This window comes from Helianthus annuus, chromosome 16 (assembly GCF_002127325.2).
Source record: "Helianthus annuus cultivar XRQ/B chromosome 16, HanXRQr2.0-SUNRISE, whole genome shotgun sequence".
NCBI classification, from domain to species: Eukaryota; Viridiplantae; Streptophyta; class Magnoliopsida; order Asterales; family Asteraceae; genus Helianthus; species Helianthus annuus.
The window spans coordinates 170,913,249-170,974,196 of record NC_035448.2 but is presented as its reverse complement, the minus strand read 5'-3'; the positions used below and the strand labels follow the sequence as shown (position 1 = coordinate 170,974,196).

At 38.1% G+C, this 60,948-nt stretch overlaps 5 protein-coding genes, 2 long non-coding RNA genes, 4 other non-coding genes and 5 pseudogenes across 12 annotated transcripts; 12 read left to right on the top strand and 4 right to left on the bottom strand.

The window, feature by feature from the left end:
• The first annotated feature begins 11,776 nt into the window (after nucleotides 1-11,776).
• On the top strand, nucleotides 11,777-13,723 carry LOC110915429. Its single transcript, XR_002578973.2, has 2 exons — nucleotides 11,777-12,010; nucleotides 12,118-13,723. It is a non-coding gene; the product is annotated as an uncharacterized LOC110915429 (long non-coding RNA).
• LOC118488756 lies at nucleotides 12,318-12,463 on the top strand. Its single transcript, XR_004885291.1, has one exon. It is a non-coding gene; the product is annotated as a small nucleolar RNA snoR137 (small nucleolar RNA).
• LOC118488724 lies at nucleotides 12,687-12,789 on the top strand. Its single transcript, XR_004885268.1, has one exon. It is a non-coding gene; the product is annotated as a small nucleolar RNA Z103 (small nucleolar RNA).
• LOC118488730 lies at nucleotides 12,857-12,967 on the top strand (annotated as a pseudogene).
• LOC118488733 lies at nucleotides 12,997-13,090 on the top strand (annotated as a pseudogene).
• A 4-nt stretch (nucleotides 13,724-13,727) lies between the features above and the next one.
• On the bottom strand, nucleotides 13,728-15,839 carry LOC110915431 (DUF724 domain-containing protein 8-like; the record flags this gene model as incomplete). The annotated part of the gene is made up of 3 exons (XM_035984882.1): nucleotides 13,728-13,947; nucleotides 14,178-14,354; nucleotides 15,430-15,839. Coding segments are annotated over 3 exons (597 nt in total), but the record flags the coding sequence as incomplete, so codon positions are not given.
• LOC118488738 lies at nucleotides 14,951-15,044 on the top strand (annotated as a pseudogene).
• On the bottom strand, nucleotides 15,839-18,087 carry LOC110915426. The gene is made up of 6 exons (XM_022160126.2): nucleotides 17,888-18,087; nucleotides 17,629-17,766; nucleotides 17,463-17,547; nucleotides 17,205-17,271; nucleotides 16,784-17,042; nucleotides 15,839-16,348 (listed from the first exon to the last, which is right to left on the bottom strand). Exons 2-6 carry the CDS (start codon nucleotides 17,762-17,764, stop codon nucleotides 16,008-16,010), a joined length of 888 nt encoding a protein of 295 aa, XP_022015818.1. The 5' UTR covers nucleotides 17,765-17,766; nucleotides 17,888-18,087; the 3' UTR covers nucleotides 15,839-16,007.
• Nucleotides 18,088-20,031: 1,944 nt separating this feature from the next.
• Nucleotides 20,032-20,188, top strand: LOC118488757. Its single transcript, XR_004885292.1, has one exon. It is a non-coding gene; the product is annotated as a small nucleolar RNA snoR137 (small nucleolar RNA).
• A 79-nt stretch (nucleotides 20,189-20,267) lies between these two features.
• LOC118488726 lies at nucleotides 20,268-20,370 on the top strand. Its single transcript, XR_004885270.1, has one exon. It is a non-coding gene; the product is annotated as a small nucleolar RNA Z103 (small nucleolar RNA).
• Nucleotides 20,371-20,436: 66 nt separating this feature from the next.
• LOC118488729 lies at nucleotides 20,437-20,544 on the top strand (annotated as a pseudogene).
• A 29-nt stretch (nucleotides 20,545-20,573) lies between these two features.
• LOC118488736 lies at nucleotides 20,574-20,667 on the top strand (annotated as a pseudogene).
• Nucleotides 20,668-27,836: 7,169 nt separating this feature from the next.
• Nucleotides 27,837-30,613, bottom strand: LOC118488307 (replication protein A 70 kDa DNA-binding subunit C-like). The gene is made up of 3 exons (XM_035985662.1): nucleotides 30,543-30,613; nucleotides 28,286-28,492; nucleotides 27,837-28,199 (listed from the first exon to the last, which is right to left on the bottom strand). The coding sequence occupies exons 2-3, from the start codon at nucleotides 28,460-28,462 to the stop codon at nucleotides 27,837-27,839; spliced, it is 540 nt and encodes a 179-aa protein (XP_035841555.1). The 5' UTR covers nucleotides 28,463-28,492; nucleotides 30,543-30,613.
• A 2,534-nt stretch (nucleotides 30,614-33,147) lies between these two features.
• Nucleotides 33,148-34,210, bottom strand: LOC110915428. Its single transcript, XR_002578972.2, has 3 exons — nucleotides 34,149-34,210; nucleotides 33,674-33,789; nucleotides 33,148-33,264 (listed from the first exon to the last, which is right to left on the bottom strand). It is a non-coding gene; the product is annotated as an uncharacterized LOC110915428 (long non-coding RNA).
• A 4,490-nt stretch (nucleotides 34,211-38,700) lies between these two features.
• LOC110915427 (glutamine synthetase) lies at nucleotides 38,701-43,599 on the top strand. 2 transcript variants are annotated; one of them, XR_004882973.1, is made up of 11 exons: nucleotides 38,701-39,035; nucleotides 39,143-39,251; nucleotides 39,882-40,087; nucleotides 40,620-40,680; nucleotides 40,770-40,924; nucleotides 41,319-41,397; nucleotides 41,489-41,567; nucleotides 41,649-41,777; nucleotides 41,852-41,927; nucleotides 43,037-43,180; nucleotides 43,276-43,599. XR_004882973.1 is itself a non-coding variant. In XM_035984881.1 (10 exons), the coding sequence occupies exons 3-9, from the start codon at nucleotides 40,075-40,077 to the stop codon at nucleotides 41,897-41,899; spliced, it is 564 nt and encodes a 187-aa protein (XP_035840774.1). In that variant the 5' UTR covers nucleotides 38,701-39,035; nucleotides 39,143-39,251; nucleotides 39,882-40,074; the 3' UTR covers nucleotides 41,900-41,927; nucleotides 43,037-43,181. The 2 variants fall into 2 exon arrangements, 1 of the variants encoding a protein (XP_035840774.1); XM_035984881.1 differs by lacking the exon at nucleotides 43,276-43,599 and having other exon boundaries at nucleotides 43,037-43,181.
• An 855-nt stretch (nucleotides 43,600-44,454) lies between these two features.
• Nucleotides 44,455-46,586, top strand: LOC110915425 (heat shock 70 kDa protein 8). Its single transcript, XM_022160125.2, has 2 exons — nucleotides 44,455-44,567; nucleotides 44,663-46,586. The coding sequence occupies exons 1-2, from the start codon at nucleotides 44,470-44,472 to the stop codon at nucleotides 46,389-46,391; spliced, it is 1,827 nt and encodes a 608-aa protein (XP_022015817.1). The 5' UTR covers nucleotides 44,455-44,469; the 3' UTR covers nucleotides 46,392-46,586.
• Nucleotides 46,587-60,948: the final 14,362 nt, after the last annotated feature.

Sequence of the window (60,948 nt, the reverse complement as noted above, 5' to 3'; positions counted from 1 at the left end):
TTTTTTTTTAAATATATCCAAAATATCATCTAAAGATACTAAACACGCCATAAGTTGATTACATTCTTACTCATTGTTCCTAACACATATAATTTGCTCTATGTTCATAAAACAACACTAAACACTTAAATAAAATAAGGCCCCCCTTATTCCCACACCCCCTAGATCTTATTTTCACATCCCTAGTGTATACGGGCCGTATACAATATATACGGCTCGTATAGAATGTTTTTGAATAGGAAAATGCGCAGAGAATGTTTTTTTTATTTTATTATATACGGCCCGTATAACGAGCCGTATACAAGTGTATACGATTTATAAAAAGTATACGGCTCAATGGATTTATTTCTGAGGTTTTTGATGTTTACCAAATGTATACGGGCCGTATAGATTGATGTTCACATTTTTTCCCGTAAAAACACCATCATTTTAGGGTTTCTAAACTCTTCATCACCTTTAAACAACGTTGATAGTCACTCCATCATAAAAAAGCGATTTTAAATAACCTAATATACAATAATAGGACCTACACGTTGGAAATTCGGTTGTTTTCAGTTCAGTTATTACGGTGCTAACACGTTAAAATATGGATGCGCTCGGTACCGGTAACGGCGGCGAAAGTACCGATCCGGCAAATCATCAAAATTAGGTACCGGCACCGAAAATGGTCGATACAATACGGTATGGTATTTGAAGGTAAAAATCAATAAATACAGATATGGTGCTAGACCGGTGTCGAACCGAAAGTAACGATTTTGAAAACGCCTCAAATACCGGTGCCGTACCAGTACCGACCGGTACCAAACCGTACCATACTAGGTATATTCGGTACCGGTACCCACTTTTGGGGATTTCAGTAATAGTATTTTTGGTACCGATTGGTACCGAGCTTATCAAATCCTGTAGCAACGCAGCAATGCAAGTAATTGCACCGTTTAGATTACTTTTCATACACACAGTAAGTAAACTGTATTTCGTTTAAATGACAACTTATTTTGCTTTCTTTTTTATCTTTTTCTGTAATAATTGAATTGTAGCATGTAAAATTAACTTGGATTTTTAGAATATTGATGAGCAAATCGTATCAAATCCTGTAAACGAACCGGTATCGTATCGGTGCCAAATTTACTATACCAAATCATTTTCGGTACCAATTTGGTACCCACCTTTTGGCGTTTTCAGAATCGTTACTTTCGGTTCGACACCGATCTAGCACCATACCTGTATTTATTTATTTTTACCTTCAAATACCATACCGTATTGTACCGAGCATTTTCGTTGCCGGTACCTAATTTCGATGATTTTCTGGATCGGTACTTTCGCTGCCGTTACCGGTACCGAGCTCATCCATATTTTAACCTGTTAGCACCGTAATAGCTGAACTGAAAACAACCGAATTTCCAACGTGTAGGACGTGTGGGTCCTATTATTATATATTAAGTTATTTAAAATCGTTTTTTATGACGGAGTGGCTATCCTTACCACGTCATTTTATTTATGTTTTTATATTCGGTATCTGTTTGCCGTTGCTGACACGTCTTTCGTAGTCATTGGGTCACGCCGCAACGCGCAAAAGCATTAGTATAGTTGCATAACACATAAAAGATTTGATTAAATTTTAAACGTGCGAACACATCGAATGAAAAATAACCCGGCGTAACCTATGCAAATGTCGAGATAGCCTACGCCGACACCTGAACCATTCTGCACATCTAGTTTCTTCCAACCTGTTACCTCGTTTGTCTATGCCTTTGCTTATTGAAAACCATTTTAAACCTGTAAGGAAGTATAGAATTTTCCAAACCATGTAGTCATACTTTCCTTAAACAAAATATAAAATATATGTTCCAAATTTTATTCATTCTAAACATTAAACTTACCATAATGGTGGATAATACTTTGAATATGAAACCTGCAAATTTCAACTGTAGATGTAAGTTACAAAATATATCAAGGTAGCTCATAATGGGCAGATTGGGTGACAGCCATTTCAAAGTACTTTAAGGAATACAACCACATTTTATATATAATAAGATTCTATATGAAATCTCACGAAAGAGCTTACCTGAATTCTCGCAGGAACACTGGTTCAAATCTCGGACGTTGCGATTGTTCGAGATCGACTTCAAGTTTCCCATTTTGTCTCTAGATCGTCCGATGAGAGACACCGGTACCCTCGCTGGAACCCTAGAACCCACAGCGGTTACGGTCACCAGACCATCACCATAGGTTTAACCTGAGGGCCAAGAGGATTGCCGGCCGATCTGCAAGTCTTAAACCCAATCGGAACTGAAAACTTACCGTGGTAGAAATTGAACCCTAGCCGCCGCCGAAAACATCGCTACCACCGTAGTATCATTCTAGGGTTTCTAAACTCTTCATCACCTTTAAACAACGTTGATCGGAACACGCCGCTTAAATCGGAGCACAAGTAGAGTAACGTTACCGATCAGTCCGTTGATCAAGTAACTAGCAGAAGAACCCGACACAAACAAGTTCTCCACAGTTTGTTATTCAGATCTTTATTCGGTCATCTTTCAAAACTACAACACACGATAACTTTAAACTTTACAGTGTGTGATTTGACCAGGAAATGATTGGAGGTGATTGCTACCTTTAATAAGCTGTCATAGTTGTCAAATTCGATTTCAACAAATCTTTTCCTTTTCCTTCAATTTCTAGAACATTCTCTGTAACATGAAGACGTGTCGGGTTCTTCTACTAGTGGTATTTTAATGAAGTATTGAAGATTGAATGTGCAAACCCAACCGTTCTTTACTACGGAAACGGTGGCTATGCGAAATACAAACCGCAACCGTTTTTTACTACGGAAACGGTGGCTATGCGAAATACAAACCGCAATCTTTTGTGACTATGGGAAACACAAGTTTTCTTTTTGAGCTTGATGGATGTCCGTTATCTCAGTTGAGGCGGGCATTGTTTAAATCTCAATATAAGTAGATGTTACGTGTAACTTCATTAAACCAAGAACAAAGCCTATTTCGAAACACATGTGTTCGTATCAGCGTTGTTTATCACCCTGTGTGAGCATTGGAAACCCGACAAACAGTCTTGACAACTGTGACAACTTATCTATCTGTGTGTGTCACATCCATCCTGTTATAGCAATCGATATGATTAATTTTACAGATTTTTTTTTTCTAATTAGCGTTGTTAACTACCAAAAGAATGCATACACAAATAGTTCTAGTGGACGAAGCAAAGAGACCGTTGTATATATGAATCACGTTTTTTTCTAATTAGCATTGTTAACTACCTAGAAATTGATATGGTGAGTTGGTAATCAAAATCAAGATGTCAGACAACGTGCCTTTCGAGATCCAAGAGGAAATAATCAAACGGCTTCCAGTAAAATCACTGATTCGATTCCGATCAGTCCCCAAATCATGGAAAGCTGTTGTTGTTATTGTGCCTATCTCGGTTGTTCAGTACTTTCGTGATAATAAAACAAGAAATAATCAAACGGCTTCCAGTAAAATCACTGATTCGATTCCGATCAGTCTCCAAATCATGGAAAGTTGTTGTTGTTATTGTGCCTATCTCGGTTGTTCAGTACTTTCGTGATAATAAAACAAGCAGACATTGATTTTGCCAAGATTGAAGGAAAGAATCTGGCCATAAGCGTTGTGGATTCTCAGCGTTATTCGAATGTAAGTGGATCGGGTTCTGCTAGTTATTCGGAATGTTTCAAATCATCACAGAAGACGTGTCAGGTTCAACTCTCCTATATCAACATACTCTTCTCCAGACGCTTAGTTGTTACGAATGACAACTTGAGGGGTCTAGTTAACTTTCAGATTCAGATTCAGGAAGGAATCAATGCAAAACCCTCACCCTCAAAATCAACCAGAAACCAAAGGAAAAAGGGCAGATAATGGCTGATGGTTCTTCGTTGAGGAAACCATCCTATGTCTTTTACCAACCGAAGAGGCAGCAATGACAGATAATACTTCATTTGTCGAGAAACCATATTGTCAAGAAACTAACATCTTTTAATACTTCATTTGTAACCATAAGGATGATGCAAATTTGTACGTAAAGATCTCTACACAAACTCTTCTACATCTTTTAACCAATTGTCCATCACTTAAGACCTTGAAAGATTTGTTGAAATCAAAGAAAAGAGTAACTAGCAGAAGACGTGTAGGGTTCTTCCAACAAACTGTGTATGTGCTTGTGCTGTAGAAATCGGTGACGAATTTGTGTATCTAAAACAGGTTCCCTGCCTTAGATCGGTCATTCCTTGTGATACATGAACGTTGTATTCTTGTCTTTCAGAAGAGTTGGTATTGAACCAAGAATACTTCAAACATTCTAAACCCTACTTGGAAACAAACCAACAAAATCCTTATACTCTTCTAGCAGAACCCGACACGTCTTCTATGATGATTCGAAACATTCACGAACCACAATGGACTCAGACTAATACTACTCACCCTCCCCTGAGGAAAAGTTTTCCCGACGACTCAAGACAAAGCAGTTGGTTTGGGTTCATATCAGCGTTGTTTATCACCCTGTGTAAGCATTGGAAGCCCGACCACTAGCAGAATCATTGCATTACATCCACATTGAAAACAAGTGATTAAAACGCTTCTCCTTACAACTCTCATCAAATGCCTCACCCTTCCTTTTTATTACAGTCATACGACACGTTTTTTTGTTTTTCAATCTTTGTTACTTGTTAAAGTTTTATTTTTTTTTTTCTACTATTAGAAAGATTTGACCACCTAACGACTGTAAAATGTCTCGTGTGATTGACACCTTAAATCCATTAAATACTTTGGGTAAAATCTAATTTTCTTTTCATACGGGCCGTATACAGTTATACGGCCCGTATACATTGTTCGTATCCATTGTATACGACCAGCCAAATTCTTTACACATGGTGTATACGGGCCGTATACAGTTATACGGCCCGTATGGAATGAAAAAAACTGACAAAGTCTGAAGGCATAGACTTTGTTAGTTTTATTTTATTATATACGGGCCGTATAACTGTATACGGCCCGTATACACCATGTGTAAATAAGTTTTTGCCATGTATTAATATTAGGACCCTAAAATAAACAATCATGTTCAACCATAGCCCATAGCTTTCAATTATATTTTTAAACATTCAAGCCCTAATATTAAATGTTGATTACTTGTAACTAATAATTTAAACAAACAACGCTATAAATAAAACAACAAAATCATTTAACTACAAGTCTAGAACAACAAAAAATAAAAAAAATAAAAAGATTAAACCCTTACAAATCTATGTTTTTCTCCTAAACATCACATAAAACAAAATAAATAAATAAATAAATAAATAAACCATACTAGTTTTATATTGGAATTCTGACGTAATATGGGTTGGTCCAACTGGAATTTTGGTTTTTCCGGTAAAAAAAGCTATCAGGTCGTGAGCAGTGGCGTCAAGTCGCTGGGAATTTTTTTGGGGGCGGGATTTGGAAATGGAATGGGTGGATGGGTTTTCGTTATTTTATTTAGTTCAAATTTATTTAGGTTGGGTTTGGCTTGTGTTAATAAAAATTGATTGCAATTGGGCTTTGATTGGATTAAATAATTAAGTGAATAAGTGGTTAATAATTTTTTTTTTCTAAGTGGGGCGGTTGAAAATTTTCAAGGGGTGCGGGTGAAAAATTCCAACGGGTGCGGGCGGGATTTCCAGCTTAAAATAACACTAGAAAATATTTTTTCATGAGGTGCGCTCGCCCACCCTTGGCTTAGGGTGGGTACGCCCCTGGTCTACGAGACCTCTTCTTGGTGCAGACCTTGGTCTATGTCTTCTAACCTCTTCTCTTTCATCTTGCCAGATACCAAAAACAAAACAGAACTCTCCTTCCTTCCTTCCTTTGTGCTATGTTGCGGTTGTAGGGCTTCTCCGTCACCGTCGTCATCCGCCGTATTACACCATCATCATCAACCAAGGTAACTGATTATACTTGATCTATACCTCTTCCCCTCTGCTCTTTCAAAACACATCTCAAAAACCCTAGCATCCAGCCGACACGTCCATCGATCTCCACCTCCATCGACCTCCACCTCCGACGGCCTCCACCTCCGTCGAAGCCCTCACTTCAGGTACGCAATTCATAGTCAGTTTTTCTTCCAACTTGTTGTCATCATCAACACTATTATAAAGATCTGAATAAGTTTTTGTTATTATTCCAAGCTCCCAATTTTCTACAAGTCATCTCTCTCACCAACAAACCCTGCAAATTTATGTTTCTCAATCGATTCAGTCCAGAGAATAATTTTTATGTTTGAAAATTAACTGCTGATCTGATTAGTAAATATACTTGTTGAACAAGAGAATTAGTTTATAATATATAATGATTATTTTAGACCTTTGTTGTAACAAATGAGGCCTTAGGGTTTGTTATACTTAGGATTCTGTTTCAAGAAGCTTTTAAATATAACCTCCACCTCCGTCGATCTACCTTATGTTAGGGTTTTGATTTTATAATACTCATTCATTAACTAATGGAACACTACAAGGATAGAATTTACAAAGTCCTTTTGCCTTTTTCGCTAATTTGATATACATTTTGCTTGTCACAAGCAAAATAAGAATGTTTTAACAGATGTATAAGTACGTTTATATACAGATAGAAGAGTTCTCTGATAGTGTGATGATACATAGAAGAGTTCTATCAAGGTTTTTGATCTTTATGTATACCTCTGGATAGTTGGTTTTCAATAGTTTTGCTCTGATGAATAGAATATAACAAAAACTAGAATTGGAAATCAGTTTATTTATATTTCAGTTTATTTCAGCAGCTTGCAGAAGTTGAAAAACAAACAGTCTTCTTCTTGCAGATTGTAGATGTTTGGTCCACCTCTTCAGCTACAGATGTCTGCAGATGTGGTCCGCAGACTGCAGACGTTTTACCTCTGAAAAAACAAACAACACCTATGTCTAGTAAGGCAAGCATACCAAATGAGTCAGAAACAGAAAATATGCCTAGTGAGTCAGAAGGTATGTCCGGTGAGCTAGGCATAACTAGCGAGTCAGGCATTATGCCTAATGAGCTAGGCATGATGCCTAGCGAGCCAGGCATTCCGCTCGGATGAACCAAATTTGTTTTCTTGTCGATATCCCACTTATTAACATAAATACTAACCGTTTGTGGGTGTTTATGATAGGTAAAATCTAAAGCAATCACCAGATGGACAATCTAGCCACACGAGGAACCGAACACTATTAAACCACTATCTCCTTGGAAACATTTATGGGAAGGTTAAAGCATGGCCATTGTAACACCTCGAATTTTTGTGTCCAATGATGTGTTAACACGTGTCATTTGTTTACACGTGGCATTGATATTAAATAAAGGACTAATATTGACAAACCTTGAAAGTATATAAATTCGAGGGTTATAAATGTCAATCAAGGGTAGATATACTGTATAGTAACCCTAAATGGTGCTTGTACCTTCAAACGAATGAATCATGGATCGTACGGAAGCGAAACGCGGAAGAAAGTGAGAGATTACAAGCTACAGGGGTTAACTGTGTCAACATGTTCAATTATACCTCTGAGTGACCCTTTAACGCTCCCGAGGCTTTGTGACAGTATAATACGCTCACTAGAATGCAATATATATAAATTTCGCGAAGTTCCGATTTAAAACGAGAAAGTTATGATCGAATTCGTATAAGAAGGGTTAAAAGCGTCAACAATGAAAGTTAAGGCTTTCCGAATAATTAATAAATTAACCGGGGACTTAATAATGCGGGTAAATAACACAAGGCCCTTAATTGTAATTAACCAAGGGCCAAACCGCAAAGTTACCCCTTCAAACCCGAAAGGTCAGGTTAATAATTACGAAAGATTTCGTTATTAATTACCAGGATTTCGTAATGATTACAAAAGATTTTAAAAACCTGAAAATCTAACCTCTCGCGACCCGCGTTACGTTTTGGGTTAAGTTAAGGCGGGCCGCGAGCCACCTAATATACGCGCCTGATTTTTAAAACTCAGGCGGCCCGCGTACAAAGTGCATGGTTCCTCCATGCGGGCCGCGTGGGACGCCCAGATGCAGAAACTTTGGATTTTTATGCCTTTTGAGCTTGTGAAAGATCAAATCTCCAATAAATGAGGCATGGGCGCCCCCTACTCGACCCATAACACTCTAGGCCACCTGCCCATCATCCATGGTCACTTGTAGACCAATGTGTGATGATCTTGGAGCTTGGTTTGCACTATAAATAGGCATACTTGTTCACAACTTAGAACACACCTCAAAACTCAACTACTGATCATTCTTGGAGCTCTCAAGCTTTCCTCTGTGTTCTTAAGTCTTGCCTTAAGCTTCTGTAAGTGGTCTAACCCTTTGTGGTTTCATATTTCTATAGATTTAGCTTAAAAGTCAATCCGTCGTAACCAACGGTTGACTTTGCCATAACTCACAAATAGTTCAGTAGATTGTCGAATCAAAAGTAGTGATGAGATGGTATTTGTGTGGGTAATAAACCTCTGAAAGGGGGTCCCTATGATCACCACTCTAACTATGTCAAATATCGAGTCAAACGCTTGCTTAAAAAGTCAACAGAAAGCTATGTTTGCGAATCTTGCATAATCTGTAATGTATATACTATGAAACCTGTTTTGATGATCATAAAACATGATATAGAGTTTATAAACTTGTTTACGCTCGTTTGATTCGGTCATTTGCTATATTGAACCGGTTCGGAGCCGAATGTCGCAAAAGTTTGACTTTTGCTTTGACTTCAGTTCTGACCCGTTTTAGTGAGGTATAGATATGCCTTAGGACTCTCTTAGGACCAGGTTACATGATGGTATAACCCTCTGTGACCGGTTCATTGTTTGTCCGAGTCTTTTACGCATTTCCGTTAATCGCCTAAAAGTTGACCGTAACGCCCTTTTTAAAATAAAACGAGTATTTCGGACGCGTGAACGGACCATAACCTTGCTTACTAAATTATAAGCATGTCCTTAAAGTTTCACGTCAATCCGAGGTCTAGAATGGAAGTTATGCTAAATAGCGCAATTAAAGTAAACTTTTGTAATAAACGGCGCAATTAGCATAACGCCTACCTAAACCAAGATTTCGTCACCAAAACTTTTACCCACTGTTGTAAAATAATATTTTTGGAATTTTAAAGATTTTTAATAATTTTTACCTTGCTCATAACCTGCGGTTATGGCCACGGTTCGGTAAATACCGAATATGCCCTTTTCGGCCAAAACTTGAGTTCTACAAGGTATTTTGACCCGATTCCAGTTGCTACTGATTCTAAATAATAAATAAAGTATTTTAAACTTTATAAACTGTTCGGGAAACTCAGATTTCCTGTAGAACTCGAAAAGCTCTTTAAAAGTCTTTAAAATGACCGAAAAACCCCTACGGGGCATAATATTAACTTAAACTCGTTACGGGCATCACGGAAGGTATCCTACTGATACCACAACATCTTTAAGGCATATTGACTTAGGAAATAAGCGTAGGACTCTCATGGTTAACCGTTGCGCCTATTGCGCGCACGATTCGGCTTATGAAACTAGTTTTCATAAATTAGCCGATATGGGTCAAACCATATTATTTTGACCCCGAAATCCAGAGTGTGAACCTTAAACCCATATAAAACAAGTCTCTGAACTTGTTGGGACAGAATCACACTCCATTCTCGGTTTTCGCCTTTTCGCGCGATTAAACCGTATTTATATTCGGAACCAACCGGTCTAGGCTACGACCAATATAAAGACCCGTTAGGATTCTAATAGGTTAATTAAAACCTTCGTTCCAGAATAGGAGCCCCAGTAAAAGCTATCTGTGACGTAATCCATTAAGGATATACTTGCAAAGGTAAATACTTTAACTTATTTTCCCTTATACGGGCTTGGGATACGGTATATTAATACCGCTTGATTGAGCATCATATCTTCCATCGCTTAGGTGGTTAATTGAATAATGTGATCGGCTCATTTAAACAGTCTTGTTACTTAAAAGCCTTTGGGGGGTTAATGACCGTTGTCCCGGATATCCTTGGCATCATTTTACGAAATGGCCACGACCTCGACATCCCGGTGTAGGCGTACACCCGGTATATTATGTCGACATTATTATTATTAAAAGACGTAGCCGTTGGTTTTTACACTACGGTTTTACGCAATGTGGTGTGTCTATTAATCTTTAACCCGGACAGGATCCGGGCTACTGAACGCATAAAAGGACATGTAATTCGTTCACAAGATTTTAATAATTTTCCCAAGTTATAAAAGAGTTTGTGCCTCGTGCATCCAAATCAATTTTAATAAACATTTTCAAATGTGTCAGTTGAACGTATTTACCAGTGTAAACTGACGTATTTTCCCAAAAAGATTAAGTGCAAGTACTACACGAAATTGGCTGGTAGTAGCTTCCTAGCATCGTGATAAGTCTCGCAAGCTTGATGCTGTATCTGACTGAACAATACTTTATTATTATTTTGATCCCCTGTGGATACAATTCGACTTCTGTAATACACTTGATATTACATTCAAAAGGTTGAATTATATTTATCTTTATGCTTCCGCTGTGCATTCATATAATTGTGTGGTTTGACTATATTGTTGCCAACTACGTCACGGTAATTCCCCCCACCGGGCCCACCGGTGATACACGTGGAAATCGGGGTGTGACAACCATGCACGACAAACCTTTCGAGTTTAAAATCTTAATGTTTTTAAACTTTAAATTATATGTAATAATTTATGATGTCTGCTTGTCTGAGCTATCAGTTAACCCAGACTCGTAAGTTATGTTTAAAAAAATGGGACCTAATCATCTGAATATTTAAGATATTCAGTAATTATGGAAACAAGTGTTACATGTTCCGTCACAGTACTGCCTTGCCACCTTAGTCTCGCTCTGCTCGGTCTTTCTTCTGTACTGTTCACCCATAGAAACATACAAAAAATGAAAACTGTTTTCTTTTTTATATTGCAAGGTACATGGCCACAAAACCTAACAAAGTAACCTTTGTCATACAAAAGAAAATTTTGAGAAGTCGGGGATCAAAACAATAGTCATGCCATTTTGCTGGCTCAGTTGAGTCGTGGTAAATTTGTTTTTCTCTAAGACCGCGGGGGGGGGGGGGGGGGGGGCACAAATAACAAATCTTCATCCAAAACTACATTTGTTTTCAAATACATTTTCTTCAACCAAAACCAAACACAAATAACAAATCTTCATCCAAAACCACACCAAAAAACGAAAAAGATTCATTGGATCGAGGAGGAGGAAGTAACACTAGTGACGTCGATCGTTGACGCACAACGAACTCTACGTCGCGGTGAAATCGCCTATTGGACACAAGCATTTCAGACCAACAACATGTCGGGAACACGCGTCATAACTTAAACGCCTGTCAACATAAGTGGCGTGAGCTAAAACCGAAGCTGGATAGGTTTAAAGTTTGCTTCGACCATGTCCCTGCGGGCGACTTGACCCACGACGATCGAGTGGATATCGAGAAGATCGAGTATATGCACGATGGGAATGCAGATTTCCGTTGGGTTCCCTACTTTAATATTTACCGTACTTTGTAATTTTCTTTTTAGAATTTATTATGAAGGCTTTTTTATTTTTTAGGCTTTATTAAGTTGTTTTTTAAATTTTTTATGATTTTATGTAACTTTTTTTTAAATTAATATAACTTTATGTTTAGTTATATCAACTAATAACTATATATAAAAAAATATCAACATGTCACTCCAGCCGGCTAGGCCATACCTGTTCATACCTGATACCCCACTTTTTTTTGGATGGCCAACCCAATCCCCCACACCCCGCGGCATAAGAAAAGAGCCGTTACAACTTAACAAGTCGCAACGTCGTCGTACGCAAAGAAAGGGTATTTCAGTACAATTGGGGTTTAGGGTTCCTTTTATCATCAGCCTCCTCCGCCTACAAATACCAGAACCCGATTCAATTCAAGCCATCGCCATCGTTCTCTCACCAACATTTCACCGGCGGAGGTAACTGTTTCAGATGTCTTTCTTTTACAGATGATGTTTCTTTTCAAGTTTTCGGAGCATAGATTCAGCATTTTATAGCATTTTATACCGTTGATTTTGTTGCTTAGAAATCGTATGTATGTCGTCGAAGTCTTGAAGTATCAGGCTGTGTGGTGGCATGAAGAAAACAGCACGCTGAAATCAAACACCTACTCCAGAACTTCGACGACAAACATATGATTTTGGTAAGCCCTAATTTCCGGAGCATAGAAGCATAATATCGCCTTCTTAGGGTTTAAGTAAGCCCTAATTTTTGTACCGTTGATTTGTTGCTTCATAAATGGTGAAATCTCTCAAAATTAAATGATAGAATTTCAAGTTTCCGGAGCATATATTTAGTGTTATATATCACCAGTATTAAACAGCTCGATGTGTATACAATTGCATCGGCGTTACCTGTCTCCTGGCACATTTCTTCACTTTTACGAAAGGATTTATTTGATTCTTAGGTATTTTTTGTTCTGATTTTGTGCAAATATTTGATATTTAGGTATTTAGGTTGCTTTATATTTTTAACTAATTAGCTGATTTTGCATCGGAATAGTCAATGATTAAGCTTTATTTATACTCCAATTTTCGAAAACTTTGGATTCTGAAGGTGTAGATCTGTAGAAATTTTAGTAGAAAGTTGTAGGTGATGGATGTGATGATTATTTCCCCAGATGATCGAATCTGAAATTACTGAGCGCTCACTTTATGTTTCTCCTTTTCGAGAACTTCAAGCCAGAAATCTGATCCATCTTCAAAAATGTATTTTGATTAGTTTTTATTTTATTATTTTTTGTTATCTGTTTTGATAGTTAGAGAGTGGAAATGATGATTATTTCCCCAGATGATCGAAGTTGATTATACTGAGCGCATTTAATTATAATATTCTCTATTATATTATAGAGAATCCAAGCCAGAAATCTGATCCTATCTCTGTTTTTCTTGATTAAAATTCGAGTTCCTCTGATGATGATTCAAATAAAAACTTTCGTTCTTCCGAGGATGATATATGTCCATGCGGAAACGATTATTGGAGACCTGAACTGAAGAGGCTAAACTACATTTCTGTTCAAAGTTTGATCCATTGAGTTCAACTATCTTTTGTTGAATTTGTTCATACCTTTTTAATAGATAATGTTCAAAAGCTATGAATTTTAAGAATAAGAACCAATTTAGATATGTTACAAGTACTCAGTTTTACCAGATATCTATGACTTTTGAGAACCAATTAACATACATTTTTCTTCTATTATTGTAATCGTAAGTCGAATGATCAAATGATAAACGAACACAAGAAATACAATAGATATGTCTTTGCTAGCAAATGCAAATCGGAGACGCCTGGTGTTTTGATGGACCAGGGACCGCGATGATCCCCAATGGTAGCTGTGACTTGCGATTAGCTGTGACTTAGCGATTTAGAGTATCTATGAAGATGTTAATGTATAACGTTTTCTTGACCGGATTAAGTGTTGCATTGAGCTTTGTTTTTGAAACAAATATATGTTTGTTTTTTACTTTTCCGAAGATTTCTTAGTATGGTGTATTGTATATCTTAGAATGATCTTAAGCCACATATAAGTGTGTCGATGGCTATGTGATATTTTAGTTTGAATGTGGACCTGTTTTGTTTGTTTTTCTTAGAGTTTGATCATTGTTTAAAATGATACACAGAAAGCTGCATGAGTATGTGCATTCTATATTGATCAGGAAATGAACTGATGTACATAAAATTAGTCGATGTGTGATACAAGAGTTTCTTAAAAGTAAGCGTAAACTGTGATATGTGTCAGTTGGTTGAAATCGAGCCATCCAAAATAGGAAGTTGTAAGATACCAACGATGGCTGGTGCAATACGAAAACTTGTGCTATCCTGCACAGACATTCTTTGAGTTCAGGCTCATTCTCCACTGAAAAAAAAACCATACAACCTTAGCCAGCAGAAAGACAAGCAGTACAGCAACAAACATACATAGAACAGAAACACAAAGGTCCCAGGGCAGACCCAAAGTCTAACCCACTAATCAACGCCTGAATCACTTGGTTAACTTACCATTGTAATAGGAGGGTTAATATTAACAGTAATATATCTACCAGGAACAATGCCAAAAGCCCAAAACTAAAAGAAGACCTTTCTTACAATGGGGTCGCTACGAGTTTTCTGAAAGCAAGCTCCCAATCATTGATTTGGGTGAAATCAGGATGTAAGTTTGATTGCATCCTCACAATTTCTTCCTCTTTCGCTTTCTGCAAAGTCTCAGCATGCATCATCTTTGTGTGGGTCAAAATGATCAACAAATGGTCATATACTCCATGCCTGCAAATCATCCATATTTCAACATTTGTCATCCAAATTACTCAATAAAATGTGCATATGCGAGAGAATATCAATACATGAAACTGTACCAACGTTTCAGTTAGGAAAATGGAGAAGAGGAAAAGCCACCGCCGTCGTTGAATTACCCTAAACCGCAAATTAGGGTGAAGCCCTTCGGATGGGGTCCGGGTTCATCGGGTTGGACGGGAACACTGCAGCAAATGGCTTGGGATAAGCCACCTTTTTATCTTTACTAATTAGGGTGAAGCCCTTCGGATGGGGTCCGGGTTCATCGGGTTGGACGGGAACACTGCAGCAAATGGCTTGGGATAAGATTCAGGAGTTTTTGCTGGTGAACCCGAAGAAGTTGAAGCGGAAGAGATGACCGTCAAAACGGGTCATATCAAGAATATAACTAGTTTGTACATGTATAAGTATACTTGGCAAAATGGGTCGGTCGGGTAACGTGTCAAAATGGGTTTCAAGCAAAAGGAGTGATCTTTCTTACATATCAAATTGATCCGGGTCATCAGGTTAACAAAAAATTAAGTCAGAAATCTGATCCTATCTTTGTTTATGTTGATAAAAATTCGAGTTCCTCTGATGATGATTCAAATAAAAACATCTGTTCTTCCGACGATGATATCCATCCATGTGGAAACAATTATTGGAGACCTGAACCGAAGAGGCTAAACTACATTTGTTCAAATATGATTCTTTGATTTTAACTATATTTTGGCAAATTTGTTCATAGTTTTTAAATAGACATGTTCTAAATCTCTAAACCGTGAAGACCAAGTTAATATTTTTATAAGTTACAAGTTGTAATTTTAATACATTTTAAAGAATTAAACATATTGGAAATATGATCCGTCGGAAAAACTTGTATTCAAACCCCTCCCATTTTAGCAAAACACATGGAACAAACTCGTGACCGATAAGCGATATCATAATAGAGTTTTCCGAAAGCAAGCTCCCAATTTTCACATGAACATAGAACACCACATGAGGGTTAATACTAATATCTACCAAGAACAATGCCAAAAGCCCAAAACTAAAAGAAGACCTTTCTTACAATGGGGTCGCTGCGAGTTTTCCGAAAGCAAGCTCCCAATCATTGATTTGGGTGAAATCAGGATGTAAGTTTGATTGCAACCTTACAAGCTCTTCCTCTTTCGCTTTCCGCATAATCTCTGCATGCATCATCTTTTCTTGCAACTTCTCCATCTCCGCTTTTAATTGGTCCATCTCTTTCTCAATTACAAGCTTTTCATAACTGCGCTTTTCAAGCTCTTTAAGAGTGTCCTCATGCTGGCCTGCTTTGGATTTCAAAGAAAGCAACTCGTTTAAACGACATCTAATTAAATCCACATCAAACCCGTGAGCCTCCAAGTCAACTAAAACTTCCAAATTGTCGTTGATTATGTCAACTGGATCATTCAGTTTTATGTTTGTTTGGAAGGCTCTGAACCAGATTATAACAAGTCAACATGTGAGCAATGGCTAAACCCTCACGATGAAGCTCTTTCGTCTTCTTCAATGGGAAAAAGTGTGGCGTTTGAGGCGGCGTTAGACATGACACAAGAGAGTCAATGGTAGCCCAAATTGGAGACTGCTTGATAAAAGGCCAATGTTGTTGGTAGTCCGTGATGGTTACAGCAGTGGTTTGTGGTTCTGTTGAAGTCTGAGCACTGAGATCAACCAAAGCAGTAGTAGTGTTGGGGCCTGGTTCCAATGAAGTCTCAGCAGCCAAAGGAGTGTAGAACTATTGGCTTTTAGTTCCGATGTGTTTTTACATTGGGCATCCACCGAATCACTAGCTTTATGTTTATACAAGTATGTGCGAATACCGTTTAGATAGTCTTCCGGAAATATCCATGGATAGTCTTCAACATGGAAAAGTTGTTGGTCAAACGAATTTTCTGATACAAATTTTTGAACGTTGTCTGATGCTGCTAACCTCTCCAGATATATACGAAGGTCGCCTTCTGGACCTGTAACAAGACCTCAAGAATATAACTAGTTTGTACATGATTTAGTACACGTGGCAAAATGGGCAGGTCGGGTAACGTGTCAAAACGGGTTTCAAGCAAAAGGAGTGATCTTTCGTACATGTCAAAATGATCCGGCTCTGTCGGGTTAACAGAAACATTTTTTCCCAAAATTTTGAAACTCTTTATATGAATAATAAGGGTGGTAAACATGATTAACGAAGTTATATTATTTATGTAATAATCAGATTTTCAGTATGCATAAGACGACCTAGGAGGTTTTCATGCATTAAAACTTGTGGTTTGGACAGCTTTTGCCAGTTTCTTATAAGATATTTTTTATAGTTAAACGTTTTAACTCATTAAACGGGCAAAAATTGCCACCTCTAAATTAAGAAAATCACATAGACCATGAAAGATCCAAGTAAAACAATTTACCGAAGGAATTATCTTCTGTATTGTAGTGACGGTAAGGGTAAGGAAAGATTGTTGAATGTGGCTTTAAATGGGAAAAAAGGTCATTCAGAGCCACATGTGGATGATTTTCCACTAAAAGTGTATTTGATTCATCATACTCTCCTACTTCCCAAGGAAGACCTGGATCTTTTTTTTCCCATAACTTTCTGAGTTCCTTTACAAATAAGATATCGTCCTCGTTCCCATCATTAAAACCCATCTCGGTACAATGTGCTTGATCCTGCAGAAAAACAAGATCAATATCAATTGAATATCATATCGAAGTCGTATATTAATCACATAAACCATCAGAAATGGCTGTGATCATTTTATATTTTAGCATACTATTAACGCCTAAAAGTGAAATAAACAACATAATAATACAACTTATAAATCGGTTTACCCAACGGAAAAGCAGTTTGTATTTAGTGTCTCTCATAAGAATGTCAAGAGCATGTTCCATAGTGAATCTGTATGAAGTATATAAGCACAATAAAATATATTAGTACATAAAAAATTGAAAAACATATATACAAGGTTAGTAGTTAGTATAATAGCTCACAATCCATACAAGTGGCAGGCATGACTTATTCACTTAAAACCAAATGGAAGGAAAAAAACAAGTCAATTATTAATAAGCTGAGTTAAATAGAGCGAGCACCTTGTTAATGCTGTCCAAACTCCTACATTAAATCTCTCAAAGCAAAATTCCAAAAACTCGTCACAAAATGGTCTCTTCTTAAACCCTACAACAGAAAACAATAGTCAAATTAGCAATTAGTTGACTGAGAGTCACAAAGAATTTCAAATTGTAATCAAACCCTAACCTGCAGCTTCATCATCTGGGTCTGCTAAAAGATCAGCAAGCAACCCATCTAAATCAAGAATAAGAAGCTTTTTTCTGTTGTCAAAATGACCCTCTTTAGTTACATCTGATATCTTTCTCCTTTTAGCATACTCCATGCCTGCATTTGTCATCCAAATTACTCAATAACAAAATCTGGGTTTGTATGAGAGATTAACTTCAGATATATATTTCCATGAACAAACAAACATAAATAAATCGATTAAAAGGAAGGAAGTTACCTTCAGGTGAGGATCGGTGACGATTGGCGGAAGCCGTTAGGAGATGATTAGGGCTGCATTTGCATTCTTCACACTCAACAAAGACGATTGATTGATTGATTGATTATACGTACAGATTAGGGCTTCTTGAGCTATGCTTGCCTTTAGAGTAGAGTTATGAGTCGTGATGAAAAAGGAATCGACAACTGTGGGGATTTGGGAATGGAGGGAAAATGTAAATGATGTGTCACGTGGCTATTGGACAAAGATTTGGTTGGTAGGATTACTAAGGGACTATTTGGTAATTTCTGAATACTTAAGTGTTGAACTAGTAAAAGGTCTGAATTACTAAGTGTTGAATCAGTAAGAGGTCTGAACCATTAAGAGTCAGCATAATGCTTAACCCTTCAGAGACAATTGTCTGACCAATTCAGATTAAAAGTCTTAACCATTTAGACTTTGTATAATACTTAATTGTTCAGAGACAAATGTCTAAACCATTCAGACATCTGCTCACGAAACAAACAGGCTGAACCAATAAAAGGTCTGAACCATTAACAGTCTCATTAAGAGGTAAACAAACAACCCCTAAATGGGTGCTAACGTACGAAACTACCAAAAGCACCCGCTCTTCGCATCGGGGTTTCGATCGATATTATTTTGGTTTAATACAGTAGCAGCAACCGGTATTGCAATAAAAAGAAATATGTCCAATAGTATATCAACATTGGTTTACATGGATCGAAAATCATAGAAAGAATCATGCTGTAAAATGTTCTATGTTTATTAATTTTTCTTTGAGTTGAATTGCAAAGTTATACGCCAGTTTTTGAAAAATAGGTTGGTTATCATTTATTCATTTTTTACACGTCAGTTACGTTTAAGGAGAGGTCATTTTTTCTCTGATATTTGATGTATGATACAATTTCAATAAAGTTAGTGTTAGTGTATAAATGAAGTTAACTAAAATGGTAGAAAATAAAATTATTTGGACTAAAATGGTAAGAAAAAAATTATTTAAACTAAAGTGACAATTTTGGTCAAACCTTAAGGACTAAAATGACAATTTACTCAATTTCATAACAATTGCTTCAAAATAAAATTTTCTCCAAACCTAAAATATAATGGAATTTAAGACAATAAAACAAAAGAAAATTTAAAACTGAAAATGTCTCCAAACACGTTGACTCTAATAATTCCAAATCCACATAAAAAGCAATGAGGATATAGGTGGACTTATCAGCAGGTTTGAACACAAAAAGAGTTCCTATTTCTATCCAAAGTCATCAACAGCTTTTTCCCAACCATTGGTGAAAGGAAATTCACCGTCGTCTATGTCTATATGTAAACCACCCATGAATTACTACCATCAACTTTAGTATGTTCGGGGAAGAAGGTTCCAAATTTGTATGGATTCATTTCTAACATAGTAACCTTTTCGGTAAAAAAGAATTAGATTAAATTGTCAAAATCGTTTTTGAGGTTTCGGTGTGTTTGTCAGTTTCATCCAAAACAATTTTTTTGTACCATACTGTCCCTCACTTTTGTGATATTTTGCAATTTTCATTCAAACGTCTAACTTTTTTTGCTAAAATCGTCCATGAGATTTGAGATTTTTTGTCATTTTAATCGGAATATTTGACAGAAAATATAAAGCAAAGTGGACATTTGGATTAAAATGACAAAAAATCTCAAAAGTGAAGGCAATATTGTATAAAAAAGTTGTTTTGGATGAAACTGTCAAACACGCCCAAACCTCAGGGACGATTTTGACAATTATATTTTTAAAGAATTATTTGAGAAGTCAGGGACGAAAACAATAGTCATGCCATTTTGCTGGGCCAGTTGAGTCCTTGTAAATTTGTTATTCGCTTTTAAAAAAAAGTGTCGCTGCACGTTGCAATAGAACGTCGTCGTATGCAACAAAAGGGTTTTACCCTAAAACCCTACCTTCTGCTGCGCCTACAAATACCAGAATCTGCTTCAAATTTGAAACAATTCGCATCGTTCTTTCACCGGCTTTTCGCCGGAGGTAACTATTTCAAATGTCTTTTCTTTTTACGTATTTTCTGTTTCTTTTTATATGCGTTACGTGCATCTCATCGAAAGCATAATATCGCGTTCTTAGGGTTTAAGTAAGCCCTAATTTTTGTACCAATGGTTTTGTTGCTTCATAAATGGTGAAATCTCTCAAAATTAAATGAGAGAATTTCAAGTTTCCGGAGCATATATTTAGTATTATTACTATTATATATCACCAGTATTAAACAGCTCCATGTGTGTATACAATTGCATCGGCGTTACCTGTCTCCTGGAACATTGTTTTTCAATTTTTTTTTTTTTTGATTTTTAGATATATTCGTTCTGATTTTGTGTTGTACAAAGTGTCAAAGTCTTATGTGTGGATGTGATGATTATTTCCCCAGATGATCGAATCTGAAATAACTGAGCGCTCAATTCATGTTTCTCCTTCTGGAGAAATTCAAGCCAGAAATCTGATCCATCTTCAAAAATGTGTTTTGTTTAATTTTAAATATTTGATATTTAGTATGTGTTTTGATAATCAGAGAGTGGAAATGATGATTATTTCCCCAGATGATCGAAATTGATTATACTGAGCGCATTTAATTATATTCTCTATTACGTTATAGAGAATCCAAGCCAGAAATCTGATCCTGTCTCTGTTTTTATTGATAAAAATATAAGTTCCTCTGTTGATGATTCAAATAAAAACTTTCGTTCTTCCGAGGATGATATCCGTCTATGCGGAAACGATTATTGGAGACCTGAACTGAAGAGGCTAAACTGCATTTTTGTTCAAAGTTTGATCCATTGAGTTCAAATATACTTTTATTGAGTCTGATTTTATCTTTTTGTTAAATAATGTTCAAAATCTATGAATTTTGCGAACCAGTTTACATACATTTTTCTTCTATTCTATGTAATCATAGGTCCCTGATTAAAATTAAGTCAAAATTATCATTAGAGAACCCATGCTGCCGAATTTCGGATTGAGACCAAAACCAAGTTCCAAGGATTCGGTTATGCAATTTGAATGCCTATTTTGATTAGTTGTGATTTGGCGATTTAGAGTATCTTAGTTACCAACCTGTTCAAAAATTTTGTTTAATTTAAGCCTTTCTAAGAGTTGCATTGAGCTTTGTTTTTGAAGCAAATATATATTTCTTATTGTTTGAAGATTTCTGAACATCATGTATTTCTTAGAATGATCTTAAGCCACGTATAATGTAGAGATGAGCAAATGGTACCAGGTATTGAACCGAATATTTTTATTACCGGTAAGGTACCGGTTTTTCACTCAAATACTGGTACTGTGGTACCGAACTGTACCGGGTGTTTTCGATACTGATACCCGTTTTTTCAGGATTTTCGATACTGGTCTTGAGTTCATCCCTATATGAATGTGTGGTTAAAGATGTGATATTTTAGTTTGAATGCGGACCTGTTTTGTTTAAAATGATATATAGGAAGCAGCGTAACAGTGGCTGGTGCAATACTAAAACTTGTGCAATCCATGTGCCTGAACAAAGTCATACAACCTCAGCCAGCAGCTAAGACAAGCAGTACAACTAGGGCTGCAAACGAACCGAACAAACACGAACAAGCTACCCTGCCTAGCCAAAGTCCAACCCACCTGAGGTTGACCCAGACTCGATTCTTCCGATTCTGAGTCTTTTTGACACCCACCAGAAAGAGTCTTATTTTATCTCGTCTACTACTGCAGAAGCCGTATCCTCCAAAGAGAAATATCACATGAATGACACCGCCTACTCTTCCCCACCATGTCCAAATCCAGCCTATGCTTAATTATTTGGCCACCTATACTATCCTCTTATAGTTCTCCCAAATCTTGGCGGACCGAATTTTGACTATCAAAAAGGACCGGAACCTGTCCCCCAACCTTTATTATTTATCACAGGTTGACTTGGTTAAGACACGATTAGACCTGTTTACTGAAAAAGTACACAATGTGATTTTTTACTTTTTAAAAAATAAATATAATTATAAGGTTAGGATCTATCATTTCTTCTTCTTGGTGTTCAGTAATAACAGAAAAACAAAAATAAAACCCTGCTATGGTACATATGTATTGATGAAAGAACAGGTTCAGCAACAACACCAAAACATAGCTAGGCAGCCTCCAATGGTCAACACGGGTAGAGGAACATTTCGGCGGAACAAACATTCACAAATATCGTGATAGGGATCCAACAAGCAAGTGTACTAGAGAAAACGCTACAAATTCATCTAAAGGAAAACGAGGCTTCAAATAACTGGAGAACATCGATAACCGGGGAGGTGAAAAACCCTTTTGATTTGAAAGATCTAGAAACTTTGCTGGAGCTTGATGGTCTTTCTGGATTCTTAAATCAGATATCTGGGTGGTTTACGAGTTCTTGTGTTTCAAACAACGCTAGAGGTGGAAGAATTTGTCAAGCTAAAGGAGGAGCATTCGTCAACATGGTTCTCCTCTCTTTATCCATGGGAAGGGCAAAACCTACCCCTTCAAAGGTTGGCATGGATTCTCATAAAGGGAGTTCCATTACGATTCTAGGGACGCGACATCTTTGATCAAACTGGAAGTACTGTAGGGGAGATGGTATTACAATTCAGGGAATGCGACATCGTTGTGTTCACTCGGATTGATTTTGCTTTGTTATGCAGATCTATTTAAAAGATGCACATGGGTGAAGATGAATAGGTGTATGAGGTGTGAGCGTTGATGGTGGTTGGTTGTTACAACATTGGTTCTCCTTTTTTACAGAGGGGTATACGGCTCTTCATGGGTGATGCTATGGTGATAACCAGTGGTGCAACAGGTGTGCATCGATGGTGGTATAACCGGTCACTGGTGTGGATCGATGGTAGTATAAGACCATAGGGTGTGGTTTGGGTAGTCCCTTTGGGAACTATCCGTCACGTAGGCACCACGACACATGGGGTGGAGGACCATCCCCTGGTGTGGAGGATGGACCATCCCCTTATTTTTTATATATACAACTAGCTTTGAGGGGGCCCGCTTTTCAAACAATCAAACTCGTCTCCAACGTCTGAAATGGGCCGCATGCGACGCGGGGAGGGGGAGGGGGACGATGTGGGACGAGGGGGACGATCCCCACACCCCTTGGGCTAACTGGTCACTTGGTCACTTGAAGTATTTAATCGAGTCTTTTATGCTGATGATGCCGGTACCACTGCCGCCATTTAAGAAGCTCATACCCGTGCTAGAGCTGACGATGTTGCTGCTGTTGTAACCCTTGGCTATCGATAGTTTCATGTACGGTGTTTCTATTATTCTTGCAAGGTTTCCAATCTCCCTCGGTGAGTTTGATTGTCGTTGATTGAAGTCATTGCTGGATTTTGGGCTTGTTAATGATGGAGAATTTGGGGGAAATTAGAGATAACAAAGGGAGGTGGGTGGGTTTTATAATAATAATAAAGGAGGGGTATAAAAGAAAATTCACACAAATATAATAGGCAAACAACCGTTGATCATTAAGAGGGTCCAAGATTGATGCAATAAGAAAACGTCGAGGGTAAGGCAACAAAATTTTCAAAATAGGGGGTAAGGGTGTCAGCAAGCCCAAACCCCAGGGGGTAACATTGCAGTATTAAGTTCGATCACCGTGGTAAACTAAATGGCAAAAGGTAATATACGCTCATGACTCTATAAATGTAGACGGTGTTGGTGACCCGACCCCAATGAGAACCCACTGCCCAGAGTCCACTATAATAATATCCCTGACTTAACCTTAAGCATTTTTACTCTAGACGAGACTCTAACCCATGTCTACTCTAAAAGATCGTAAAATGTTATTGTATCACTTTATCATATCTAATCGACTAATTCTTACCACACTTTTTACATTTTTTTTTCACTAGCGGCATATTCATATAATTCAATAATTCATGACATGTACACTTTATTTTCTTTATCCACTTGTTTCAGTATTTAACATTGTTAAATTATAAGTTCGTTTTGTTTTATTGAATCTTGATATATTTTATAGCTTTCATTGGGTGTATATTTAAAAGTCCCAGCCCATACTCAGGATTTTTTGACCATTATCCTAATTGAGGGGCTGGGACAATGTATGTCAGCAGTAGAATACAAAGTCATCCTTAAATACCGGTTTATGATCCGTACGTACCCAAAAGATGAAACTTGTCCGATATGTTGTAATGCTTGTATGGATAAATACGGAGAGCACACAGTGCACTGTAAAGAGTTCCCCGGGTTTAAATATCGGCATGACAGGGTGCGAGATGTTTTGTGGGACATCCTGAGAAGAGCTGGGATTTCGGCTAAAAAGAGGCTCCTGTGAACTTCCTTACGGACCCTATGGAAGGGAGATCTACTCTGCGACCAGCGGATCTGCTCGTCTTTGGTTGGGCTAAGGGGAAACATGCTTGTGTAGACCTCACTAGGGTTTCCTCTCTGGTTGGTTTAAGGGAGAACGAGTTTGTAGCTGGACAAGCAGCAAGAAAGGCAAAATCGAAGAAAGTTGATAAGCACGCTAAAGCTTGTGCAGAGAATCAGCATGCGTTTGTCCCTTTTGCCTTTGACACATTTGACTCCCTAGCGCCAGAAGCTATCCAATTCCTGACCAGGGTCCAACGGGTCATCCACAACAATTGCTCAGCTTCAGGGAGATAGGGTTTTGTCTTTGGTAGATTAGGGTTTGCAATTTAGAAAGGGGTGGCGGCGCAGCTTGTTGCCCGTCTAGTCTACCTTCTGTTTTGATGTAAGGCAAGTATGAATGAGATAAGCTTATTTTGGTTAAAAAAAATTTATACTATTGAATGTAACTTATGATCCGTTTTAACTTATCCATTCACGTCTCCTCTATAAAAATCCTACATCTGTCAGTGCATGTAATTATATATATATTGTTGTTGAAGGACCATGAATAGTAATGTATGGTACTTGATGTTTGATGTTATTGATGTGCTTATCCATTCACGTTTTAACTTATGTGTAGACCACTTTTATGGCACTTGATGTTCTTTGTTATTGATGTGCTTGTATGGTACTTGATGTTTGAGGTTATTGAATCTTGCGTTTATTTTGTTTTGAAATGTTCAAAGAAATGTCACAAAAAAGGAGTAGGATTAGTTGGAAGGAAGAGAGTGTTGACAAAACATTTCTTGAAGCATGTATTGTAGAAGTAACACTCCATGGCCGTGAAGGAAGCAGCCTTAAACAAAGCTTATGGAAGGTGGAGAAAATGTTGGTCAGTTCGTTCACGACATAGAATGGGGTTCACAAGACATCGAGTATGTGACTACTTTGCGTAACCAGATAGCTAGTCAACTAATTTGAAATGTTTAAAATTAAAATTCTACGCAAATTATTAATTTTTAGTTGAATTTTAGTATGTTTTTAAGAATAAGAATTTTGAAGGATTTATATGTAATTTGGATTTTCTATAATGTTATGTATTTTCATTTTACAATTATTAATCTTCCAGAAACGTCATTCAGATCTCTGACCAAACAGATACATTTCATTCAGCATAAAATAGTTCAGAGGGGTAAAGTAGTCATTGTGCATAGTCATTCAGAGGTCCAACCAAACAACACTTACTGGTTCAGAGTCTCTTAACCATTCAGACCTCTTACTGATTCAGCACTTACCCATTCAGAGGTTGCCAAACAGCCCCTTAATATGTTTACCACATTGTTTGTTACGAATATAATAAACATGCAATTTTTTTTTTTTTCACAAGTAGCATTTTTCATTATTTCATATAAAAACTTTAAGGACAATTACACCAAAATAGCCGGTAAGCGGGCAACAAGCTGCGCTGCTACCCCTTTTTGAACAAGCGGGCAACATGCAATTAACCATGACTTAAAGATGGACTTAAATGTGACAATTTTTTTGTCTCCACTCATCATTATATCATTGAAATTGTTTCTTTTTACGTTCTCTATCTTCATAAATTATGTGTTATGGACTTATGGCTTCAACGGTTGCTAACCTTGGTAACGAAGAAAACACGTTTCTCATGGTTGTTGAACTTGGAATGAACCCAAGAGTTACAAGAGACACTATTAGGGCAAGCGGCAGAGCCTTTTGTTATAACAGATTCCACGACTACCACTTTGTGGCAGTTATGAAATGGGACGACCACTCGAACAGATGCGATAATATGATTTAATTCCTTTTAGTTAATATACATAAAAAGTGCGCACCTCATGTGCCTAAAAACATCAAAACGGTGTATAAACTAGATTCGAAACGTCGTCTATTGGTTGTTCAACAAGCGTGACCACCACTCCAAGAGGTGGGATACTGTAATATGTATTTCATTTAATTAATTTATGTATTTAACGTGCGCGTCCTTAACGTTTTAATTGTACTAGGGAAAAAGCCCGTGCGATACACGGCATGCATAATAGCTATTGTTTGTTTGTGGTAAGACGTCTGACACGGCCGGTGCATAACATGTAAGACAATACGCCTACAAAGGGGCATGCTTAAACTTTATTAAACCATGGACCATAAGTTGTTTCCTTGGCAAAACTTGCCGGCCAAAAATAAGTGAAAAAAGATGTCTTCCAAGAAATTATTTGCAATTCTGATTTGCTAATTCTCGGTATTCGGTAGCTATTTTTCTTTTTACTGAACCCGGCGGCCCGCCTTTTGCTTTTTTTTTTTCTTTTCCTTTTCTGTTTTAGCAATTCTCGGCTCCAGGTATACATGGTCTCACATTATGAAATGCACTCTTTAGTTCAATGACAATATTAATATGAACATGTGACATATATGTTCAACACAAAGACTCATATGTGGTGTTAGCAGCGTCGGCTCCAGGGTAGTGTGAGGCGGACGATCAGCCAAGCCCGGTAATTTTCGAGGCAAATATTTTTCTCTATATATTTAAATTTATTTTTTATAAAATAGGTATGGATCTTAATCATCGTAAATATATTGGGCCCAAAACCTTTTATATGAAAACTGGTTACTATTTCAAGTTAAATGTATACATTCCTTTATGCTATTGAACTTGTTGTTTGAATCATGTTAAAAGTATGTAAACGGCATGTAACCCCACTTGCCAAATATCATGCTAAACATGTCAATGTTGTGCAACTTTTCCTTTATGTCGTATATTACATGTTTAGCTAAATATGATAGTGTACCCGATGTTAACACGACCCATTTTAGCAAACAAAACATATCGCCTGCTCTATCCTGACCAAATAAAAACGCCAAGTATTGCATTTATGATTTAATGGCCACATTGCACCCATACTACAAACCCTGTGGTATTGTTATTGTTATGATCAACTTACCAAAATGACATTAATTTATAAACATAAATCATTTTTTTTTTGGAACTTTTACTTTGCTGTTTTACCTATGTTAAATGAATCACATCATTAATTATTTTAAAACACGTATCATATCATACTGATGATATGAACCGGTAACATCTAACTGTAATAACTGTGTCGTGTCTATAATCTGCTTTAAGTTGGTCTTAAAAAAATTAACATGTATAATTTAGAATATTCTTTTCACACTCATTTATTAACATTACTAATTATTATTCTATTTGTATATTATTATTATTATTATTATTACTATTAATTACTATTATTAATAATCATAATCATTAGTGTCTTTAATCAAAAAGGCGCAGCCCTGCCGCCCCCTAACCGCCTATCTACTCGTGTTCGTAGCTCGATCGGAGGTATTAACACTATTATTATTAAAAATATAAAAAATATTATTATTATTTATTTATTAATATTATTACTATTAATATTATCGTTTTAGCATTTTCTTTTAACTAAATATTACTCTATCGCAATATGTTACATTAAAATTTTTGTCTCATGTGTATAACATTAATAAGAAAACCTGGATTCTGATGATCATAACTATGATTATCATGACTCCTTTTTGTTGTAAATATCAATGTCGGTAACATAATTATCAAAGATTTATATTTATTTCGATGTAGATTGCATTTAATATACGCCCCAATAGTATTTTAACGACAAATACCAGGTGGGGTGTAGGAAACATACCAACGAAGTACTTGTTTTCGGTTGGTTGGAGATCCTCAAATGCCGTAAGCAGGAAAGGGTAGCGTTCAAAACGACTGCCGTCATCATCAACCCGCTTCACAGTTGTCGAACCATGCAACCCAATCACAAAGGGGCTGTCTTTAAGAATCCGATACTGATTTGTAGGTTGCACGGCGAAACCGTTGACCAAATATACACCACCCTCTTTGAGTTTGTCAAAGAAATAGTGGGCAATGTTATTCCTTGCGGTGCAATGCATCACACCTCCCTGCGCAAATAAAGGCATAGATTTTTGTTTCAGAATCAAAAGTAGAAAAGCGTAAGAATGTGGGATAGCAGAGGGTAAAAAACTACCTTTATGTCAGTGACAATATAGTCGGTGCTCATGTACCTGCCGTTAACACTTGTCACGTCCCATTTTCTACAAACCATTATCATGATAGGTCCGGTGCTCCCTTCACGGAGTTCACTAAGAAACATATGACTGCTTGTACCATCGTCGGACGTTTGCAAACTAAGGGGGTTGGCCATGGTAATAGAGGAGGAAAGGAAACTATGAACCTACAAACATAACAAAGCCGGCAATCTTATAGCATAACCAAAGACCGTTCAACTGTATACAAATTAATCATATCCTAATGAATGATATTAAATGACAGGGATATTCAAAGAGGCACAATAACACAATGCAATTATATACTAATAAAATTTCAACTGAATGAACAGTGAATATATTAATTAAATAGTAATTTAGGAAATATAAGAATATGGGGTATGGGGCGGGGTTGTGACGTGGGTTGGGTATAAACGCCCAAGTTACCACCTCGGGTGGGCTTGGGTTTCCGCGTGGCCCCTTAGGCGGGGGTTTCAGCCCGGGCGTTGGGCGGGGCTATCAAGATGACATGGCGTGATCTCATTGGCCAAGATAAGTAGCCGTTTGGGCTAGTCGTTTGCCAACGACTATGTGTTTAAAAAAATCTATGAAATATTAGAATATGTGGTATGGGGCGGGGGTTGTGTCGTGGGTTGGGTACAAACGCCCAAGTCATCACCCCGGGTGAGCTTGGGTTTCGGCGTGGCTCCTTGGGCGGGGGTTTCAGCCCGGGCGTTGGGCGGTGCTATCAAAATGACATGGTTGGATCTCATTGGCCAAGACAAGTAGCCATTTGGGTTAGCCGTTTGCCAACAACTATGTGTTTAAAAAAAGATTTAGGAAATATTAGAATATGGGGTAGTTTGCCAACGACTATGTGTTTAAAAAAATCTATGAAATATTAGAATATGTGGTATGGGGCGGGGGTTGTGTCGTGGGTTGGGTACAAACGCCCAAGTCATCACCCCGGGTGAGCTTGGGTTTCGGCGTGGCTCCTTGGGCGGGGGTTTCAGCCCGGGCGTTGGGCGGGGCTATCAAAATGACATGGTTGGATCTCATTGGCCAAGACAAGTAGCCATTTGGGTTAGCCGTTTGCCAACAACTATGTGTTTAAAAAAAGATTTAGGAAATATTAGAATATGGGGTATGGGGTATGGGGCGGGGGTTGTGGCGTGGGTTGGGTACAAATGCCCAATTCACCACCCCGTGTGGGTTGGGTTTCGGCGTGGCCCCTTGGGCGGGGGTTTCAGCCCGGGCGTTGAGCGGGGCTATCAAGATGACATTGCGGGATCTCATTGGCCAAGACAAGTAGCCGTTTAGGCTAGCTGTTGGCCAACGGCTATGTGTTTAAAAAAAGATCTAGAAAATATTAGAATATGGGGTATGGGGCGAGGGTTGTGTCGTGGGTTGGGTACAAACGCCCAAGTCAACACCCCGGGTGGGCTTGGGTTTCGGCGTGGCCCCTTGGGCGGGGGGTGTATTTGAGGGTAAAAATCGGTGAATACCGGTGCCGAACCGGTACCGAAAATACGTGACGTTTTAGTTTGAGTTACTTTTTGTTATTTGACATGTTTTGTCATTCTTATAGAACGATTTGGTTTAGCGCGCCGCAACGCGCGCGCATGGTAAACAACTAGTTTAATTAATTTTAAAGCGACTTTTGGTATCCTAGCTTGTAGTTAGAGTTTCTTGAATTGGTTTTTATATAATGTTAGACTTTATAAAAGAGAACAATTTATTAAGAAATGCCTACCACTTGTACACTATTAATTATGAATGTGATGGTTCATTTATATGGCTTTGGACACCACATGATTTATAAAAAGTTTAATTCTTTTAATTTGATTTAAATAAATATTATAGAGTTGTGTGGCTAACCTAAATATAGTATCATTAATGAACCTTAAAAAAACCATTACCTATTTTTCCTCGTAACTAACAATTTAAAAAAGAACAAATTAATCAAATTTGCATGTGATATTGTGATTGAAATTTTCTTTTTAATTAAGAAGAGTTCTCAGACTAAGCTATGATCGAAGCAACAAATATATCCGCAAAAATTAAATTAAGGTTAAAAAAGGTAATGTGTTTGAAAAGGGTAAAACCGTCATAAACTAAAAGTCCATTTAAAAGGGGTATACATGATATTTTAAGTTTATACTGGGTATATATCACATTCACGTCATAAAATTAAAAATTCATCAAAATTTTAGAAAAATGAGGAAAAAGCATAAATACCGAGATAGTCCTTGAGCTCAAGGTAACCAATATCCAATAAAGGAAACAGACGCGTTGCCCCTGAAATAAAAAAAATAATAATCAAGTTAAAGTCTAATAAACATAAATAAAATCAACACATCCTAAAAAAAATATAGGGCTTGTTGCATATTTCCACTTGAAAATCTTTTTAATTGCGTATTTACCCGAGCCTAAATTAATATTGCATATTCCCCCTTTATTAACTAATAAAATTGCAAATTTACCCGCTCTGAATTATTTTATTAAAATTAAATTATATAATGACTATATTACCCTTAATTTACTAAACCTTAAAAAATTACATATTTACTCAATTTTTTATTGGTTATTGTGTATTTTTCATAAATATGTTTCTTTGCTATGAATTTTGGCTCGAGTGTTAATGTTTGAGCCATAATCTCCAATCTACATATCATGTTCAATCTCCGAATCAATTAGCAATCTGAAACAGATATCGAAATCAACTGGGTGACCAAAAAGAGAAACTTAAGATAATACTTTCAACAACGAATACAAAATAAAATGTATGTATATCTATTTAAAAGCAATCCTATGAACCAAATAAACTATATCGCATAAGATGTATGCATCGGAATGTGCAGAACGCCATTCACAAATTAAACAAAGCAACGATGGGTCAGTAGCACACAATTTGAATTTATGTTTTTATCTTCAAATTAAAGAAAACATTAAACAATTAATTGTAAATAATTGAATAAGACAATACCCAATCAATTATTAAAATAGCTTATCAAAACAACCAACATCGGAACAAACATGTATCATCGCCGTTTGCTGAGAGGGTTTTCCGGGCACCGAGGATAACGTCTATTGTAACGTCGCTGACACGTCACCGGCTGTAAAGAATCGCCGTGGAACGGAAACACAGTGGCACAAATGACGTGACGGCCGTCGTACCTGTATATGGATGTTTTGAGAGGGTGGAAGAAAGAGATGACCAGTGGTTTGCATATGGTTTGCATTTGAAGCTTGGTTTCCCCTGAAGTCATATAGTTTTTTTTTCTTAATTTTGGAAAGGGTAAATTAGTAAATTTAATCAATAAGGGGATATATGCAATTTTTACTTAGGCTTGGGTAAATATGCAATTGAGAGTCTTTTCTGAGGGGAAATATGCAATTATCCCAAAAATAGGCAAAAATATAAGACCACCGAGATGTTTAATTGTAAGCATTTAACATACCGAACGATATGATGGCAAACGAAATCAGAGTACCAACAACTCCAAATGAAGTAATGGTCGTAAAATTGCGGAAAAATTGCTTATTTTTCACTTGAAACCTGTTGAAATAATATAAATGTAATTATAAAACATTAAAAAATATTAAGGCAATTACAACTTGAAAGACACAAATGTATTTAAGAGGCTCATAATAAAGGCTGTAAAAAAGTTGATATAACTAAATTTTTAAGTATATATAGAATGGGAAGAATATATTCAGACTTGGGGTCAACCAAATGATGGAAGGAGATGAAGAGTTGTTCTTAAAATTCCTTTAATTCTATTATTTCGGTTATGTTATCTTTAATTATTGTAATTCTAATTTCTCCTTTAATTCCATTAATTCAGTTACTTTAATTCTATTATTTCAGTTATGTAATCTTTAATTATTGTAATTCTAATTTCTTCTTTAATTCCATTAATTCAGTTACGTTATCTTTAATTTTATTTTAAGTCTAACAAAAGGAGATGAAGAGTTGTTCTTAAAATTCCTTTAATTCTATAACACACGTATATTTTAAAGTAAATGTTTAAAGTTTTATATTCCTTTGTTTAAAGTTTTATATTCCTTTAATTCCTTTAAAATTCATTTAATTTCATTAATTCAGTTACGTTATCTTTAATTTTATTTTAAGTCTAATTTGTTACAATTATAATACTAATTTTATTAATTTGAAGAAATAATGTATTTAAGAGACTCATGTATTTAAGAGTCTCATTAATGAAGGTTGTAAAATAGTTCATATAAATAAATTTTTAATATTCCTTTAATTCCTTTAAAATTCATTTAATTCCATTAATTTAGTTACGTTATCTTTAATTTTATTTTAAGTCTAATTTGTTACAATTATAATATTAATTTTATTAATTTGAAGAAAGAATGTATTTAAGAGACTCATGTATTTAAGAGTCTCATTAATAAAGGTTGTAAAATAGTTCATATAACTAAATTTTTAATTATATATAGATAGATATATAGATATTAATTATATATATATATGGAACCCATTAAGTCTAACCACCCTCCAAATCAATATTGACCATTGGATCTTGCTGAGATTAAATCTTAGCCCTTTAAACTCCCTAAAAAAACCGCTGAAGTGGCAGTTCATGGCAGTTAATTGCAGTTTTGTAACCAGGTGGTTTGCTCCACATTTTGTGCCCATGATCTCCACTTCTCTAGAAGTTATATAGTGGTACCTGAAATTCAGCAAGAAGTGGGCTATAAATTTAGTTCAGTTCCTAAAATTCAGCAAATAAACTGCACGACATGTAACTTCAATGTATATAAAACAATACACAGTTCCTATTAAAGTGGGTAGTGGGCTTACTTGCAGTTATTGATGTTCCTATATAATACAAGTGCTATGGATTTATTTGTCTAGCATACTCAACATGGAGTAGAAGATCAATACTCAAGAACTGCACTCGACAAGACAACCAATGCTGGAACACATGACCTGCAAATGAAGGTTAAATTGTTCATACTTCCGTTAATATTGGTTTTGTTCCGTTAACATGCGTTATGTTTTGCAAATTACAGAAACCTAATCTGCAATAAACGCATTAGTTGTTCTCTAATCAGTTTCTTTCTTTGTGTAGGTGGTAGTTATGATGGAACAACCTTGATGAAATAAATCACCCGCAAGTTAAGGTTACACTGTTTTTGTACTTTCCATATTATTTGTGGTGTTTTTGTTAAAATGAATTATAGCTTGCAAAGCGCAAATACCCGAAGACAATGTTAAGAACGGAAAAACCGGTCCGTACAAATCGAAGTTTAAGCAGTATAATGGAGCAAATAAAAATGAAAGCAACATATCTAAATTCCAAGGTATTTTAACTAATCAATTCTTTTAATACTTTTACCTTCTAACTTGAATGTTCCGTCTCATTTCATGATAGGTCGGAATATTGCGACTGATGAGAGTGTTGAGACCCACACCCCGTTTTCCAGTCCTTACACATCTGACTTACACCATAACCTGAAATAGAGGAGTACCGGAAAAGTTACTTTCATTTAAATTTGTTAGTATTAAGTTGGATGCATATGAATGATGGTTCAAAGCTAAATTTTCATGTCACATGAAACAGAACATGTCTAATGGTCAAATTTTTCTAAGGTTACAGGAAGACGAAGACACGTACGACTTTTTATTCTCTACAAATATGAATGTGAACGGGCACACAGTGGCGAGGTTTTTTTTTCTTTCAAATTTCATGAAATAGTTTACTAATTTTACATTTAATTTCTATACTTTAATACTCAAATTTCATGCAATAGTTAAACTCACAAATTTTATGATGTTTTTTTAATTTTTGTATTTAAGATGAACCGAGTTACCGAGTTGAAGAATCTGATCCCAAAACCAAAGAAGAGGAAGAGCATCAACAAATTGAACCACCTGTAATAAGTTATGTATAAATCTTATACTTTTATATATGTATAAATCTTATACCTTTATAAGCTAAAGAAATAAAATAATATATACACACACACACATATACATATAGAAGTTCCGTTTTGCTGTTTTGTCCATTAATTATCATAAAAGATTGTACTTGGTTGAAGTAAATATACAGGGCATGTCGGCATGGTAGAGTAAAAAATGGGGCAAATTATGGCTGATCATTGCTATCTAATGTCTATAATATTTTTTCTGGCCGAAAACTTTTAAATACTACCATTTGGTTTTTTTCCTAAAAATGCATATTACTTAAAACTAACTAAAAATTAATAATAGTCAACTTGTAAAAAAAAAACTAACTACAAAATGCACAAAATGATGAACGCCTGACCTGCAAGTGAAGGTTAAAGTGATTATTTTACATTAGTTATTATTTTAGTTTATTGTTCACATGTAATATGTTTGCAATGTACAGTTTCCTGAAGATACCGTTCACATTATTGTTCCCGGCCCACGCAACCCTAAAATGGTATACTTAATACCTCACTTTTTTAAATTGTTACCGATGTTTTTTTATTAGTTTATTATTTTTAATTTACTAAGAAAACTACAAAACATTAATGCAAGTATAAGAGGGTTATTGACTAGCTTTTTTGCTAATATGAATTACGCATTGCAAAGTATAGATACGTGCAGACATGTTAAGATCATTAACCACACTCAATTCAAATCTGAGATAACTTGCTGACAGTGCTGAGATCGACCACACAATTCAAATCTGACAAGTACATTCCATGCAAATATGTTTGGTTCCCTAGCATTTAGGATGGCACAACTTCAAAAAGATGAAAAAGATGATTTGGAAGACAAGGTTTGTTGAATAACATATTTTTTTCTATTTAGTGGTGTGTATTTATAAGGGAGGGGGTATGATAACCTCTATCAAATAGATTAAATAAAAAGGTAACCTTAAATTATAACTTTATGCTTAAATTTATTAAATAAATAAACAAGAATTATTGTTCACAAGAGCACACAGATGGTGGTAAATAATTTTTATATTAATAAGCATTTTCTAAATTGGAAAACGTTTCTAAAAAACCATATATATATATATATATATATATATATATATATATATATTCACACACATCTAGATATAAATGGTTCATAAATGATTTTTATATACCAGTTTTGCAAAACCGACAAATTTCAAAACAGCTACTTAAAAACCAAATTATTTGAAAAAATTCAAAATCTAAAAGCATGCTATTAACGTGACAAGGTGTCCATTTCGTTGTCGTATGGTGGCCGGCAATGTTTTAAAAACCGGTTTTTAAATTGTACCGGGTTAGGATCAGAAATGGTTCAACCGGTTGAACCGGGTTGTGTCGGGCGGTTCAACCGGGTTAACTAATTGACCCTATAAATCCATAAAATACAATTTTTACTCAAAAAATAATCCAAATCTACATCATTTTTAATAAAAAATTATTTCAAAAGTTAATCCATCGTAAAAAATAATCCAAAAATTCACTTTTGAGCACTAGGTTTTACTAAGAAGTAAATTGTCACCTTCTTGAACCTATAAAAGATTAAAAGACCAAATTTTAACCTTTGACCTGATACCGGTATAACCCAATTTACCGGCGGCACAACTACTTTGTCGTTTCCTCAATTTACCGGGGTATGATTCGTGCCGGTCAAGTTTCCGGCATCTGGTTTAACCGGTTCAACCGACCGGTTAAACCGGTTTTTAAAACATTGGTGGCCGGTTGGAGGATGGGAATGTGCGCTATGGGTGAGTACATACATTAGTGGCGTTTATTAATTGATATTCAATGTAATAATGATAAAAAAGGTTTTTATATGAAAATCGTTCATACAAAAGAACAAGTAAACAGTTAAGTAATAATCTAATAATAGATAGATTATAAACACTTATTAACTTTTAATTTTAGGTACATATATTATAAGTTGTACTAGGCTGTTGCACGGTGATATTGTTAATCCTAGCCAATCTTCATCAGTTCATTGGTAAGTATTTAAGTATTCATGTTTTATTTGTCTACTAATATATTCAGTATAGACACAATACTTTATGCATGAAATAGCCACATCAACACATAAATCAAATCCTATTTAAACTAGAACAAATAATATAACAGATAAAAAATACAAAACACACAATGCATTATGCAAACCATTTATTTCAATACCGGTCCTCCTAACCCGGCAACATCAAAGCCTATAACCAAATAATTAAGTAAAAAATGAGAATACATTGTGTATTTTAGCAAGCCACAAGGATAAGTAATACTTACAGTGATTGTAGGAAGAAAAACTTGTGATTGTAGGAAGAAAAACTTGATAACTCATTTAGGGTGTAGCATTCACCTATTAATATTTAATGGTTCATGAACAAGACCTGAATACATGGTAATAATCATCAGAAACATATCAATATAAAAAAACACGTCAAATAAACACATAAGCGGAATAAGAAAAATATAGCCACAATGAAACACTTACTCTAATATCGAAGCCCACTAAAGTTGCACTAGCCCATTCTCTTTACAAACCCAACTCCAGTCCGTCACGTATTATCCATCCCACTAAAACAATCCCTTATCTATTTAGCCAACTAAAGACAGGTACTTTAAACACCTGCATCATAAATATAAACAAAATAATAATTTCAAGTTTCCAACAAAACAAAGTTGAATAATGTAAAATAGTGCAAAACTGAGACTGGTAATTGACCCCATTGTGACTGTCTCAATTCCGTTATGTTAACATCAAGCTTCCGCACACCCGATTGCATTGTTTCAAGCAGAGAATGATTTATTTCATCAGATGTCTGTAAAATTAGACATTTAAAATAAGTACCTCAAACTTACTTCAAGTTAGCCAAAGAGTAACAAATTAAAATTAAAAAACCACAGTGTTGTTTATACATGAAGTGACAAGATAGACATAATATACCAAAAACAGAGAATCAAAAAACCCTTATAGTAAAATAACAAATAAGTACTTCTAAATAAGACTCAACCAATTCTTACAGACATGGTCAGATTAGCGATTAATACACAGAAGATATAGCATATCTAATTACAGAACAGTTGTGTATTATCGAATATAAGTTTCAGTAGAATATAAAACTGGACAAACTGCATGAATTCAAAATTATGAACAAGAAAGTCGTACAACTAATTGAACCCGTAAAACATTAAAGTTTAGTGTAACTTAGCTATTTAAATTGGACCATATACCAAACTCCGTATTTCACACTGAGCCTTGATTTTAACCTGATTATGTGTAATAAGATTGTCATTTTCGTTTCAAAGACAAGGTTTTTATCAACTATCACGAAGTCGATCACCTAATTATGTGTAACATAATCGTATTTTTCATTACAAAGACAAGGTTTTGTCAATTATCACCATGTCAGAAATCATTTTTCGTTCAAATTAGCACACAATACTGAACCCTAGAACCCCCAAAACCACAAAAATAATCTGAAAACAATAACTTTGTTGTGAAATAGACAAGTATAAATGATAAACAAGTTACTTTGCAACCCCAAAACCTACCTAATATGATGTGAAAATGAACAAAGAACAAAATGTACCAAATATACAGCTACGAGATGATGAATTGATGATCGACAGTAGAAAACGTCCATTGCTTGTGCTTGTGGTTACCATTGAAGCGAAATGAGCGTATACAAACGAGATCGAGTGGAGCGGCTGCGAAAGGGAACTAAACAAATGAGCATCTAGGGTTTTTAAAATAACATTTATATGGATCCACTTGGGCGGTTCAAGTTACCCGTATTGTAATTTGTAACCATGGCATGGCAGGACCCTATTATAAAGTGGGTAACCCGATAACTTGGGGTTTATTTAGTATGAAAAAAAAAACCAACCCAATAAATAACAAAATTCTAAATGTCAAAGCCAACATGAAATTAAACCAAGAAACTCATGACTAATGTGGGTGTTTGGGATTGTTTATTTTGAGTTGCTTTTAAGTTTTTTACTTCTTAAAAGTTAATATGCATTTTTTGTAGTGTTTGGATAATGTGTTTTGAGAATGCGTTTTAGTGGTTTGAAAATAAGAAAAAGAAAAGTAAGATGGTTGTAATTTTTTCAAATAGGAGATGAAAAAGTAGGAAAAAGGAGAAGCAAATCGAAACACCATCACTATACATTATCTTTGTTTGTTACCTTAGCGTAACCCGTCCAACGGACGGATATTAAACTAGTTCAGAATGAATAGGTGCGACTCGATTAAGCGACCTAAGTTGCTAATTGCTAATCTATTATATATAATAAACATAAAGATTTGGGCTGATGTGGCATGATATTAGGGCTTCTCAGAATGCTTTTTGGCGGGAAAATGAACTGGGTATTTTCCTTCCACGCGGATCCTGTTTTGAGCAACCCGAACCCATGTATTCGGACCTATATAATTATCCATTATCACAAGAACCCTAAAACAGTCGAATGTTTCCAACCCATCCTTCTTTCATCCCCACTATCAATTGCAAAAATTCTTCTTTGAATCCGCATCAATAATACGAATTCGGCCCGGCGATTGAAGTTTCTTGCGAAGAATAACGAAAGAAGATCAAATTGATTCAGATTGAAACCCTAGCCTCTCTCTTTCTTTGGCTTGAAGCTTCTACCATACGCTTTCCTGAAACCCTAAAGTATTATACGCTTCTTCTTCTTCTACCTGCATCTCATTCTCTCTGAATCGCTTGTGCTATTTCAAAACCCTCATCTCAGATTCTTTAATTACGGCCTTTCGTTTAAGAGGTATGTTATTATTGCATACATGAATGTATGATTATTATTATTGACATATGGAATGTAAGAACTATTAGAGTTTCTTTAAAGATATTTTTGTTGTTTGTTTGTTGAAGATGGGTTTGATTAGATAGATATTTGTTGTTTGTTTGGGTATGGAGTTTGTGCGCCCACCTGCATCAGCACGCACATCTGCCACCAGATCAGGTGTGGGGATTCTTGAAGGTGATAGATATCTCTCATAATAAATCATTTAAAATTGGTTTGTGTTTGTTGCATTTTATTGCTTTCTTGTGCAACGGTGATAAAAAAGTTGAATGGGTGTAGGTTTTCATGACTACAGGTAAAATGTGATCAAAAGTTGGGATTTTTTTGTTTTCCCAAAGAAAGATGCCCTCTGGTTGAAGTGACAAAAGGAATATTGAAATGATTTTATTTTGAAGCCACAAAACTATTCTGAAACATTTGTTCTTTTTTCTTTTTTGAAAATCACACAATTTGATCTAGATGCTCTCACATTTCTTTTTAGGATATATCCATTTTGTTTAGCTTTATAACATGGTTGCATAAAACTTTTTAATGATAGTGTTTTTGTAAGATGGTTTTGCTTGCTATACACAATTAGATGAGGTTATGAGGTAGATGACACTAATCAATTTTCTCTTCCAAAAGAAGCATATGCACACAGTTTTTTTGTTCTGTGCTTATGGTTTAGTTTGGTTTCGGTTTTAACAAAAATTTTGGAGCAAATTGTTAACTACGGACGGCTTTTGGGAACAACAACAAACTAATGGTTTGGTTTAATCTAATTATTAGTTGACATTTTTTTCTTTGTTTTGGTTTGCGGTGAATCAGATAACTATTGTTGGCCAATTGACTATTATAATTTGAGAGCTGGAAAATGGCATACTAAAGATACCTAATGATGGTTATGAAAATCTCAAAGAAAGGAGAATAATTCTTTTAGCACTTCCCTGTTATGAAGCGGAGAGAAGTTGTTAACAAATATTTAAAAGGGATTAAAACAACCGATTAAGTTGGCCTTCACATGCCTCACTATGGTAAGCTTCATTTTTATTTACTACTTTGATTCTTATTTTTTTTAATTCATATGTTATTATATTGAATTGTCAATATTTAGCATATGCTATTCTTGATAAAGTGGTTATACTATTGTTAGGTTTTCGAGGGCAAAATTATAGTTATATCTCCTGTTGAAGAGCTTCAAAGGGTAGAACGAAAACCGCAGGTTTGTTATTTGGCTTTACATTCAATAAGCTCCCTCAATCTTTATGAAATATTAAAAATAAAACTATTATAATAACTATAAGAGATGTGGATCTTGACCGATGCTTAATCCACAAAAAGCTCATCACTTTGACCTCTTTGATAACATTCGCCACCATAGGTTGCTTACGATTAAATATAGCGTTATTTCTTTTTCGCCACAAACTCCAGAAGACTGTGATGAATGTACCTGGCAGTGACGTGACATGAACTTTCTCACTTTTTAGTTAAACCACAGGTCATGGTTTTAATATATGAGATGTAAGATGTTACATATGCTTTAAATGTTTTACTATTTACATGCAGGTGATGATGCAGTAGGTGGCTCGAGTTTAGTAGATGGTCAAATAGAACTAATGCTCCATAGGTATGATTTTCCATCATCAGTGATAGGCTAATCTTGTAGAAGAATATCTAACAAGCTAATTTATTGGTCTCTTTAATTTGTTTTTGTAGGAGGCTATTATTCGATGACACCAAAGGTGTTGGTGAGGTGCTAAACGAGACAATATGTGTCGTCGATGATTGCAGGGGCTTCTGTCCGTTCACAATCTGCACGGGTCGAGACGATAGACACTTTTTTTGGTGGTTGGTACCTTCTATCGGTCTTGGTGAGCTCAAATAAGCAACAATTTTATCATTAAACAAAAGACAAAAATCCACTATTTTCTTTTATTAATTTATTTTCGCATTTGATTAGGATCTGGGTTGCATTTTGGTTTGAATGGGCTCTGACAAACCGGGTGCTGGTCAAACCGGATTGTTTAAAAAAGTGGTCATTTTTGTTTGGGTCAGAACAGTTGTAGCGGGTTCGGGTCTGCATGGGTTCTCACCAAATTGGGTACGGGTCAAAATGGATTGTTCTATTGTTTTAAAAAGTGGTCATTTTGGTTTTGGTTTTAGACCAAAATGACTAATAACAAAAGTATACTGCGTAAATATTGCATATTTCAGACCAGAATTCAATTTTTTTTTAGGTGATGTGTGATGCTTACACTCTGGCAGGCAAGCCAATCCCAACTAACAAGAGGTGTGCTGCTGGCAAGATCTTCAGCAACCCGGAAGTCGAAAAGGAGGTCCCATGGTATTTTCCTTGAATTTCTTCTTTTAATTGTTAAATCTACTTTCTAAAATTGTTATTCGATCAAAAAACTCGATGCTTTCCATGTTAATAGGTACAGAATTGAGCAAGAATACACCGTGGATGTCAACTGGCCTCTAGGTTGGCCTCAAGGTGGTTTCCCTGGTCCACAGGTAATCAATTAAGTAGTTTTATTGTTAATATATTTGAAAGAATTGATCAATTTTTATACTAAATAATGTGATTCAATTTAGGGGCCATACTACTGTGGTATTGGTACCGATAAGGCTTTCGGTCATGATATTGTTGATGCACATAATAAGGCTTGCCTTTACGCTGGCATCAACATTAGTGGTATCAATGGCGAAGTTATGTCTGGTCAGGTAATTTAATTCCCTTTTGACCCAAACCCGACTAAATGTGCAATCTTATAAAACACAACTTTGTTGGTACACAGTGGGAGTTTCAAGTTGGACCTGCTGTGGGCATATCTGTAGGCGGATGAACTGTGGGTGGCACGTTACATTCTTGAGGTATTCGCATATACCAATTGTTTTCGTTTTCTGTATACATGTTTTTGTTAAGAATCCTCAAATTTTGACGTTGAGCTTTAAAAGCTATAGACAATTTGAGATCAAGGTTATTGATCTCGAAAGCAGTTGCTTTAAAAACGACAGATTGTTCTAGAGGTGTACAAAAAACCGGTTTTAGAACTGTAACCGGAAAAAAAAACCAAAACCGGTTCCTTTTTAACCGGTTTTTTTTAAAACCGGTTTTAGAACCGAACCGAACCGGCGGTTGGTGACCGGTTACTATTCTTAATCTGAAAAACCGGTTAATAACCGAAACCAGTTTTAAAAGAACCGGTTAAAAACTGTTTTCTTTTTTTTTCTTTTCTTTCTTTTTTTTTTTTGCAAAAACCGGTTAAAAACCGATCCCAACCAGTTACATCGGTTACTGTTTTGGACTTGAAAAACCGGTTAAAAAAAAAAAAAATTTTGGTTTGGATGAAAAATCCGGTTTGGTTAAAAACCGGACTGGTTTTTCAAAAAAAAAACGGATTTGGACACCTCTAGATTGTCCTTATATGTGCAATCTCAGTCATATCGCGCTCCTGAAGTCATTCTCAGCCTTCCGTATGACCAGACAGTTGACCTTTGGTCACTCGGTTGCATCTTAGCTAAACTCTTATCTGGTGATGTATGTCTTCTTTAAAAAGCTTTGATCTTTCATCATTATTTTTTAGAGTAAAATGCCATTTTCGTACCTAAGGTTTGGCTACTTTTGCGAATTCCGTCCAAAGATTTTTTTTTTTTTTGCATCTGGATCCAAAAGGTTTGAAATCTTACCATTTTCACCCGACTTTTTAATTAAAAAAAAACGACTAAAAGACAGATATGCCCCTCATTTAACGGAGAAAAATGGATTGGGTTAATGAGTCGGATGAAAATGCCAAGATTTCAAACCTTTTGGATCCAGCTGCGAAAAAACAAACCTTTGAATGAAATTCGCAAAAGCGACCAAACCTCAAGGACGGGAAAATGTAATAAAACAACGATACGCTTTTGCTATTTTATGATATTTACCCTTATTAATAACCCTCTTGAATCTTTTGGTGGTTGTTTTGTGTAAATTTTCACAGGTTTTATTTTCAAAAGATGAAGTTGTGTTCTTGCTTGCATGAGTGATTGGACTGCTCGGGCCAATCGATTACCATAAGCTAGAAAGAGGTCACGAAACAAGCAAATATTTCACCGTTGAGTTCAATCTTTATCGCATAAACGAGGTTTGTTTTTTTCTTTCCAAATCATTACAAAACGATAGCTAACTTCTAAAATTTAAAAATTCATGTGTCGGATTTTAAACTTTTAATGCGTCCAGAAACAAACGAGATGGAATACATAACCCCACAAGAAACATCTTTGGAAGAACGTGTACAAGTTTCCTATACATTATTACTCGATTTTATTGGTAACTTACTTGAGATCAACCCACAAAGGCGGCCCACAGCCCGAGAAGCCTTGAAAGACCTCTCGCTATTGTTTCCCTACGGTTGAACTTCGTTTTTTGTTAATTTCTTTTTGTTTATAATCCGGGCCTATGTTTTGTTGTAGAGATGAGAGTATCGCACAATGTAAACTCCTACAAACTTCTACATAGATGACTGATGACTCCCCATTTTCATAAAGAAAATACCTTTCTTTTGGTCGGTTGGGTTACACAGATCAAAACGGGTCATTTTTGTTGCAAGTCAAAAATGACCCGTTGGTTCTGTTAACATGAGCTACTATTATTGTTACAATTTTTTTGTTTTATACAAATACTATTGGCACTAATGTTACATTGTCAGTTGGTATCAAACTCAATCTACTTTTTGTATTAGAAACCCCGTGAGCTTTTGTATAATGACAACTGTTTGGTTATTTCTTAAGTTTTTTGCAACAAAAAGCATAATATACAATAATATTGGTTGACTGAACAAAAGTAAACTAATAATAGAAACTTTTGTGGGTCCAAGTTAGAGACTAAATGTGTCTAAGTATGGTGTTTTACGTGTTGTAGCTTTGTAAAGAATTGAGAAGAGGGCATGTTTTCGACGGCTGCAAAGAGGGTATTATCGACTAAGTTTTCTTTTAGTAAAAGGGTTTTGAGTAGAAAATCATATCGTATCAAGTAACAAAGATTTGCATGATTGATTCAGATCCTAAAGTTTCATACGGATGTACCCATAACATTAGTCACGTTTCATACGGATGTACCCTTAGTCGTAGATTAACTTAAAATAAACTAACATGACCCATGGTATGAATTTGCTTACACAAGTGACATGGAGTATGGGCTAATAAGTCTTGATACAAATAATACACCAAATAAGTATGTCTACTTATACACCAATCACCTCCCCTTAGCCTTTTTGATTCCATTAACAAGTCAAACATTTTGTATCATTTTAAGTATGTATTATTCATAAATAATAATTATATTAATAACTTTCTCCAGCCCGGGAAGCATTTCCCGGGTAATAACCTAGTTGTGTGTATATATGATTGGTACTATGGGACAATATTAAAATTTATGAAAGTAAAACTAAAACTAAAAGGTATTCCTCTAGAATCAGGGGTGGAATTGGAAAGAAAGGCCGAGCAGCTTCCATGGTCTTCTGAAATCTTCTTGTGGGTTATTTATCTGTCCATGTCTATCTAACAACCCAACATACACATAGCATACCATAGACACACGGTAATTAATTTAATTTGACGTTTTGCAGAATGAGTGAAGAAGTAGGATACACTGTGGCATCCGACAGTGAAACCACAGCCACCAAGGAGGAGACTGAAATTGAAATTGCAATCGGAATCGACATTGGCACTTGTCAATGCAGTCTAGCTGTTTGGAACGGGTCCGAGGTAGAGTTGATCAGGAACACAAGGAACCAGAAGCTGATGAAGTCATACGTCACCTTCCGAGACCAGTCTCCATCCCCAGTGGGCGGAGTCACCAACCAGCTCTCACATGAGTACGAGATGTTGTCCGGTTCCTCCATCTTCAACATGAAACGCCTCATCGGCAGACTCGACACCGACCCCATCGTTCACCAGGCTAGCAACACCTTACCCTTTCTTATTCAAACACTGGGGATCGGTGCCAAGCCTTTCCTTGCAGCGTTAGTCAACAACATGTGGCGGTCCACCACCCCTGAAGAAGTTGTTGCTATATATCTTGTGGAACTAAAAGCTCTCGCAGAAGCTCGACTCAAACGTCCTGTTAGAGACGTTGTGCTAACCGTCCCCGCTGCATTCAGCCGCTTCCAGTTGACACGAATTGCTCGCTCCTGCGCCATGGCTGGTCTTCATGTTCTCAGGTTCATGCCTGAGCCTGCAGCTGTTGCTCTGCTTTATGCCCAGCAACAGCTGCACAAAGACAGCATTGCTGATAGTGGCAGTGAAAAAATCGGTCTTATTTTTAACATGGGCGCAGGGTATTGCGATGTTGCCATCATAGCGACTGCCGGGGGAGTCTCACAGATGAAGGCCTTGGCCGGGAGTTGCATAGGAGGGGAGGATCTACTTCAGAATATGATGCACCATCTCGTACCAGATATGGACACACGGTTTGCAAGTCGTGGACTCGAGGAGATTAAAGCCATGGGTATCCTTCGAGTCGCAACACAGGAGGCCATACACAAGCTCTCCTTTCAACCTAGTGTTCAAATTGACATTGATCTTGGAAACGGGACGAGGGTATGCAGGGTCATCGATGTCCAAGAGTTCGAGGAAATCAACAAAGGAGTTTTCGAAAAGTGTGCATCTTTGGTTACACAGTGCCTGCATGAGTCGAAGGTGGCGAAACCGGAATACATTGATGATGTGATTCTTGTTGGTGGTTGTACAAATATTCCAAAGTTGAAGAGTATAGTGATGGGTATCTGTAAAAGGAATGAAAGCTACTCGGGTATCAACCCGTTGGAAGCTGCTGTTCGTGGGGCGGCACTGGAAGGAGCCTTGGCTTCGGGTGTGAACGATCCGTTTGGAAGTTTAGACCTTTTAACCATTCAAATAAATGCTCATAGCATTGGGATTCGAGCGGATGGTAACAGTTTTGTACCCATCATAGATCGCAACACAACTCTGCCTGCCAGGAGAGAGATGCTCTTTACCACTGCCCATGACAACCAGACTGAGGCTTTGATTGTGGTGTATGAACAAGGAGATGAGCAGCAGCTGCTGCTGGGGTATTTCAAGGTTGTAGGGATACCTCCGGCCGCAAAAGGGGTACCGGAAATTAATGTGTGTATGGACATCGATGCTTCGAATATGCTGAGAGTTATGGCTGGTGTTGTAATGCCTGGATCTGGAACCAAAAATCCAGTGGTTCCACTGATGGAAGTTAGAATGCCAACGGCTGACGATGGGCATGGATTGTGCGCTGATGCTTTATATAGATCATTGGGGTCTACTCTAGACTTGGTAACTCTCCATAACAAGCTTAACGCTTAATAGTTAATGTTCATCCTCTGTTTCTTGTTTGCGAAAACATTTTTCATTTTATGGTTGTAGTACAGTAGAGTGTGGTCAGTCAGCTGGGGTCTTGTCCTACTGTGAAAGCTTTTATGTAATATGTGGTTGTAAAACAAGAATAATGTTGGTTGTGAGGCACTTATATGTTGTATAATTTATTTCTTATTTGAAACCTTTCAAATGAAAATTACATTGAGATAGAAGGTAAACGGATAACAAACTGTGTGTCGCTACTCCTTTCTGAACCAAAACAAAGTTTGAATGATTATCTTGTTAGCGAATGCAAATTGGAAACATATGGTGTTTTGATGGACCAGAGACTGCGATGTCATTAACCCCTGAAAATGGGGTAAAATGGAACAGTGGGTTTAGAATTATAAAAAACATTTGATTGGTTAGATTTTTGAAACTCCAAACCAGCCCATATCTAAGGTCTTGAGTAAGGGTTGCTGTGTTTAATTTAAGCCATTGCATTGAGCTTTGTTTTTGAAGCAAATATATGTATCGTTGACTATGTGATATTTTAGTTTGAATGCGGAACTGTTGACTATGTTATTCCATATAAATCGAGTAGACTGCCCACCAGGGTTCATACATTCTTCCAGGTCCCTCCTTACCTGTTTGACTGAAAAGTCAACTAACTCTACAGACCTCCACTTTCCATCTCCAACTACCCTTTCCTCGTATAGTTCTCCCAAATCTTGGCAGACCGAATTTTGACTATCGAAAAGAGAAACTGGAACCTGTCCCCTAACCATCATCATAAATACATGATAATTCAAATCCTTTACTTATTTATCGCAGGTTGACTTAGTTTGTATTTTGTTTTCCACTGTTCTTTCAGCTAGCAGCATCGGTTTAGAGTACTAAGATAATCAAGGCTTGAATCACTTGGTTAACCCATTGTATGATATCATGCTTTCTACCTTGCTATTTGAGTGCTGATAAAACATATAAGTCGTCGTTTAGTTTGATAAAACGAGCTATAATTTTTATCTATAGCTGGTGGTAGGATGAGGTGGTGGTGGCGGCGGGATGAGGTGGTGGTGGTGGTTAGGGTTTTAAGGTTAGGAAATTGGGGAAGATGACGTCTATATGCATTTTTTTTTTTGTTTTATTTATACCCGTGATCTTCACGGGTTGTGTTAAAAAATCTATATCTATAAAAGTATTTTGCCGGAACCCGGGCTGTCTTCGGAGTTCAAGCGGTTGTCTTTGTAGCTTTATGAGTGGAATAATTAATACCTCAATCGATGTAGAAACCATCTTCTCGCTAATTTTCTCATACTTCTGTTTCTTGTCTCCTGCTTTTATCCCTTGCGAAGGAAGACCGGGTGAATAACACAAACAACGTTAGGCTAATAACACACAACTGTTACTTTTGTCAACTTCATGTGACATAAAACATACATATAGTACCAGTAAGAAATTATTACATTCTTCCAATAACATTGCTCTTTATTCAGTCTCGCGTGTGGTATTTTTGGCGCCTTACTTTTTTTCAGAAATTATTACTGAAGTCTAAAAGGAGGGAATAATGTTATATGTTTAGAAACTACAAAAACAGTTACTTCTTTATATCTGGCAATTCAAGAAGATATGTGAAGATCTTCTCAAATAATGTCAAAAGTAAGACCTCAAAGAACAAAGGTTCCTTCACATTTGTTGCTCCATTTTGTACTTCCGTATCTTCAGATGAAGAATTAACAGCAGAGCTTTGCTTTTTAAGCACCGATGTAGCGAATCCAGCAGCCCATACCTTCAAAAATAAAATAAAAAATCATACATTATTAATCAATCCAGAAAGTCCCCTAACAAAACAAAGATAATGCATATTTAAAATCCTAAAAAATATATTAACTGGCAATGGGCTAGTACAAACAAATAAAGATTGATTTAAGCCGTTACCAGCAAATGTATCACAACTATCATATATTCATATGCAGCACCAGTGTGTGCCTTCCGTAACTTTATCAGTCCCATATTTAACATAAGGTGTAACATTCTTTGTTGTTTTTTTATGAATATACACAAAGAGGTATTAAAAAGATTTGTACTTTGTAGCATAAGGAGTTGACGCACACCCGCGCGTTGCAGCGGGACGTTATTATACACCATTAAATGATAAAACAAACCTAACAACTAAGATGTGTCTATCCTATATCTTAGCCAAACGTTTGTTCAGTTAATTAGGATTGATTTGCATTTTTGGTTGGTCTTTTTAAAGAGGCACATAGTTCTCCTTGCTAATGAATGTCACAAATAAATTGTTGCTCTAATTTGTTTCTAAACCATCACAAACTTCACCCCGCTGCAGTATACATGATTGTGATGATTTTTTTCTCATCCAAAAATGTCGCAAACTTCACCCACCCGCCGCACAATTATTTTTGCTTTCCTAAATGTAAACGGGGTAACGAATCGTTAGAGACAAAGAGGCCGGGGTTAGGAATCGCCGAAAGGGTGTGTGCGTTTCAAAACATAAATGGATTAGAAATGGTGCTTTTCGTATCATCCTAATTTTTCTACCATCAACTATTAATATGTATTCTTACTTTTTATGGCCCTTTGCACACACCATTTTATATTATTATTGTTCAATGATTATAGACGCATTTACTTCAAAATTAAAATATTGTTTTTTATAAGTTTGAAATCATACGTCAAATTAGAACTCCGACAGTTACTAATTTTTAATACTTATGTAAAACGATAACTTGCAGCGTATTTACCCGTAAGATTTAGACTGAAACGTAAAACGACAAATTTGTTAAAAAAAATACATAAGAGCAATGTTGAAAATGGAAAAATGTTGACATGAAAACTAAAAGATAAATACTAAAGGAGTTGAAAAAATATTACCATAGGGGTTGAAAACTGAAAAGGTTGAAAGTAAAAAAAAAACAAAAGAATAGTAATTTTGAGAAATGGATGATAGTTGAAAAAATATTACCACATGTTGGAACTGGTTCATTGCACAAAGGGAGTACGGTTGACACTGATTTGTTTTGCTACGATACTAACGCTCTATCATACTACAAATAAAAAACCCCAAATATACGGTTTGCATTCTATTGCAGTTGACGACGGGCCAACTAGTTGCCCAACTTGACCCGTCTCGGGCTTCTATCATGTAGGCCCAACTGTTAAGGCCCAATGACGATACTTATCTCTTAAGGGACTCTTACATACTAAATGAGCGGGAAAGGGATCTTCAGAGATATAACAGGGGCATTTAATGACTGTCTGATAAGAAAAGGATCGCCGGCAACATAGTACTTCCGAGCTGGCCTCATTAAATGAAACCAGCGATCTCGCCTTTGGGGCTCAGACACGTGTCTGAGTCCCTCAAAGATGGTCAGAGACCGTTAGATCTCCTCGGTACCACTCCATCAAGAAGATAAGCTATCTCGACTATATAAGAAAGGTAAAAGGATCTACTTCCGGGACCAAGGTAACTCACTTAATGCTTCATATCATCATTTATTCCGACCATGATTCTCCCACATTAAATACCCACATTTATAGTTGATTCCAAAAAGATCCACCCCATAAAGGATATTTCGGCGATTGCTCTCGTCAGAATAAGCTTCTCTTTCGTTCCCGACAAGTTTACTTACTCTCACGTCGGAGCTTGGTCACGGATCCCCCTCCCGGGGTCCCCCGTGACGAGGCTAACAGTTTCCTTTTTTGTAGAGAACAAAGGCTGGAATATCACAATGTCAGCGAAGACCCTTTGAACGTCATCCAGGGATTTGGGGATTCGACATTGGCGCCATCCGTGGGACCATCAGCCGGGCTGAGGTTCCCACTCGATAAATCATCGGCGTTCTGATAACCCATCACCCCAAAAAGATGACATGACAACACCTCCCAGTGCACGAACCATTCAAACGGTGCATGGCGACAACAATACAGTCTCAGTGGAAGACATCACACATGAGGAAGAGAATGAGATTCAGGCAAGAGTCTTGGAAAAAGAAAGCACCATCACTCCAGATTTCGTAGCCATGCATAAAAAAGAACTCAAGAAACATCTTGAGGTTCTGGAAAGGCAGGAGAGGCTCGAGAGTCTCAAGGCTAGGTTGTCCTTCGACACACCAGCCAACAAGGGAGAGATTTCTCCACAGAACAAGGGCGACAGTTCTGACCCTTTGGAAAATTTCATGACGGCTCTGAAGCAAATGACGTAGGAAGAAAGGGAGAACCACATAAAGGGGAAAGAATCAAAAGGGAAAGAAAAGGAGAATCAAAGCGACAGTGGTTTGGATCAACACTATCTTCCTCGAGATTTAGCCCAGGTCTTGAAGTTTACCAAAAGGATCGCCGAGGCTCCCATGCCCCCAAGCTCAAACTACCCTTGAATTTCGATAGATATGATGGGACACGGGACCCGGAGGATCACCTGCATGCCTTCAAGGGTGCAGGACAACTAGGACGATGGCCCATGCCTGTCTGGTGCCACATGTTCGTACAAACCCTATCGGAGGGAGCCAGGCTCTGGTTTGACAGTCTGAGCGAGAAGTTCCTGAGAAACTTCAGCCAACAAAGAAAGGTGGTCAAAAACCTAAATGAAATCATGCATATAAGGCAACGGGATAACGAACGGATAGATCAATACATGAAAAGGTTCGTCAAGGAGAGCATGAACATCAAAGATGTCCCAGAGGTCATGAAAATCAGTAGCTTCATCAACGGGCTGAAGCATGCACAATTGTGTGAGAAGCTGGGAGAGGAGTTCCCACATACGTTTGATAATCTTATGGATCGGGTCAGGGCCTTCGTCAGGGGAAAGGACACAGTCAGCAAGGCTAAGGAGATGGACGTCCCTGCCCGAAGGAGCAACCCTACTCCAAAACCTCCGGAAAAAGGTACACCATATTCCCGAAAACTAACTTTTGATAAAACGTTGCATGATAGGGTGAGACCCACCTACTCCCCATATAGGCCTCGGGGCAGGGGTCAGCCCTTTACCAAAACCCCAAGTGAGATACTGGCCACTGAAAGGGTGAACAACTCCTTTCCAAGGCCACCCCCATAAAGTCGGGGCCAAAAGCACAACCAAACGAATATTGCGACTTTCACAGGGGCTATGGCCATAAAACTGACGATTGTATGTACCTAAAAAGAGAAATAGAAGCCGTAGTAAAAACGGGTAAATTGGCACATTTAGTCAAAGAAATCAAGGAAGGAGGAGGAGATCGTAAGAGGAAAGATGTAAAGGAGCCGGATAGGGCATACGTAGAAATGATTAGACGAAGGGATGAGTATGACCCCACTAGAAGTGTCAAGGCTAGGGTCCTAGGCCCCCCGGACCGCATGAAAGCTCCCATACTGATGCCACACCTGGAGGAGCACGAGGTGCAAAGGCTCCCCCTCAATATATCGGCTGTCATAGCCGGACACAAGGTGGCCAGGATACATGTGGACGGAGGAAGTGGAGTGGAGGTAATATACGAACATTGCTTCCTGAGGTTTGACAGAAATGTAAGGGACAGGCTGGAGGAAGATTCGATTCCCCTCATTGGTTTCAATAACAACGTGTCCCATCTCCTGGGAAAGATTAGACTCCCATTCACTGTTGGAGTAGGAGACCGTGTCCGGACCATAACTCTCACCTTCACGGTGGTCCGAGCACCCTCAAAGTACAATGCAATTCTAGGTAGACCGGGAATCAATGATCTGCAAGCACAGGCTTCAACCCCACACGGAGCCTTGGTATTTCAAACACCAAAGGGTTTGGCTTGTGTAAAATCCTCATACGAAGTAATATCCTCGGTTTCATAGGGAGAAGTGCCCGAGAAGCTCCAAAAAGAAGGAATAGAAGAATGGGCCATCTGCGACAGATTCCCGGAGCAAACGGTCAAGGTAGGAAGTCACCTCAGCAACAAATGCAAAAGTGCTCTTAAGGAATTACTCCTCTTCAACATAGATGTATTCGCATTCCAACACAGAGACATGATCGGGATCCCAAGGAGCCTGACTGAACATCGGCTCAATACGTACATCTGGCTGCAACCAGTGAAGCAAAGAAACGAAGCATGGGCCCTAGCAAGAGGAGGGCTGCATGTGAAGAGACAAGGAAGTTACTTAGAGCGGGTATAGTAAGGGAAGTGAACTACCCCTCCGTGGTTGCCAACCCAGTCATGGTCAAAAAGAAAGATGGAGGGTGGAAGATGTGCATAGACATCAAGGACCTTAACAAAGCGTGCCCCAAGGATTGCTATCCTCACCTAGAAATCGACGTTCAAGTGGATTCCCTTTCTCAATACCCTTTGAAATGCTTCCTCGATGCATACAAGGGGTATCACTAGATCCAAATGTCACTGGAGGATGAAGAAAAAACTGCGTTCATCACAGACGAGGGGACATTTTGCTACACCAAAATGCCTTTCGAGCTAAAAAACGCGGGGGCCACTTACCAGCGGTTCATGAACACCCTCTTTAGGGAACAGAGGGGACGAAAGTTGGAAGTGTATGTCGACGACATTGTCATAAAAAGCCTCACAGAAATGGCCATGATAGAAGACATAGCCGAAACCATATGAACCATGCAGGACGTGAACATGAAGCTAAACCCGGGGAAATGCTGCTTCGGGGTGGAGGAAGGAAAATTCTTGGGAGTAGTAGTCACCAAGGGAGGGATCAAGGCTAACCCTGAGAAGACCCAAGCGGTGGCTGAAATGCGATCCCCTCGGTCCATAAAAGATATTCAACAGTTGAACGGGAGACTGATAGCTCTTAATCGTTTCCTATCGAAGGTAGCCGACAGAACTCTCCCTTTCATGAAGGTACTGAAGGATTGTCTCCAAACAGACAGGTTCAAGTGGACCCCAGAGGCTGAAACAACTTTTTAAGAAATGAAGGAGTACATCTGCAAGCTCCCGACCCTAGCCACTCCGGTCCCCTGGGAAGATCTACTCTTGTACTTATTCGCTTCAAAGACAACCATAAGTGCAATAATGATGGTAGAAAGGGAGGAAAAGCAGATCCCCATATACTTCATTAGCAGAACCCTCAAGGGCACTGAGGAGCGTTACATGCACACAAGGTCATGCTACTGACTCTGGCACTTGTCTTTGCGTCCCGAAGACTTCGAAGATACTTCCAAGCACACAAGGTCACGCTACTGACAGACCAGCCACTTCAAAGGGTCCTCAGGGGACCAGAGTTATCGGGTCGATTGGCCAAATAGGCCGTTGAGCTAGGGGAGCATTCTCTTGAATACAAAGCCAGAACAGTAGTGAAAGGGCAGATACTGGCAGATTTCCTTGCTGAAATCCCGGAGGAAGAGGAAAAAGAAGTCCTGAAATGGGAAGCCTTGGAGAAGGAGGAAAGGGGAAAGAAGAATGCGGCGGTATGGAGATTGCTCACAGATGAGGCCTCAAGCGAGGAAGGAAGCGGGGCAGGGATCACGCTGATCAGCCCCGAGGGAGTCGAGCTAACGTATGCCATCAGACGAGACTTTGAAAACAACAATAACACGGCGGAATACGAAGCCCTCCTGGTAGGGTTAAGGTTGGCTAAGAAGGTAAAAGCAAAGCCCATAGAAGCCAACACCGACTCACAATTGGTGGTCAAGCAGTTCCACGGGGAATATGAGGCGAAGGACAGCGTGATGGCTCAGTACATAGACAGAGTGAAAGACCTAGCCAAAGCTTTCAAGATTTTCAAGCTGGAATATATCCCCCGAGGGAGAAACAGGAAGTCCGATGCCCTTAGCAAACTAGCCTCCGTAGCCTTCGATCACTTGGTAAGGGAAGTCAAGGTGGAGGTCCTGACCTCCCCCTCCATCAAGACGGAAGAAGTGGCTACGATTGAAAACGCTCAGGAGACTTGGATGACACCGATTGTGAAGTTCCTCAAGGACGGAGTATTACCTGAGGGAGACTGGGCAGCCCGTCAGATAAGAGTCAAAGCTCTACAATATGAATTGATTGACGGGGAGCTCTATCGAAGGTCCTACTTAGGGCCATCATTGAAGTGTGTTGATAAAGAGGAAGCCAGATATGTGGTGAGGGAAATACACGACGGTATTTGTGGCATGCATTCTGGACCAAGGACAGTGGTGGCAAAGGCAATGAATGTGGGATTTATTGGCCCAGAATGTATGAAACAGCGTCAGAAGAAATCAAGAAATGTGACAACCGCCAAGTCCATGCACCCATGACACACCGCCACAAACACCCAATGATACCCGTGTCGACGTCTTGGCCATTCCATAAGTGGGCCATTAACATTATCGGGCCGTTTTCGGAAGGTCCTGGAGGGGTTAAATACGTGGTGGTCGCCATTGACTATTTCACCAAATGGGTTGAGGCAAAACTCCTGGCAAAAATTACGGGAGAACAAATGAAACGATTTGTGCTGGACAATATCATATGCAGGTATGGGGTACCCAGGGAGTTAGTAAGCGACAATGGGGTCCAATTCGCAGGGAAACCCTTTAGGCCATGGTGTGAGCAAATGCACATACACCAAGTATTTACCTCAGTCACCCATGCCCAACGCAATGGATTGGTAGAAAGGGCGAACCAAAGTGTTATTAAGGGGATGAAGGGAAGGCTAGAAAGGAAGCAAAAGGGGTGGTTGGAGGAACTACCTTTCGTTTTGTGGGCGTATAGGACCACCCCCAAAGACTGCAACGGGGAGACCCCTTTCAGCCTCACCTACGGGACCGAGGCCATCATCCCAGCTGAGATTGGGTCCCTCACTGCAAGAATGAAGCTAAGAGAAGCTGAGAATGAACAGGACCTCAGGATGAACCTCAACTTGCTCGAAGAAAGAAGAGAGATAGCAACGGTGAAGGAGGCTAAATACAAGAAACAACTCGAGAGTTATTACAACTCCAGGATGAAGAAACTCAACCTGACACCAGGAGACTTGGTCCTAAGGGCAAACGAAGCCAGCTTGCAAGAAAGTACAGGAAAGCTAGGACCTAACTGGGAGGGGCCCTACCGAGTCACCTGGGCAAATGGCAAAGGAAGCTGTAAATTAGAGACACTTCAGGGGAAGGAGGTTCCGAGAACCTGGAACCTCATGCAGCTCCGGAAGTACTACATGTGAAAGGCAAGATCGTCTTCAAGAAGGGACCAGTTAGAAAAACGGCTTAGAAGCCACTTTTGTAAAAAGCTAACTACTAGCTAAGGTATGTCCCAAGAAAAACATTTTGTGTAATCATGTACTGGAGGACGGACATTTTGTGTAATCATGTACTGGAGGACGGGGTCCCCAAACACATATGACAATGAATGATCTACTTGTTCCTTTTGGCAAAATTACGGGTTATGTATAAAGGCAGACGTGTCTAGAAACTACAGACCCAATAACAATCAACACACGTGTAAAAAGAGTGTACCTAACACACCAAATGCCCGGCTGTGGGGCAAGGCAGGGCCTAGGTAGCCCAAAGAAAGTGAACAAACAGGTTAGGAAACATAACATTTGGTTATAAACTTGTCCAAAGGTCATTTTCACACAAATGATCATGGTTTACAAAACAGACCACAAAAATATGAAAACCTTTTCTGTAAATAAACTACAAGAAAAGAAACAAGTGTAAACATACACACTAAGGAATTTTTGTAATTAAGCTACAAAAAAGAAGACAAATGTACATGGACATAGTAGAGAACTTGGTTATTTACAAAACAAAGTGTACAAACAACACACTCGAGAATCTTGTAATCAAACTACAAAGTTTTATAACCAAGCTACGAATAACTAAAGATCCTCAAGCAAGCCCCAGACTAGCTCCCAGTAATAACACCTGTAAAGAACACAACAAAGGCAACAAAAACACACCGGCAACATACAGTCATAAGATAGCTAGCATAGCATAAGTCAGATACTCGGAGGACACCAACACAAAGGCCCTCCTCCAAACATCAAAAGTTAATGGTGTTTAAGGTGCATAAGTGTTTAGTTACAACCATATCGAATTACTTATTGTTTTGAAATTACTGGGAATCATCCCCAGACAAAGACTTCGGTGAAGAAGGACCAGCGGGGGCAAGCAAGGCCTTGAGTTCAACGATGGACATCAAGGGGCGCTCAAGGATCTTCTCAAGAAGGGCGGGGGTCTTTCCTCCAAACATTTTTCCAACTTAGACAACCGTTTCTTAGCCTTGGAGTTGTAAAGCGGGTTCTCCTTCCTTCCCAAACCTTGGGCAGAATAAGCATACCCATCCTTTAAGCCTGATTGATACCCTATGTCCCGATAAGCCCTGTAAATCTGCTCAAGGCTACTTTTGAATTCTTCAGACTGAGAAACAACAGTAAGGAAGGATCTGAAACCCTCAGTGATCAGCCAATACCTCTCCTTGGCCAACTTCTGGTTGTCATCCGAGGTCACCCCCACTCGGCATACATGGCATCTAGGTCCTTCTGAGACACGGAATCAAGCTCATTCTGATGTTTCAACTCGGCAGCCAACTCTTCTTTCTCTTCAACCAAGGCCATCCTCTCCCTCGCCCAAGCACCCTCCCTCTGCTCCAACATGGCTCCAGCTCCCTGAAGAAAAAATGCAGAGAACACAAAAAGGTAAAAATAAAGCAGGGGGAGAGAAGAAGGATTAGGCACCATCTCTTCCTGCAATTTGCGCTCAGCATCAGTCACCCAGCACTGAAGCTCAGCAGCAATGGTTTGGGAAGTCTTGAGATCAGCCCCCAAGTCCTCACACTCCCTCCTCAATTCGTCCATTCGCTGTAACATACCAGCTCCTCTGAAGAATCCCTCACAAAGGGACATAATGTACTGATCATCAAAAAGATCAGACCGCAAAGCAGAGTTCATAAACTTATGAGAAGGAGGAACAACATGAGCCAAAAAGTCCCAGGCGGTCTCAGGAGTCCCCACTACTGTAGACTGGGTTATCTTCCATCTAGGAATATATGGGACCGGGAGAGCATCAGCAACCAAGGGAGCCAAAGGGGATTGAGAGACAAGACCTCCAGGATGGGAAGGCTTGCTAGTCCCAGTAGCATAAAGAGGAGAAACCTCAAAGGCGGGGGTAATACGGGCAACACTAATCTCGGGAGTCTTGTCCCGGACTCGAGAGGAGGAAGGGGCAGTAGGGATCTCAATTGGAGCCTTAGAACTCCCCTGCTCCGAACACAAAAAAAAAAAAATCAAAGGTCAATCAGAATCAAAAAGCAATCAAACCAACAAGGATCCAAGAGGCAATCACATTACACAAGGCAGAGCATAGGGGGAGGACTTACCAACAGAGGCTCACTTATAAGGCTAGATGATCGCAAATGCTTGGATAAAGAACCCTTGACCCTAGTAGGAGGAAGCTCAGAGGCAGCTTTAGTAGCAGGGAAAGCCTTTTGGCCACTAGCACTCCGAAGTCTCAGCCGGATATTGCGAGGGGCAGGAACTTGTTTAGGGCTGCTGGCCTGGACTGCTTTTCGCTTACGAACTAAGCGACTCTCTAGATCTTCATCGTCATCATCATCGCTGGAACCTTTCACTGGAAGGGAACCAGGGGGGATCCTCTTTATCACTAGAAGAAGCTTCTTCGTCCTTCTCTTCGGCAGCAGAGTCCCTGGCTTGGACAGAACCTTCAGGAACCTTCTTCTCAATGCCTCGGCTCATACTTGGTTCAACTTTATCAGCCACCATAAATTTGACATCCTTACAATCCCCCTGGAGTAAACCCCACAAGGTCATCTCTGCACAAAAGTGACGCTAAAGATGACTACACGAATCCCTGGAAAACTTTCAGAGAAAGATAAACACAACAGATAAAAAACAAGGAAGTACCTTTCTTGCCTAAGAAAACTTTTGGCCTGACTGGATAGAAAGGGCTTAATCCCCCCATAGCCAAGACCCCCTCGGGGAAAGTAAAAGCCCTTGTGGGATTCTCATGCATACGTTTCCACTGGACGATCTCATCGGCAGATAAAACTGGGATGCTGTCTTCAATAATCGCCTTGCATCCCTCAATGGTGGCGATTCCGGTATCATAGCGGCCGAGACAAAGATGAACCGACTTTTCCATTCCTTGGGATAGGTAGAGGTAGGCATGAAAGAGTAACAGGGAGGGGATATACTGTCCTTCCGTTTGGCAAAAGTAAACCAATCCCCATCCGATATCAACTTATTGAACATACAAAACAGAGGAATCAATGGTTCACCAGAAACTGCCACACATGACAGTTCAAAATGCACAACCCTCATGAACCCCAGGGGGTGTAGTTGTGAAAAATGAACCCTGAAATGCCGTAACAGATCCACCTTGAAAGTCGAGAGCGGGTAACGAACACCACAAGAAGAGAATGATAAAGTGTATATGACAATCCGGTTAGGGGTACACTCCGCTGAATCATCAGACCCAGGAAGAATTGGGGAAAAGCGTTCTGGAATCTTGTAAGCCTCGACAAAGGATTCCAGGTCTCTCTCCGTCAAGACGGAGCGAATCGAGGAGCGACCAGTATGGCTCATTGTAAGGCAGAACGGTGATCGGAGAATTATAGTAGAAGAGAGAAAAGGGGGAAATGTGAAGGAAAATGGTGGAAGTTAAAAGGAATTAGAGGGGCGACAAGGGTTTTAAAGAGGATAACTGACATGAGAGGAAGAAACCGTCACATCACAACATTTCAAAATTTAAAACTGCCCGGAGCACGTGTATTAAGGGGATTAAACCCCCGCCGTTGATTTCTAACATCTGATGGCTCTTGAGAAACGAGAGAGGCGCGCGATAATTAGCAAGGGGTGGGCCCACATTCATGGCCCAAGAAGACTACCTTCATTAGTAATTGTGACTCAGCCCTGGATCATGAGATTTGAATCTCAGAACCATGGACTAAAGATGACTTGACGACCGGCCAACTGGTTGCCAACTTGACCCGTCTCGGGCTTCTATCATGTAGGCCCAACTGTTAAGGCCCAATGAGGATACTTGTCTCTTAAGGGACTCATACATACCAAATGAGCGGGGAAGGGATCTTCAGAGATATAACAGGGGCATTTAATGACTGTCTGATAAGAAAAGGATCGACGACAACATAGTACTTCCGAGCTGGCCTGATTAAATGAAACCAACGATCTCACCGTTGGGGCTCAGACACGTGTCTGAGTCCCCCAAAGATGGTCAGAGACCGTTAGATCTCCTCGGTACCACTCCATCAAGAAGATAAGCTATCTCGACTATATAAGAAAGGTAAAAGTATCTACTTCCGAGACGAAGGTAACTCACTTAATGCTTCATATCATCATTTATTCCGACCATGATTCTCCCACATTAAATACTGATGTGCGTGAAGTGTGTTATAATTTTGATATATATTTAAGCCCCTTTTTACACTTTTAGCCAAGTTTTAAATTTATAAAACACGATATTTACTAACACTAAACACACATATGGGCAAGTGCACCCATCGTGGACGTAGTGTAGTGTTGGTAAGATACTGAGGTCGTCCAAGGACACAAGAGCTTTTAATACCGGTTTATCCTCAACGTCTAACCAAATCAAAAAGTGAGAAAAATGTTTTAAACTAAGAAAAATAAAAACTAACTAAATGCTGAAAAATAAAATAAAATAAAAACAGATAGACAAGATGAATCACTTGGATCCAACACGTGTGTTAGTATAACCTTTGATTATTTTCGCACTTTTGCACTTGTTTAAGAGATTATCTTAGTTATTGTAGTAGGCCCCTCTTTTGAAGGCGACGTTACCCTCAACCCAGTAGTTTGAGTCAGCAAGGATACAATCCTAAAGGGTCGGATTATTGAAAGATAATGAATTAAGTTATTAATGCAAATTGTGGTAGGCCCCGCTTTTGGCGGTGACGTTACCCTCGGCTAAGTAGTCTGAGTCAGCAGGGATACAGTCCTAAATAGCCGGGTTATAGTATTAATAGTAGTTAACTTATGAGGGGGTCAAAGAGTTTGGATCCCCGCCATCCAATGCCTATGGGCATTGAAGGAGATCCTACTAAATTTGACCCAGGTCCCAAGCAGGACCTCTAAACGCTGAACAAGGGCAAGACCCTTACCAAACCGTTCCCTTAACCCCCGACCAGGTAGCCAACATACCTCCATATAGACCGTGGAGATATGAATGGTGAAAATCTTTTATTTTATATAGACAGTAAAATAACGCCAAGACACCACGGACAAACGATAAGGAAAGATCACCTTCAACATAAGTAACTAGTTATTAAAGTCATTAATACAAAACCAAATAAAAAGTGCAAAAGATTAAAAATAAAAAGTATTATACTAAACACTTGTCTTCACCAAGTGATGTAAGAGACTTAGGCAAACATGGCCTTGATTGTCAAGAACTCTTACGATCAATCTTGGATCCCGAGACAACTCACACACTCTACGATGGACAATGGATGATGGTGGTGGATGATGGTGTTATGGTGGTGGTGGGTGGTGGATGAAGTGTGAGAGAGGTGGTGTGCCAAGGGATGAAATGGAATGAAGCCAAGCACCCCTATTTATAGGCTGAACAGAGGCTGGGCACGGCCCCGTGTCCGCTGGACACGCCCCCGTGCCCGTCTGACATTCTCTCTCTTCA

Coding starts and splice junctions, on each gene's coding strand:
- LOC110915426 (XM_022160126.2), bottom strand. CDS start 17,764: ATGGAGTATGCTAAAAGGAGAAAGATATCAGATGTAACTAAAGAGGGT. Junction 17,043..17,204: donor ACAAACTGCTTTTCCGTTGG/GTAAACCGATTT, acceptor GTTTTTCTGCAG/GATCAAGCACATTGTACCGA. Junction 16,349..16,783: donor TACAGAAGATAATTCCTTCG/GTAAATTGTTTT, acceptor GTCTTGTTACAG/GTCCAGAAGGCGACCTTCGT.
- LOC118488307 (XM_035985662.1), bottom strand. CDS start 28,462: ATGGCCAACCCCCTTAGTTTGCAAACGTCCGACGATGGTACAAGCAGT. Junction 28,200..28,285: donor ATATTGTCACTGACATAAAG/GTAGTTTTTTAC, acceptor TTATTTGCGCAG/GGAGGTGTGATGCATTGCAC.
- LOC110915427 (XM_035984881.1), top strand. Junction 40,681..40,769: donor ATAGAACTAATGCTCCATAG/GTATGATTTTCC, acceptor TTGTTTTTGTAG/GAGGCTATTATTCGATGACA. Junction 40,925..41,318: donor GGTACCTTCTATCGGTCTTG/GTGAGCTCAAAT, acceptor ACACTCTGGCAG/GCAAGCCAATCCCAACTAAC.
- LOC110915425 (XM_022160125.2), top strand. CDS start 44,470: ATGAAAGTAAAACTAAAACTAAAAGGTATTCCTCTAGAATCAGGGGTG. Junction 44,568..44,662: donor TGGTCTTCTGAAATCTTCTT/GTGGGTTATTTA, acceptor GACGTTTTGCAG/AATGAGTGAAGAAGTAGGAT.